Source organism: Lycorma delicatula, chromosome 3, assembly GCF_047948215.1.
Source record: "Lycorma delicatula isolate Av1 chromosome 3, ASM4794821v1, whole genome shotgun sequence".
NCBI lineage: Eukaryota > Metazoa > Arthropoda > Insecta > Hemiptera > Fulgoridae > Lycorma > Lycorma delicatula.
The window spans coordinates 58,747,509-58,819,597 of NC_134457.1; the positions used below are offsets into that span (position 1 = coordinate 58,747,509).

The window sequence follows — 72,089 nt, forward strand, 5'->3', positions numbered from 1 at the left end:
TAGGTATTAGCAGGATATCCAACCTTTTCGTAAAAACTAAAATTACAACATACCTAGACTACTTCTCTATTTATTATTCTTTCTCCTGTTTAGTCTAAGGTAACTACCGTTCGTTTAATATGTCAGAGGATGATATGTATGAGTGTAAATGAAGCGTAGTCTTGCACATTCTCAGTTCGACCACTCCTGAGATGTGTGACACCCAACCACCAAAGAACACCGGTATCCACAACCTAACTACTGAAATTACATTTCTATAAAAAATAAGCACTGAAAATGCTTTAAAAATGGTACGTTTAGCAATTATACCCGCTCAAAGCCAATTCTTATCTATAATTTGTAAATTTAATATCATCTTACATTAACTTTTTGATAGTCACATTTTATTCTAGAATTTTTGTTACATCTCAAGACTTTTTAATTAAAAGAAAACTTGTAAGTACTAATCTGTAATTAATTCATTAATTTAACACTGTCTCTGGCTATAATTTCTAAGTCCATTTTAGATGATGTAAACATTTTTCTATAGTATTATTTATTTTTACTACTTTTATATTAGTATCTATTCTTCTACATTTTTATCTAAAAATATTTTAAATAAAACCAGTTTTTCCTGAAAGAATATTATATTTTTTATTTCCCTAATGTGTATTTTGCAACCTGTTCGATTAGTGAATGATGAGCAACCTCCCGTGAAGATGAATGTAAAAAAAAAAATTAATCAATTATTAACTATTAAACAGTGGATGAGGGGAAACTATTAAAAATCTAACTATTAAATAATTCTTAAACACTTATTTTTACATAATGTTGCAAATTTCATGCCAAAAAAAGGAAAGTAATATGATACGTTACGTAAAAATGTCTTGACACTCAACCTTTTGCTTCAAATTATTCTGAAGATAACTGCTATCTACATTTTAAGTATGTATCTCCCAGTAAGATATAAATTGAAAATACCGGTAGTGCTTCAGGACAATTGTTGCAAACTTTAGTTTCACCTAATAGGTGAGTTATCATAAAATACCAAACAATCTTAAATTTCTGCCCAATCTTGCTTGACCATATTTTAAAAAAAAGAATCCATCTAATGATAAAGGATAATGAAATTATTGTCATCTCAAAGCCATTAAAATACAATCTGCTGTTGTTGAATTTGGTAGCATGACAGATTACCTGACAGTCCTTTTTTTGGTTGATCAACTACTCCTTCAGACAGAGGTTGCAGAGTGTAAGAGAGAAGAATAATTGCGGATAGATGGTGTAGGGAAAATGAGTTATATTCTGTTTATTCAATGATTTGAAAATTTGATATGTTGTTTTAAAGGAAAAATAGATAAACAGAATGAATGGCTATGATTTTACCAGACCACAGCATAAAAATTAAAAGATAATAGTGTCCAGAGTAAATAACAAATAGGTGTAAAAAAATAAAAGATCTTTACTTTTAAATTGTTTGATTTAAGTGAACCTAAGTTCTTTCTTACCTTTAAACCGTGGGTTAGATTCAGAATCGCTGATGGCCAGAGAGAAGCTCAGAATCAGAAATTTGAGAAACATTGGAAAAGTATGATAAAATTATTAACAACTTAAAAAAATCTAAATCTTAAATAGGAAACTAAAGTAAGTGTGGACCTCACTTAGAAAGGAAAATTGTTTTGCATAAAAAGGGGGAAAAGAAGTGGTTAAGAAATAAATCCAACAAAGAATAAAAAAAGTTAGTTAAAAGAAAGGGTTTCAGAATAGATGATATAATGAATGTGTAAAAGAAGAAATTAACTTACCCACAGAAAGATGTAAATAGCAAACAGAAAAGTGAAAAGAAGCACAAGAAGAAATAAGATATCTTTGAAAAGCTGATAAGCAAAGAAAATGTAGAATTTAACATACTCTCTTATCACTTAATAACATTGTAGACTATAAATGCTATCAGTCATGGTAAAAATTCACATTTAGAAACCCTATGAGTCCATCATTCACACAACTCACATTCACCAACCATGAGTCCTATGAAGATGTGCATCTAAGATAAAAAAAAAAAAAACAACTAAAGAGAACTATGATTGTGCAGGAATTTGATGGAATTAATGATCCAAGATGAAATGCTTCATGAAAAAATTTCTAATTAATATCAACTACGATATTTCATTAGCAAATAGTGAATAAAAACAAATAAATTATGTAAAGCAGCAGGTGAAGACTTCATTCCAGGAATTTTTCTGAAAGGTGTGTTATCAGATTTGCACCAGTGAGATTTTCCTGAAGAATGGACGGGAGAAATACTTGGAAAACTTCCAACAAAATAGTTTTAAATCTGTGAAAACTGGCAAAACATAATTCAATTCCACGACCAATTAAGATATTAGAGAAATATGACTGAAAAAATGAAAACCAGCAAGGATGCAATGTTAGAATAAAAGTAACTGGATTTCAAGCCAACAGATCCAGTAACAACCGATCCCCACTATAAGAACTATAATTAAGTAATTATTAATGTTTAACTCTGAGTAACTTAGTAACTAGGCAAGTCATTAATTATGACCTTGATAGGTCACTTTTGTTAAATTTGAGGAATTGCTTTATGGAAGTAACAATTGGAAAAAACTTCAGAAAACTATTTATGAAAAATGCACCATAAAAAGTTGTCAAGATCATCATCCACAATCCGACAAATCTTTATATGCTTTTTTCAGCAATTTTCTGTCACCATTGGCTCATTAGGAAATCAACTAAAAGAACTAGAATTCTCTAGAAATACTAAAAGTATAGCTCTTAAAAATTGTAAGATTTAAAAAAAAAATTAAGACTGAAAGAAAATAGAGAAAAAACGTATTTCAATTTTAAGAGTTAGAGGTTGATTTAAAAAACTTTCTTCGATTATTTATGTATTCATTGTACGTAACAAATTTGTCTTAATAAAGTTTTCTCTAAAATGGCTGTGAAGAAAATCAAAATTGTTTTTTTCACTATATACCCCCACCGAATTATGAAAAAGATTTATATGATAATGTCCCACATAGAAAAATTGGCACATATCTGATGAACAGCATAGCTGTATATCTTGCTGCCTAACGAGCATGGGTTTAAAATACTACTCGATTAAAGACAGTATGTATACGATACGAGTATTGTTTATTCCAGTCAATGAACAAATTCTCGTCTTGGATTTATTAAATACATATTTAATCCTGAGTTTATTTATTATTAAATTAATAATTCATTTCTTTTAGATACTGAAATAGATAGGTTATTCAGTATTATGCAGAATAATCGACTGATTATGTGTAGCCCTTAATGTGTTTTATATAGTTTTAAAACTATAAAATATCCAGCCAAACGTACAAGATAGATGTCTACTGATACGCTACGCTCTACGCCCTTTGTTCTGTAAGGCCATTCATATTCATTTAGGCCATTTAATTTAAGAGTGGTGTTTTAAATATTTTTTTTTATTTTCTACGTTTAAATGCATTTAATATGAGTGGTTTTAAAAATTGTTTTTTTATATGTTTTTTTATTTTCTAATCTAGTCTAAATTTAGTCTTCATAAGTTTATATTTTACAGCTGCGCTAGCGCACAGGCTTGAACGTATTTAGCGAAAGATCGGATCGGTACGTTTTAACTATCGTAATTGGGTAATAAGCACGTAAAAACTTGTAACTAATTTATAGAGAATTTGATTCTGGGTAAAATAGCATGAATAAAGTCCACAAAAACTAATTACAAGCGTAAGAATTTCGAATTTTATTAAAATTAAAACATATCAAAATAAGGCAGATTTAATGTAGGTATTGAAGGAAACAAAATTTTCATTATTACAAAATAAAATAATTAAATATTGTTGTAGAATAAGAATTAAACAATAAAACTAACTTACAAACACTCAAATAAACTGCTGAAAATATCATCTCCACAATGGTTATAGCACTGCTTGACAAACGACTTTTTTTGGTAGCTTTTCGTTTTTCAACATGCTTGTTTTGTATTAATTATACCGCACCGAGAATTCTAACAATAATTAAATTTTCTCTGTATTACAATTTTGCTTATATAGTAATGATTCCAAGCAGCCGCTCAGATAGTAGTCCAGAAGTATAAAGTTAGGCGACTTTAGAGGCCTGTTGATATATCTCCAACGTCCAGTTCACTTGTGTAAAAAAATCGCAAATGTCTTAATAGTCGAGAAAATTGTGGAGTTCATCAAGCTGAAAAATAATCTGCCTTCTTGTTATTAAGGGAAAATTTTCCAAAAGATCTCCCAAATTCAACCGCAAAAAATTTAATTATGGAGCACCCGGAACATTCTCATTAAAAAAATCCCTTTCGCCACGCCAAAAGGGGGAGGTAGATTTCACCGGTGCTAAGTAGGGGATAAAAAAGATTTCAACCTTAAAGTTAAGAAAAACTACAAATTTTCTCGACTTGCAACATGGTTGCATGTGAAAAAAAGTTTCACATGTTTACGACAAGGCCATCCTTCTTCTTTACAATTCCGGCAACATTCTGGTCATCCCTTACCGTAAGGTTGGTCATATCAAAACTTGTTTCCGACAAAAATTTTAGGTAATATTTACAGGACTAATAACCACTTTAAACCGATTTGATACTGTGCCTATTAAGGGAGGTATGATTTTTTGTCTTCGAAATACCATTTTTTCCATCCCCTGGGCTAATGGTTGGTGATATCAAAAACCTTTACTTAGAAACGTTTTAGGACCTTATCCAAAGAATAGTAGGAACTTTAAACGAATTCGATATTTTAGTTAATAATAAAGTAATAGTGATTTTTTTCCATAAAGCTCCCGTTTCCACCCCCATGGTCCAATTTTGCCCATTCACGACCTCGAGCGAGATATTCGGTCTTTATATTTTATGTATCAATTTGAAAGGGATTGGCGGAAAATTACGGTAGTTATCGTGGCCAAAAACCATAAATAAATATATATATATATATATATGATATGTATATATATATATATATATATATATATATATATATATACGAGGTGCGACAATAAAGTAATGAGACTGATGAGAAAAAAAATGTTGCTTACCGTTTTAGTCATGTTTAGTGTTGTCTCCTTCAAAATAGTTCCCCTCTGATTGCACACACTTATTCCAGCGCTTCTGCCATTGATGGTAACATTTCTGGAACTCATCTTCTGTAATATCCTCCAAGACCCTCGTCACAGCTTTTTGGACATCTTGTGTTGTTTGAAAATGGTGTCCCTTGACCGCCATTTTGACCCTTGGAAATAGAAAAAAGTCGCACGGAGCGATATCTGGTGAATAAGGTGGCTGTGGTAGTACTGAAATTTGTTTTGAGGTTAAAAATTGCTGTACTGACAGAACAGTATGGGATGGCGCATTATCGTGATGCAGAATCCAATTATCAGCAATGTTGGCACGGACACGAAGAACTCGTTTACGAAGTCTTTCTAAAATTTATTTGTAGAAATATTGGTTAACTGTTTGTTAAGGAGGCACCCACTCTTTATGAACAATTCCCTTGGAATCGAAGAAGCACACAAGCATGCATTTCACTTTTCACTTTGACATGCGAGCTGTTTTTGGTCCGGGTGATCCCTTTGAGCACTATTGCGAACTTTGGCGTTTTGTCTCTGGATCGTATTGAAAAAACCAACCTTCATCACCAGTGATAACACGGCTTAACAAATCTGGATTGATTTCCGTTTGCTCTAACAGATCGGCTGCCACATTTTTCCGTGTTTCTCGCTGTTGTGTGAGATTTTTGGGGACCATTTTTGCACAAATCTTTCTCATACCAAGATCTTCAGTTAATATTAGACGAACCGTTTCTCGATCGATGTTGAGTTCTTCTGCAATCATTTTCACGGATAATCTTCGATCAGATCGTACGATTTCACGCACCCTGGTCAAGTTAACATCAGTCCGTGAGGTTGATGGTCGTCCACTGCGGTCTTCATCTTCAACATTCGTTCTGCCTTCACTAAAAATTTTATGCCACCGAAAAACTTGAGCTCTTGACATAACCTCCTCTCCAAAAGCCTTCTGAAGCTTACCATAAGTTGTCGTCGCGTTTTCACCCGATTTAACGCAAGAAGAAATGGCATACCGTTGCGCAATATTTTGCGGTTTCATTTCTGTGACGAGAGAGACAAACACGTGTTCAATTATTACAGCACAACTCACGACTGAGTAGTTGCATCAATGTGCCGCTTGGACTAGAAGTAGCTTATAGACCAAGGACAAAGATGGTGTGCCTACGCAGCTGCAGGGTTGCCACATCTTGCAAAGAAAAGTCAGTCTCATTACTTTATTGTCGCACCTCGTATATATATATACGAGGCTTAGGAAAATTATTTATATATATATATATATATATATATATATATATAATTTTGAACCGACGTTGGTTTTGAGGTCTGGGAGATGTGAAACGCGAAGATATGTCGAAATTTTCCGGAAGCCGAATTATGGTACTCATTACAGTAGGTAGCTTTCTTATGAAATCTACCTAATATTTTAGTACCTATAGTAACGCTTAAAACGTTTACGTGGGACCTATGCCAGTATCCAGTTTCGACGGTGCCGTGTGGATTTTCGAGACTCCGTATGTGACGAAATATTCCACTTCGAGGAAATATGGCTTCATCAGTAAACAAAATAGAATAAGTTAACTTTACCCAAAGTATAGCGACAAAAATTTAAACGTACAGGGTTTATCTTTTTGAAGTATTTGCCATACCTTTTATTTGTGTTAACGAGTGCTTAGGAAATTATTCAGGTACTGGTTATTATTGCTAACTTATGAAATTAATTATTTAAAATAATTTTAGATAAACTTAATTTTTTTACTTTTCTTTTATTTATTTTTCATTACTTTTTAAAAACTTTTATTGTTTATTTTTTCTAAAATATTTAATTCATTTGTCTTATAATATTGAAAATTTAGTTTAATTTAGTACTTAGTTAAAATCTGCCATATTTTGGAATGTTTTGTTTTTAATTAACTTCGAAATTCTTACATTTGAATTTAATTTCTGTCACTTTATTCATACATACGATTTTACTCAGAATCAAATTCTTTACAAGTTTTTTAATACTTTTATTTGTTTGTTTTTATTACCTTTGTAACGAAGTTATTTTACGCTAAACATAAAATATTGGTTTTTTAACCCCAATCTTTTGTCTTTCACCGCATGTTTAAAAAAAAATATTTCTTCGAATTTTACAATTCAAATTTCTTCGAAAAGTATAGTTCTGGGACCTATTTTGAAATAAAAACACTTTGTTTATCCCTTTGGGTTCTATAAATTACTGTCGTCTGCCGAAATGTTACCGAATGTGCTGAAATCAGGACGAAATATTATCTGCAAACACTCGTTAACGAACCGATTTTTGTATAAACTATATTTATATGAACTTTGTTCTTTTTTTTTCACCATTAGAACATGTACTGGAAATTTGTTACGTTCTTCGCGAATCACTTTATATAAAACTTAAAAACTAACAAAATAATTTAGTTGAGAACAATCCTAGTTGAAAGAAAATATTAGTTAAAAGTATAATGTATACCGAACGAAAAATCATTTCATCTAGACTGGAGTTGAAATAACTCGCTGCTTTTCTAATTTTAAGAATTTATTTTACCTATTATTTACTTTTATGTTTTGTATTAGTGTTTATACTGTATATATTTACAATTATTTCCTTTATGCTTATTAATGAGCATTGAAAATATTTAATATCTGAAAAGCGCATATATTTATTTAAATATATTAATTCTTTGTAAATAGTTATTGCCCATTCCTCTTAGCTTTTTTATTCTAATATTTATATAGCATAGTTTTTCTATTTGTGATTGAACTGTGCATAAAATATTTAATAATAAAAACAAAAATTTATATTCAAAAATATTGTACTATTGCAGGACGAAAATAATCTTTTTTGATGATAGTGAATGGATAACAGATTTTATTCCACATTTTAAGAACATAGAATTAACTGCTTTCTCTGACAATCATTTTTAATATGGTCAGTTTCTTTGTTGAACAGTGTTGTGTGGGATAAAATCTCCGGTATTTTTTTTGGATTTCGTATTGCTAATATATAGCAATAGACTAATGTGCAATAGATTAACGTAGTTCAGTCAACGAAAAATCATCTCTTTCTTCAGTTTTCTGAATCTGTCTGGTTATTCTTAAGAATGATCTGCAATATTTATACAACAGTATTAAAAAAATTCTGTAATTTCATAATCCCACCACAAAAGCTTTTAAGTGGTAAGTATTATTTATAGGTATAGTTGAAATAGGAAGGGTGCAATTTTAATCGATGGGAAGTAACTGATATGTTATTTTTATTCTGTTTTGTTTCTTGAGTCTAAAATTATTAATAAAGTTTGGTATAAATAGGTTTTATATCGGCGTCTATTTTTATTTTTTATTTCAGGAACGATTTAACCTAAAAAACCCCGACGGTATCATTTGTTGGTGGGAACTTGATACTATTAAATGTTTTTAAAACCAACCTGATAAAGTCTGACAGAAAATATTGATGTAGGTAATTATATGTAATTGCGATATGTTTTTCATTTATCAAAAGTACTGTTTGAACTGAACGAGTTTTGGAAGTATAAATCAATCTTAAAAATTAATTAAAAATTTTTCCCAAATTTTGTTCTTTTGAGTACGATTTGAAATTTAAAAAAAAAGAAAAATAACTCCTGTAAAAAATAACGTTTTTCAATGCCAAAATATCATTTGTAATATTTTTAATACAATTTTGTATCACACAATATTATACATAAGGTCAAGTTTAGTCTGTGCAAAATAGTTTTTAAGTCAATTCCCAAAAATTTCATTTCAAATGTCTTAAATATTCCATCATTCTTATCTATTAATCACTACAGATACTTGCTTTTATTTAACATGCAAAATTTTGAAAAATCTTTTCTTTAAATCTTTTTAATTTTTATTTGTTTATCCCTTTACTGAAGTGAAAAATGATTAATAGTACAAAAATCATAGAAAGGAAAGATTATAGATTTATACTATATTAGTTTTAAAAAAATATTGAAAATTAGTCAGGTTGATAAATAAACAAATAAGGAGGTTTTATGATAAGCTAGTTCCCTGGCAGTTACTTTATAAAACGGAAGAAAATTAGAGTCGTTAAAAAATTTGTTTTTTCTTGTTCTTTTGAAGCTTCATAAGTTCAAAAAAAGAATCTATATAGTAAATATTTCTTTTTGTATGTAATATATGTTGCAATATTTTTTTTTTTTATTTCAGAAATAATTTTACCTAAAATGAAATTTGATGATGCTTTGAAATGACTTGATGATACTAATAATTACATAATGGATTTAATTAATATATTTTTTAACTGTATATGTTATTAGTACATTGCTTCCATGCTTTGCAGAGGACATATGTGTCATAGACACTTGCTGGTTCCCTTGCAATCAAATAATAAAACATGAATGACCATACATGAATGAATACATACCAAGATGTAATTTATTGAATTCATTGTGTTGACCCACAAATACTTCTTCATTTCAACTGGGCCATCAGTGGGGTTTGAGGGATCCAGCTGTCACTCTGTATTATTGTATGCTGCACCTATATGGGAAAAAGCACTTTGTGTTGCAAGAAATGTCGCAAGACTTAGAACTCTGCATAGGCAAGCTCTTATAAACATCACTTCTGCATACCGCACCATCTCTTACGATGCGGCTTGTGTATTATCATCGGTTCCCCCTATCGACCTCTTAGTTAAAGAGCGATCACTTAGGTATCGTGGCATGCCAAAACAAGAAGCCCAAGCCAACATCAGGCGCATATGGCAGGACAGATAGAATCTTCCCACTAAAGCTACCTGGACCAGGAGATTGATACCCGATTTGGGCATGTGGCTTGATAGAGGACATGGGAAGGTTGGTTATTATCTTACTCAAATACTTTCTGGGCATGGTAGCTTCGAATATTATTTACATGCAAATATGTTACCTATTTGCATGTTCTGCCAGGATTCGGATACTGCCGAATATTCTCTGTTCCACTGTAATAGATGGACTATACATAGACGACGTGCAGGGATGCAAGAATTAAATCCGGAGAATCTGCTTTTTTTTCTCCTGCGATCCACTGACAATTGGAACAAAATGGGGGAGTTTGCCAAGATAGTGCTAAAGGCTAAAGATGATGTAGCCCTTTTAAGAGGCCATTGAGGTCCCATGGTAACTTAGTAGTTTAATATTTTCGTTAAGGCAAGCAGTTATGAGGAGAAGATCATTCCTTCGTTTGGGGATCATAACAACTGGGTAATGAAAAGACCGAGACCCGGTTCCCTCGGCAGGGGCTAGGGATGGCTTTGTCGGGCCTGGTTCTCTGTCGGGGGGGCTTGAGGCAGGCACATTAAAACAAAAGATCCAACCGGGTCCTGCTGTGCCGGACGTACAGCCGGCGGGTGGGGAGGCCTCCTTTGAGTTTAAAGGACACTTTCCCGGGCTGCGCATACTTGAATGGATACCCGGCCCGGGGAAGTAGGGAGAAAAAAAAAAAGCTGTCACTCTACATACATTAGGAAACCTGGTCGTTGTGAAAAAACTACAAAATACAGCAGTTATATCTTCTGGCCATGAAATAACCGTTTTGAACAAACATTCATTTACAGTAAAAATAACTTTTAGACAACAGACTTTTCCTTTACTAATCACTATACACATCTGCTATTAAATGATCTAACTAATTCCAAGCCAATGTACAAATTTGTTGAGCAGCACTCAATGCTCCACCATTATTTTGTTTTATACAAGTTAAGGCCCTATTTATTGAAACATCTTCAATTTACCAGGTGGAATCAGAAAACATTCAATGCATTCATAGTCAAGACTGAAAAAAAAAATTTATACAACATTAGTGACATTAGTTAACTACTTCAAATTCTTCTTCTTTACTACAATAATCAAGAAGTAAATCACACAACATTCTTTAACCTTTATTATTCAGAGCACAACCTACATATAAATTATAATATTTAAAATGATAACTAACTTTACTAACAGTTTTAACAAAACTGCTTTAACATCACTGTTATAAACAAGAACTTGTAAAATTCAACAATACTTTTGATCTTACAAGTAGTAATTTGTAGAATTGCACTTTTTCAATATAAAAAATATTCTACAAACTAGCTACATACAAGGTTAGATCCAATTTGAAAAACGTGCTGTAACATCTCTTTGGATACTGCCTTGAGCTCTGATCTGATATAAAGGCACAGAAAAAAAATCACCAAACTCAGAAAAATGCATCTTGCTTTTTCGCTCACCAAACAAGAACTAAACATTGCAACTGCCTGAAAATTAAAATGATACAGAGCGCGCAATTAAAACATTTTCATTACTTTTTGATCAGACCTTATATTAACTTGAAACAGTGGACTGGTGAAGTTTATTTGTGAATAGAACAGATTGAGGTTATTTGCACAAGATGGAAAATAATCACAGTTGCGGATATTATAATAGTAAAATAAAAAATAAATATTTAAAAATAAATAAAAAATGAACAAAAAAATCATTTTTATTTACGCATTACTAAAACCATCACAAGAATTGCTTCTTTACAACTGCACAGCCAAACTAAATGGTACAATATTAAATAACAATAAATAATATAATACAGTTAAATACATACAAACAACATAAATTATGGCATTTTCTTATTTCATCAATTAATAACTTAATACTAAGTTTAATATAAAATAAAACCTATGAATCTTACAGAATAAATTGTTAAAGTCTCTGAACAAATGTAACAATTTTTAACACTAAAGATACGTTTTCCTCAGGTTAGTTATTGTTCATTCACTGCCTAACTTCTATATCTTGAAAGTATTCCTTTTGGTACTTTTCCATATAATCTAATTTTGAAAATATGATTTCTTCTATTATTATAAAAATCTTTTAGAAGATTAAAGAAAGGTTCTAATTAAGAAAGTTTTTGTTAGCTTTCTTCCCATGAATCAAAAATTATTAAATTAAAATTTTATAAAGAAGTTTTAAATAAATAATTTTTTCAGTAATGTTTAAAGAAATGATCTAAATGAAATTCATCCAATAGATGGAATTATCCATGAATGCAATTTATATGGTTATTTGAAAAAAGAAAAAGATACCAGAAATAGTTCATCTTTAATTTTTCTCAGATTGGGATTATACAATCCGAGTTTTCAGATGGAACAAAGTTCCACTTATTACAAAAAGCAAGCAAAAGGTACTCAAAAGTCATTACTGGAACTCCAATGAGGAAAATATACCTTAAATATGTTATTATATATTTTTAATGTTGTTAACACTCTAAAAACCGAACTTTATTGTCACTCAACAAGGAATTAAAATTTAATAAATTAATATTAAGCGAACAACTGTTTATTTTTATAACTTTATAAAATATTCCAACAATTATACAAACATTCTGATAATGACATTTTACATTAAAATAGTCTAGTCAATTTGACAGTTGTTTTACTAACATGCAATAATAGATTTTAAATGTATATAAAAATCAATATATGTTATCTTTTTACTGGTTTCTTGTTGAATTTTCCCATTCATGGTGTAACTGTACTTAATATTGTCGTCTTCTTTTACAAAATGAATAATTGTGTGAAGTATTGTCCTATATACATTAACAATTCTTTGTTATTATTTTCAAGTTTATTTTTAAATATGTTCTATTTCAGTTTTTTAAACAATGGAAAAAATATTTTTCTTCATCAATATTTCAGATAATATAGAAGAAGAAGATTCTTACAATGAAGATTCTATATATATATATATATATATAATCTTCTTCTATATATATATATATATGTGGGAAATTAATAAGTCCAACTTTAAGTAGTTTTTCCAGTCCATGATCTTAATCGTCAGTATAATGAAGCAGTATCTTATGAATTAAAGGTTGTGAGGTGAATATAAAATCCTAACAGCTGGAAGTCATAAACTTGTTCTAGTATATAACTGAAGTTAAACAATGTCAAGTGCAGTTTCTCTAAAAACTATTAGCATTAGTTAATGACTAGTATAGTTAATTAATTTTATAAAATATCAAAATCACTCAGCTGTGTGAATTTATGTGGCAATTAAGGCCTTGTCTTCAAAGTGTCAACTAATATTTTTCTTTTTTTGATTACATACAACATATAATTATTGTAAACAAATAATGGTAGTTTGAGAGTAATTCAATTCCGATACGTAAATGTCTCTGCTACGCACTAATAAGTTGTTCATTATCATCAATATTTATAACTGGAACAGTGGAAGATGATGTAAGACTATCATCAGTAGAGGGAGATGAGTTGTTATTGAGTATACTTTCTGAAGGCGGTTTAGGCACGGGAACAGCAACAGTATGACGATGATGATTGACAGAATGTCTTGCAGATCCTCTATTACGATTACAACGAGATCTACGAGGAAGTCCATTGTTTCCCACTGCAACTGAATACACTGGTGGTGGTTCACGACGAAAGAATTCATTATCAATAAGAGCTGGTAATGACAAAGAATGAGTCATCCTAAAAAAAAAAATTTTTAAAGGTAATACACCCTCAATGAGTTAGTTAATCCTTAAATATGTCATCATTTGCACATAATTAGGTGAAAATTAGGATAACATATTAAGAAAAGCTTTAATAATGTAAAATAACAGAAAAGATGATTATGTCAATCTTTCCTAGGCATTCTACTTGAAAATTTGTAACTTTCAAACTACTGAAATTAAAGAAAAATAATCTTATAATACGGGTTTCAAAATCCTTTTGAAAAATTTTTTAGTTACAATTACCAAAATATCTACTTATGACCAAGTGTCACCTAACCAAATTCTGCAAACATGGTTAAATCTTTGGCGAGATTAATGATTCTAGCTATAACATAAATGGAATATTGAGACGATAAGATGGAAATTCTTTCATTTGAATGATTTCTCAATAAAAAAATTATAATTTCATATTGAAAACCACAAAGAACCATTTTAATATTTAAAATATTTACATTAAAATATAGAATATGAAAGAGAGAAACAGCAATTTTCATTTAAAACAAAGATGTAAGTAAGCCTAGAGATCTAGGCTTATGTACTTAAAATTAAAATGCTTTAGTAATTTATAAATGATAAAGAAATTCTGAGAAATAAAATTAATCACAAACCAATTTTAACAAAAACCGATGTTAATAGATAGTTTAAAAATGGCTTACCTAATAAAGAATAAAATTAAGATACACTCATTTTAAAAATGTTACATAAATAATTTATTAGGAAATTTATATTTTACAATTTAATAATTATGTCATTCAGCCACTGAGATTTCTGTAACGTACTTTAATTTGTATGCACACTGAGTAGCAGAATGCAGTATGAACAAAAAACAATCTTAAAATACCTTTTCAATTTCATAATATAGAGTAGGCAGGATATATAGTAATTTTTATTTATGGTTTCTTTTTTTTTAATGCAATGTCTTAATCATGAACATCAAGAAAGAATTACTAACAGAAAGATAACAACCACAAGACATTTGGTTCAGTATTCATATATAATTGTTCATTTTTACTAACTTCATATTCTGCATAATGCTCATTACACAGAAAAGAACATAGAATTCACATCATTCAATCTAATGTATAGATACAAAGCTTTATATCATGCTGGTCTATTTCACAACAAAATATAAGAACTTCATAATAAAAATTCATTCTGGATATTATATATTTTTAAGGTTAAACCAACTACAACCTGGAGATGATGTACTGAATTTAAATTTATTTCAATTGGTTCTAGAAAATCATAAAAATACTATATTTTATTTTATTAACCCACGATGTAACATTTGCAAGAAATGAAGTAAATAATTTATATGACAATCATCAATAGAGTTTTGCAAGTGCTTATGCAACACTAAAGACTATATTCTTATAAGGTTTACTGTTAATGTTTAGTGTAGCTGATAAAAAACTGGACCATTCATTTTTAATGGATGCCTTAGAAGAATTATATACATAAATACTTTGCAAAAACTGAGTGCATAGTTCGGGGATCAAATACTGTCAAGAGCTCGCATGTTTGCCTGTCATAAGGAGTTCAAGGAAAGACATCAATGGATTGAAAATGAGGAATTTTATTGCTGTCCTCGCACCAGCATTAGAGGAGAACATTCACATGATTTATGACCTTATTGAAGGCAATCGATGTCAACTGAAGGAAAAGTCTCTGAAAATGCATCACAGGCTGGAGTAAATTATGGAAGCTGTGAAACAATCATGACAAAAGACCTAGGATTCCGTAAAGTGTGTGCCAGGTGGGTCCCTTGCCTTTTGAGCAGAACACAACTTCAACTTCATTAAAGTGAGACGTTTGCAGGTCTGTCAGGAGTTTTCAGTAGAAGAGAATGCATTTTTGAATTGAATCTTCACCCGTGATGAAACTTGGGTCCATCATCACATACCTGAATCCAAATAAGTCAGCATCGAGTGATGGTGGAAAGAGGAGGCAGCCCCTGTGAAACCCAAGACTTGTCTGTCAGCTAGAAAGGTGCTTGCAACTGTTTTTTTTCGACTGGCAAGGCATTTTGCACATTGAATTCTTGTATGAACATTGCACAATAAATGCTGCTTATTACTGTGAGCTTTTAAATGAGGTGTGACATATTGTTCCAAAAGACGTGACAAACTGATCTGAGATGTTATTTGCCTCCACACTCGGCCCCATACTGCAGCTCTAACTAGCAGAAAATTAGAGGAAATGAGATGGACTCCACTTGATCATTCTCCCTGCATCCTTGCATTTTTCATCTCTTTGAACTGCTTAAAGAAGCACTAGGGGAACAATGATTCCAAGACAATGTGGTGGTGATGGCCTTTGTACACAACTGGCTTCTGATACAACCCTCTTCATTTTACAATGCAGGGATCAAAACCCTTTCAATTTGCTTGAAAAAACGCATTTCCAAAGCAGGAGATTACGTCTCTTGCTTTGGAAATAAAGTCTCGTTTACATTTGATATGCCCTTGTAGTTTGCACAGTGTTTTCCTTTATTTACTTTTTTTATAAACGTGTATTATTTGTGCAATACTAACATTATACATTTATTTTTTAATTTACATTAATTTTGTTTTTCAACAAACTGTAAATATTAAAAGGTGAATGAATATTTATGTCTAATATTAAGGATTATTTTTCACTGACAAAAGTGCAAAAAGAAATCAGTCAAATAGTTTGCCAGAAAAATTATTAAATTTGCAAAAACAAAACAAAAAAAGGGACCAATTTGAAATGTTGGAGACGAGGGTTGAGTCTATGAAAGGGATCGATAGAAAGCTGTTGGATAGAAAGTTGAGCTGTATACACAACCAAAGAAGATATTGGTTTAATTAATATAAAAATTTAATACTTTACTTGAAGAAAACTGTACCCTAAAAGATGAAGCGAGAGATTTAAAAAAAAACAGAATCAGGAAATACAATAAATATAAGCTAAACAATTTGAAAAACATAAGGAGAAGAAATAATGTTATTATTAAGGGGTTTAACCATGAAGAAAACTCAAATATCATTAAAACTTATTAAAGAATTTTATGTCAAAATGCTGGGAATAAGTAGTGACATTTGGGTAAATCATTCACATCCCCTATATATCAAACTGTATCTTTAAAAATGTGCATAAACTAAAGGAGATGGAGTATGTTGTGCACAGGGTCTTCTTCTCACAAACTACGAGAAAAGTGAGGGCTAAAATTTTTGAATTTTAAAATAATAAAGAAGGCATTACCAAAAAATTAAAGGTGGAACAGAAAATATTTACAATGGAAGATGGCAAGCTATGAATACCAGACTGTGAGGATGAAATTTGTAAACTATTGTAGCTTATGGAACATGACTTCTCATACCTGAATAATATTACAGGCAACAGGAAAAATGAAGGACACGAATAAGTCAGGACTTGACGTCTGCCAGATTGATCTAAAAGACCTGGGGTTAGGTAAATATTGTGTGCTATAATGTTGCCAGTCTCAAGGGTAAGCAGTGTAATTTTCTTTCATTATCTTAAGGGTTATATATTTTTTTCAAACTTTTTCCATGAATACAGGCGTGGGATATTAATAAATTATAAATCAATCTTATAAGACAGAATTCAGCTAAATAATATGGAGGGGGTAGAATTATAGTTAAAATCTCAATTGATTGTAAAAATTTCAATTGACTATAATGAACATTTTTTGGTATTATACAGAGGAATTATGATTTTCTCAAGCTGGGAATGTTTTTGAGGAATACGTTTTGAACAAAAAAATAGTTTTAATGGGAGATTGCAATGCGCAAACAGCATCTGAGGAATGTATTCTTAAGGAATTATATCAGGACAGAAATAACAATAATTTTTTTGAGTTAGATACTTGAAAGAACTTGATTAAGATCCTCAAAGTACTTGGTTATTGTTGTTTTTCTTTAGAAGGTGTAAATTTAATAAATTCAATAAGTCGGAATAAAGATATTTTCTGATCATATGCTATTACAGTTGCTACTAAGCATATGTGAAATTTGCACATCAGAGTGTGAACAACCTACTTTACCTATATTGAAGTGGGGTCATAGTATGGAAACAGATTTCCAAGTAAAGTTACATGATAAATGTGTAAATATTAATCTATTGAGATAAATGATGCAAGTGCTTTACTTAAGAGCTTAATATATAATACTGTAGAATATAATGATAAATTAAGTGATTAATAATACTTATAATAGAAAATTGTGGTCCAGACCACAATGTTTAAATTGCTAAAACTGTATAGAAGGGATAAGACTGGTATGGTAAGAAAGGAATATTTGTGTTGTGCTTAGTAATTATAAAGCATTACGTAAACAAAAAAAGAAAGAATAACAGATAGTCAACAAATTTAAGAATATAAGGGATACAAAAGAGTTCTAGAAATGTGCTCAAATTTTTAAAAATAATAAGTTTAAATGAGACCCAAAAATAAAAACACAAATGGGTGGGCTATTTTTAAAATTTACTTAATGTGAATGTAGAATGTGAAACAATACTCTACGTGACCCCTTAATATGTTGATTGTTTGTTGGATGGTGGTGATATGTCTTGGAAATAAAAGGTTGAATTTTATGTATGAATTTGATAGACTAACACCTACAGAATACCTTAATTTAATTTCTAGGTTTTTTAATAACATATATAATTATGGAAAGGTGCCAGAATCCTTCAATAAAAAAGATGATGTTTCGGTGGTAGGGAATTATAGGGATATTTAGTTTATTGATGGGATTGCAAAATTATTTAGAGGAATTTTATTAAACTGATTAAAAGAATGGGTGTCTTTTAATAAAATCTTAAATGGAAATCGGACAGGGTTTCAAAAGGTTTGAACATTAGATATAGACAATATTTTTAATTTAATAAGCATTTTAAATTTGATCTTAAAAAACAAAGGTAAAAAAGTGTTCTGATTTTTTGTAAATTTTATGGCTGCGTTTGATAGTATATGTAGAAGGTGCTTTTCTATGAGTTGGCATAGTATGGGATTATCATTTAATTTCATTATGTGTCAATATTTCACTATGCATCTGTACAAAGATACAATGTCCCAGGTTGAGATAATGGGGCTCTCTTGTCAGAAATCAAAACATGTAACAGGGTCAAACAAGACTGTTTGACATCCTTTGCTTTTTACACTACTTATTAACCTTTTCCCATCACAATGATCCGCAGTTGATTAGCGCTCCGTGAATATATGTTGGTATCTGATTGCCTCCCTTCATAGTCTTATGCTACCCTCGTGAAAAAAATTTCAAAAAATTACAGTATATAAAGAGATTTAACAGATTCTGACAAAAAAAACCATTACGATTGGATATTTTTTATGCCTGTAACAAAAAAATATTAAAACAGTACAAAAATTACGATAATTTAATTGCAGAATTTTTTTTGCGCATTTGTACCATGTTTTTTATTAGCAAAATTTTTTTTTTTTGGTTTGTGTTTATGGTTTTAAAAATAGTTTGCTGGTTTTAAAAATAATACTTTCAAGCAAATCGGTTGAAAATTGGGCAAAATATGATGAAAACCCATGCCATAAATCACAGTTAGTATAAGTGAAAGTAGATTCAGAAAACTACGTTTTATAAAAATCCCCACTACTCAAGGCTATTCAGATTGACAAAAAACCATTTTTACTGTATACTGTTATTCATTACGAATCGATGTGTGTTAAATGTTTACCGATATCATTTGTCAGAAAAGATATTTATAGACCTCAAGTAAAAGTGACGTATTTATGACCACAAATTCCTTCTTTTTTTTTGTGTGCCGTATATCATAATTTATTATGTGTTTCAATACATCGATATATTGCTAGTAAGATAAGCTATTTTTGTAAATAATAAATAAATCTGTAATCCTCATAGCAATTATAATACACAAGTCACACACACAAGCACATTTCTGAAAAAAAAATGGTCATATTCTTTCTAGTCTAAATAAAACATTTTGCATCATATAAACGTCATTCAAATTGTCTAATAAAACTGATTCCTTTGTGAATATAAAAAAAATAACCGACTTAGATCCCATATAAAATGATTTTGTAACAGCGTTTTAAAACTGACGTCGCACATAACCAGTTCCAAGGCTACATGATCTGAAAAGGTTAATGATCTCCATGAGGAGTGGAGATGGTATGGAGACAAGCCAATTATTATGATCGATAATTTGAAGCAATATTGTGATAAGCAGGGGGTTAAGAGTAAATTTAAAAAAATCCAAAATCATGATATCTATAAGAGTTGGGGAATTAGGAAAAATGAACAGGGAAAATAGGCTAATGAATGCATAGATTTAGTTAATAAATATAAATATTTAGATATAAAAGGTGTGTTCAAAAAGTAACAAGAATTTTGAAATTTCACGGGTTGTATTAATCTGATTCTCGGGATTTTTTCTTTGTTGTATCAGTAAACATGTCTGAAAAGTATCTGTACATTTTTAGCCATATTGGATGTTTAGTCTGTTTCAGCTGTCAAAAGGATAACATGTGTTTTGGTATGATCGGCGATTTTTTATTTGTATAAATAATCAATCAGAGAATTTGTATTAAATTTTGCTATAAGAATGGAATAAAGTGTATTAAAAATGTTAAATATTGCTTTTGATAAGTCTGCTATGATGAGGTAAAGCAAGGGTTTACAAGTGGTATAAGCGCTTCCAAGAAGGTCGTGAAGACATTGAAGATGATGAGTGCTTGGACGTCCAGCACATCAACAATTGATGAAAACACGGAAAAAGTGAAAGAAATGATTATGAATAATCGCTGAATCACAATCAGACAAGTCACTGATGATGTTGGGAAATCAATTGGCTCATGCCATGAAATTTTTTTGAATGTTTTCAGTATGAAACGTGTGACAGCAAAATTTGTTCCAAAACTGTTGAATCTTGAACACAAACAATGGCGAATGGAAGTTGGTCAGGAGTCGCTAAATGAAGCAGAACTACTGAAACTTGTCATAACAGGTGATAAAAACATGGGTTTATGGAATAATGTTGAAATTAAGGCTCAATCGTCCGAGTGGAGGCATTCTGGATCACCAAGACCGAAAAAAGCCTGACAAGTACAGTCGAATGTAAAGGTTATGCTTACCGTTTTCTTTAATTTTATCGGCATAGTGAATCATGAGTTCTTGCCACAAGGTCAAATGATCAATAAGGAGTATAATATACAAGTTCTACCCTGTTTGCGTGAAGCAATCTGAAAAAACACCCGGATTGGTGGTGAAACAATTCATGGCTTTTGCACCATGATAATGCGCCTACTCATACTTCATTTCTTGTTCGTCAATTTTTAGTCACAAAACAACACTGTAATGATACCCCAGCCACCACATTCACTAGACATGGCCCTGTGTGACTTTATAGAATAGAAAATATTTCCAAAAATAAAGAGAACCTTAAAGGGCCGTCGTTTTACAAACACAGATGAGATTAAAAGCGAATAGCTGAAAGAGCTAAACACTATTCCAAAGATCGAGTTCCAGATGTGTTTCGGGGATTGGAAAATATACATATACTATAAGTATATAATACCTAATGGGAAGTATTTTGAAGGGGACAACATTAATGTAGACGAATAAATAAAATTCTTTCCAAAAAACAAAAATTCTTGTTACTTTTTGATGAACACACCTTGTAACTGACACCACTACTGTCCTTCAGAACTCATGTGATGGATGGATTCAGCAGCTAAAATTGTATTAAACAATGTTTGGGGTAATTTCTGTGTCCAATGTAAGATTCAAGTATTGATAAATGGTTAAGTGTATAATGCTGGCAAATGGGGGTCCAAGTCTAGAGTTTTTGAATAAAGAAAAATTTGAAGTGTTTCTGATATTTATCATTAAAATAAATCCTAGGAGTGTCTTTAAGTGTGCTAATTATTGTATATATCTTGAAACCGATGTGGATTTATTGTTACAATTTTTTTTTTAAATTTAGATATTAATATAGATTGAAAGTATTTGAACTACTGGATCACAGATTGAAAAAAAAAATTAGCTGAACTTACTGTACTGAAGGAAAGTGGGTTGATTTAAGCAGAGGCAAGAAGTGGCAAATAAACATGATTGTCAGTTATCTAACAATAAAAAGGAATGAAGGTATCAGCTAAATTTTGTATTGTGAAGGATTAAGGAAGAATAAGTGGACTCAAAGGGCCCGAGGTGAATATAATGTTTTGTATGTCTGATTTGGAATTTAGAGAATAAGTCATATTTACAGAAATAAATAGTATGTCATTTACAAGTATCATTTTTAGAGTTAGACATGGGCAACTCAGTTTAAAAAATGGGCTGCACAAGGAAGAAGGGAGGTGCTTGTGTTCAATGCATAACCTATGGGAACCTGAATTTACAGCTCATTTTTTAGGATCTTGCCCAATTTTAAGAGATATTAGAAGAAACTGGTTTCGTGTAAATGTGTTAGATGTGAATGAGGTTATTAATTATTTGAATGGTAACAATATCATCAATTCTTCAGGGAAATTGATGATATTGTTACGCTATTTTTTATACAAATTAAATCCTACATTTTGTCCATGAATAAATGTAGTGTACTAACTACATTAAAAGTAAATAATTTCAAAAAGAAAACATAAATAAATAATAACATTTATGTGAAATAGGAAATTTATGTGATTTAGGAAACTAGCAGAAGCAATTATTTAATTTTAGAAACTAGCAGAAGCAATTATTTAATTTTAGAAACTAGCAGAAGCAATTACTTCTGCTAGTTTCTTTTATATGATGCTAGAATGCTGACAAAAAACATAAAACATTTAATACCACACACGTTTTTAACTACTATAAAAGTTAAATCATCATTCTGAATATGTACCTCACTAATATAGTAGAATGAGTCAGCAATTAACATACTAAGCAACTTTATCAATCCAAATGCATTCAGATCCTTTATTTAATCAATGAATTCTTTCAATCTACTTATTTCTCATGAATTCTTTAACTAATGTTCTAGCTTTGTTTTTTACTGATTTCTTACACTGCTTAATTTCCTTAGAAAAACTAGTTCCATACCTACTAACTAATCATTCAAATTTATCATCTAGTGTAACTTTGCAATTATTCACTTTACAATTGTGTTTTATCCCTATACCACTAACAGCTCAGTCTTTCTTCTTAGATAATTATTTGCTTTCCTAAATATTAATTTCCTTTCAATATTTCTTTCCTCCAATTTCTTTAACATGAAATGCATCAACCAGTCTTTTTTGTTTCTTTTGGGTTTGATTATGCACTAGCAATTTCTCAGTCTACAAAAATATTACAAATAAAGAATAAACAAAAACAGGATTATATGCAAGAAAGAATATTTACCTCAATCGTGATGACAAAGGTGGTGAAAGACGTACATGGCAACTACTAGCAGAATACCTTCTACTATAAACACGTAAACTACATCCAACAGCAAGAACTAAGAATAAGCCGCCTAACAGTGCACCCATCATTGCAACAGTTATCATTGAATTCTGAAATAATTCAAAATCAATAATAAAATCTCAATAACAATGATTAACTATTTACAACATGATGAATTAAAATTATATGAACATTTAATTAATATATGACATTATTACAAATAAGCAATAAGCTATATTATTAACTTTGGTACTAAGGGAAGAATGCCAACTATACAAAGTACAGTAATATGAACAGTTTTGTCTACTTTTGCATATGATGCTTTTGTATATTATATAAATATATATATATCACTACTTCTGTAGTATAACATAAGAACATTAATGGGTTCAAGCTTTTGGTATTGGAAGCATAGAGGATGAGTACATAATGGAACTGTCTATCAAAATTGTTTGTAGGTTTGGCCAGAGCTAAAACCAATTAAATATCTATTTCTTTACCAAGCAACCTCTAAACAAAATTTAACACACTTAGATTACTTTTAGAAATAAACAGATTTTCTTTTCTTTTTAAAATACAAACGAGAAAGTTTATTTAAATGATGTGCTTAATTTTGTTGACAGTACACTCAGTAAAAATAAAGAAGTAAAAGAAGTGTCTCCTAACTGTTATTCTGTTATTTGTGTCCAAGAGACACAAAAAATACCTTAAGGCAGGCTTCCTCATCGCTAAAATCACCACAGTCATCACTGCCGTCACACCAAAGTCTAGCCTGAATACAACGACCATTATGGCACTGACGTCTATTAGGTAATGTCGGGCACAATTCATCCAAACATATAGATTCATCAGAGTCATCAGCACAGTCGGAGAAACCATTACATCTCTGAGCTGGTGAATAGCAGCCTTCACCACTTAAACAAGATATACCACGCTCACATGTAGGTACTGTTAAAAATAAAAGATTACAAAAGAATTAATGGACATTAAGTAAAATTCAGAATACAATATAAAAAACCAAATATAAAAATTATGTGATTAATTAAGCCATTTTGGACAAAAAATATTCACAGCAGTAATCTTAAAAAAGTTAATAAAACTTAAAGTAAAACTTAATAGTATATTCACCCGTGTACCATGCACACAGTTTTAGTAAATTCATCTTTTATAAAATAAGTATAAGATTTAAGAATTACTATAATATTAATCGTGAAGAAATGCTTACAAAATGCATTTCTTTATGTTAATATATGCATTAATTTAATTTATAATTAAACTGTTTTTATGTATCCTCTTCCCCATTACTGTTTTTTTACGCCTAGAAAAACATTTTTATCTTAATGATCAGTTTATCATAATCTAACATACAAGCTTATACAGCAACCATTTAACCACAAGCAATTACAGTACCTCTACCACAATGCAAAGGTTATACAATACATTGTTATCGCACTATCAACAAATGTTACATAGTTGCATGTTACATGTGTTCACTAGTGATATATTAATAAAAAACAAGTAATGATTTAAAACACATTTTATAATAAAAATTTTATTATACAGACTTTTTATATATACAGTTACAAGAATTCAGGAGATGGTCCCCCACACTGAAATAAAGAAAAAAAACTTTACATCAACATACGTCTGGAAACGTTTAGTTTACTGCCTATCTATCATTTTGTATTTTTAACATGAAATTTTTCAGCATGAAATCGCATCGAGCTGAAATTCTGTGTACTGCTAGGGTACTAGAGGTTTACTTGTTTAAAAATGAACCTGATATCTCAATCCAATAGAAAATGACGGTCATGGAAACTTTCTAATTGTTAATATTTTGCTACTGCTGGTTTATTTAAATGTTTTGTTAAAAGAAAAAAAAATAAATTAAGCATTTTATCACAGAAAATGACACTTTATGAATTCAAATCCGTTAATAAATAACAAAGTAATGGCAAAAGTTTTTAAATTAGTCACTATATTAAAAAACCAGTATCCATTTCCTCCCGAATAAAATTAAATAAGTCTACATGATCTCAACTGGGATAATGTTATTAATGTTATCATGTAATAAATTATAATAATTTAATAATATTACAAATATTGAAATCATGAAATTATTATAATAATAAATAATACTAATATTGAAAAATAATTTGCATTACATGTTTTTCGTTTAATGAACAGGCACTGGTAATTAAACAAACTGTTTTCCTTTTTTCAATTAAAATTTATTTAATAACAATGAATTATCATATTAGAGAATAAAAGATCAATAAAATAAAATACAGTAGCTATTGAAAATGGCGGCCCTCATTAAAAATACATGTATACAGGCATTTATTCATTGACTTCCGGGCTCTTTCAAAGATGATGAATCCTCTTAATCCCATTTAGAATTCTTCTGTGTAATTCTTCCATTGTATCCACAGAAGTGTTGTATATAAATATCTTTAAATGGCCCCTAAAAAAAAGTCAAGAGGACTGAAATCAGGAGACATTGCAGTTCATGCAAGTGGGCCTCCTCAACCAATCCATCTGTTTGGATATGTTTCATTTAGGTAACTCAAACTTTGAATCTGTAATGAGCCGAAGCCCTATCCAGCATGAACCACATTTTGTTGCACGTGTTTAGCGGAGAATCTTTGAGTAAAACTGGAAGGAAGATCAGCATCAAGAAATGTAAATATGTTTTACCATTGAGTGTTACAGGTAAAAAAGCAGACAAATAAAACGTTAAGTGGTCAACTTTCTGGATGACCATTTAACATTTACAAGAACTGATATTGGTGACTGTTCTCTGTAATAGCATGAGAGTTTTCGCACAACACATGTTCATGTTGTGGGTATTAAGAATGGTCGATCTTGTAAATTTTGCTTCAGTAAAGAAAATATCATTCAAAAAATTTGGATTAGTACATTTTCTGATAAGCCATTGGCATAGCTGAACATGACAGTGTAAATCTTGAGGTAAAATAGCTTATACTCGCTGATATTGAGAGGCATCAAGTTGGTGCTCACGTTAAACCTTCCAAACTCTTGCATTACTAACATTGAACTCCAAGGCCAGCTTTCTAGTACTTCTTTTTTGGGATGGTTAGATATTTCATCAAACACACCCTCCTTGAATTTGGGTGCACATATTAAATGTAGTCTTCCTGATTTAATTTTTTCAGGTTTTAAGCTTCCTGTGTCTCTAAGCCATCTACGAACAGATGAAAACAAATGTGAGGAGGTAACACTCATCTGGAAAAGAGTTTCTGATATAGCCACCTAGCCTCAAGGTGTTGCAATATGCGAGACTGTTCGTTAAATGCATATCAGCCATTTTTAAGTTATATCACATTACCTGTTATGGTGAATAAGGTAATGGTAAAAAAAAGAAGTAATAATTAACTTGTACAGGATAGATCAATGTATTCACTTGGTCAAAAGCAAAAGACAAACTGGACATTAGGTTTTATTTATTTTTACAACAATGACTTAATTACAATATCTGTTTTAATGCAAATTATTTTTCAATATTAATATTATTTACTATTATAATATTTTCATGATTTCAATAATACTTTATTTTATTGTAATATTTTAAATATTAAATTATTATGATTTATTACATAACATTAAATAAAATTATTCCTGTTGAGATTATGTCAAGCTATTTAATTTCTTTCAGTCGGGGGGAAATGAAAATTGGTTTTTTTATCTACTGACTCACTTCAAGAATTTTTCCTATAACTTTATTATTTATGAATGGATTTGAATAAATAAGGTGCAATTTTCTTTGTTATAAAACACTTAGCATTTATTTATAACATAACATTTAAATAAATCAGCAGTGCAAAAATATTAACAATTAAAAAATTTAAATGGCAATTTAAATTAAATTTTGAAATGGATTTGGAGATCAGATTCATTATTTCTATACAAGTAAACCTGTAAAGTACCTAGCAGTATACAAGATTTCAACTTGATACGATTAACCATTTCTGAGAAATAAATTTTTAAAATAGAAGATAGGCAGTAAACTAAGCATTTCCAGAGATATGTTGATATAAATTTTTGTCTTCAATCCAATGTGGGGGACCTGTGTATATATAAAATTTACTAGTTTTTTACTATCAAATTTAAAAAAAAAAATTGTTTTGGTAGCTTTAATTAGTTTTTCTACTAATAAATTTCAGTTCAATCCAAAGTACTCACATGGAGTTGTCTTTATCTCACTTGGTGATTATAATAGCTATTATACAAATACATATACTTATGTATGCAAATATATATATGTTTGTATATATATATATTTATATTTTGAAATATAAATATATATATTTTTTGAAATGACAGGCATCGACTACTTTGGTCAGTTTGCCCTAAGAGAATGGAAATATGTAGTTATGAAAAATGCCATGCCTGAAGGGATTCAAACCCAGGACCTCCGAATGAAAGGCTGAGATGCTATTACTCTGCCACGGATATCAGTGGATAGCTAATATTAAAATTATCCTCCTCCAAATTATAGTCACTTTATTTAAAAATATCACTTTTTTTTTACTCAGATCACATATCAAACATAATTAATAAAATACATGGCAAATTTTAGAAATCACTGTTTTGTAATAGCTTATATCTGCTTACACTAGAGTACTTACAACAATCAAATTCATCTTCACCAAATGGACACTGAAAAATACCATCACATACTTCTGATGGGCTGAAACATTGATCTGACATCTGACTACATAATATTTGACCTTCAGAGCACTTGGGAGATCCTAAAAACAGTAAAGAAAAAACAATTACTCCATGAACTATAATGTTTTATATATATGTATATATACATATATAATCTTTAGTAATAATTGGCAAATGATATTCAACAGCAATAATAATTTTATAAAATTAAATTGAAAAACATGTATCTGTTATGAATATAACCTAAAAATATCATTAATTTTCCATTTACACTATCAAAAATACTATGGGTTAATAATTATAATATTTTTTTTAAGATCTATAATGTCTATTCCTCAAAGATTATTTCTAATGATTTTTTTGTTAATTAACAGAGAAAACTACTTTTTAAATTGATTTTTGTTGTAATTTAATTAAACTAATGTTTATTTTATCAATTTTAAGGTTTTTTGCAAAACCTTAAGAATGAATCTATTGTTCCAACTTAAGTCTCATATGCTGACAACACTAATGAAGAGTATAAAGATATTGAAATAATCTCCCTCTATCAATCATGAGACCTTGCTGATGGTGAGGGGCTTGAGTGCTCAGCGATACAGAGTACCAGGACCGAATGTGCAACCAAATCGTAGAGGTATCTGTTGAGAGCCAGAGTAAGGAATGATTCCTGAAAGAGGGCAGCAGCTCTTTCAGTAGTTGTTAAGGGCGTAGGTCAGGACAATTTAAACGGCCATATCAACATCACTCAGTCCCCTGAGTACTGCGCAGCTGAAAGCAATGGAAAACTACAGCTGCTTTTTTTCGTAGAAAATGTAGTTCTCTACATTTTCATATAGCAATGATGGAGGCACCTTCCTTGGTAAAATATTCTGGAGGTAAACTAGTCCTCTGTTCGGATTTCCGGGTGGGGACTACTAAGGAAGGAATCACCATAAAATTAAAAAACAACATTCTACGAGTCGGAGCATGGAATGTTAGAAGTCTAAAAAAGGTTGGTAGGTTAGAAAATTGAAAGAGGAAAATGGATAGGATAAATTTTGATATAGTAGGAAATAGCAAGGTTTAGTAGGAAGAGAAAAATGACTTTTGGTCAGGTGATTTTAGAATAATTAACTCAACTTCAAATAATGGGCAGGGAGGAGTAGGTTTCATAATTAACAAGAAGATACAGAAGAGAATAGAGTATTTCAAAATGCATAGGGATAGAATCATTGTAATAAGGATAAAATCAAAACCTAAACCGAAAACAATTGTTAACGTCTATATGCCTACAAGTGCCCATGATGATGATGAGATAGAGTATGTATACAAAAAAATTGATGAAGCAATTAAACACATACAAGGGGATGAAAATTTAATAATAGTTGGAGATTGGAAAGTAAGCATTGGAAAATGAAAATGCAAGGAAGGAAATATAGTGGGTAGAATACGGGCTGGGAAAAAGAAATGAAAGAGGGTACCGACTTATAGAGTTTTGCACAAAGTATAATTTAGTAATTTAGCAATTTTAGTGCTCAGAATAATAGTAGAGAGAATTAAAGGAAAACAAACCAACATACTTGGCATTTATAGAACTGGAAAAAGCGTTCGATAACATAGACTGGAATAAAATGTTCAGCATTTTAAAAAACTAGGTTCAAATACAGAGATAGAAGAACAATTCCTAACATTTATAGGAACCAAACAGCAACAGTAATAATTGAAGAACATAAGAAAGAAGCCATAATAAAAAAGGCAGTCCAAAAAGGATGTTCCCTATCCCCGTTACTTTTTAATCTTTATATAGCAGTTAATGATGTTAAAGAAAAATTTAGATCCAGAGTAACAGTAAACATAAAGATGCTATGATTTACTGATGGTATAGTAATTCTAGTTGAGAGTAAAAAAGATTTAGAAGAAACAATGAACGGCATGGATGAATTACTATGCAAGAAATACCGCATGAAAATAAACAAGAACAAAACAAAAGTAATGAAATGTAGTAGAAATAACAAAGATGGACCACTGAATGTGAAAATAGGAGAAGAAAAGATTATGGAGGAAGAAGAATTTTGTTATTTGGGAAGTAGAATTACTAAAGATGGATGAAGCAGGAGCAATATAAAATACAGACCAGCACAGGTGAAATGAGCCTTCAGTCAGAAATATAATTTGTTTACATCAAAAATTAATTTAAACATCAGGAAAAGATTTTTGAAAGTATATGTTTGGAGCGTAGCTTTATATGGAAGTGAAACTTGGATGATCGGAGTACCTAAGAAGAAAATATAAGAAGGTTTTGAGATGTGGTGCTACAGGAGAATGTTAAAAATCAGATGGGTGGATAAAGTGACAAATGAAGAGGTGTTACGGCAAACTGATGAAGAAAAAAGGTTTTGGAAAAATACAGTTAAAAGAAGAGACAGACTTATAGGCCACATATTATGGCATCCTGGAATAATCGCTTTAATATTGGAGGGACAGGTAGAAGGAAAAAATTGTGCAGGTAGGCAAACATTGGGAATATGTAAAACAAATTGTTAGGGATAAAGGATGTAGGGGGTATACTGAAATGAAACGACTAGCACTAGGTAGGAAATCTTGGAGAGCTGGATCAAACCATTCAAATGACTGAAGACAAAAAAAAATTGAGATAATATACACATTGTTTTATGGTTGAAATTTACTCTACAGACATAATCTGATTCACTGCTATTTATTATTTGTCATCAATTATATGACAGAGGTTTATCAATATTTGAAATCTACTTTTAAAAAACATTTCTCTGAACCAGGACTTTGATGGGGGTTGGCAGACGACTAAGACTTTATTGAAAACTTGATTCAAAACCATGTTTAATATATCTACAACACCTTTTACTACTGTTACTAAAACAGGAACCATACTAGGAGATAAGATTTTTTTTTTACAGGGAATATTTTTTGCATTTCAATACTGTACACCAAGTATATTGAAAAAAGAAAAATTACAGTAGGCTATTACTGATAATTTAGAATATGGACAATGTTTTAGACCTGATGATTATAAAAATGAAGAACTATGTGAACTGAGGAATAGTGTAAACATTAATTTTTGTACAATTATTGTTACAACTATATCATTATTTTCAGAATCAAAATCTTCTCAATCAATTAGCTCTTGTCTATTTATTATTAAAGGCTTACCTACAATATCTATTCTAACCTTTACACCATTTCATTATCAGTGTCCTACCTTCAGATGAGATTTGTACTTGATACGACGTTAACATTAAATATTAGGATTATTATACATATATAAGGATTATATACAATATATTAGGATTGTTAAGAAGGAATATCTAACAATAAATTTGAAAATTTCTATCTAACACTACTACAATTAAAATTTGAAACTTCTGAACCAAATTCTTCTTCCAAATCACTTAGCTTAGTGATTTTTTTAATACCACTTATCTTAATAAGATAAAAATTACTATTTGCTCAATGTTAATTTATGTAATTTAAAAGTAAAATGTAATAAAAACAAAAAGAACAAAAAATTAACCATAAAAGTTATATACCATGACTATTCACAAATAAAAAAATAAAAAACACAATCATGACACAGTTGGCATGTGCAATGTTGTCTGATCGTCACCAACTAAAATGTTTTTATTAATATATATATCTCTTTCAGTAAAAATTCAGAGAATATTTAAAAAAAATTTAAAACATTATAACATTACATTATTAAAAAAGTAACACCAAATAACCACATATGTGAATTGATAAATATGGTCAGCAAGTACTTAACTATATAGGCTGGTGATAAATGATCTGGGCTTTTTAGCAATATAAAAATCAATGATATATCATCAGTTAGCTAGAAGATTATTCAATAAGTAGTAAAATGATTTCATTATATTACACTGTACAGTTACAATAAAGAATAAAAAACTAAAACTAAAGAATAAAAAACAGTTACAATAAAAAAAAAACTATAAATGATGGAGGTACATTAAAATAATAAGTTTTTGTTTAATTAAATCCTGATTACATTTTTGTCAACTATAACATGACAATATGTGAATAAGTTGTTCGTGTACTAACCCAGCAGATTGGATCAAATACACTTTATACTGCAACCTAATTATCGTACAATGACAGGCAGTACTGGTTAATTCCTAAATTTCAAATCAAAATATATACAGGTGAAAAAACATTCAATATCCTGAATTATAATAAAAGTAACAAAGCAACACTTTTTTAATTTCTTTTGATGACTAACTTATTCACCATATAAGCTTTAAGATTTTACGTGAAAATATATGATATTTACCAATTTACATCACTTTTAGAACAATCCATATGACTGAAGAGTAACATAAAACTCCCTTGATACCTGAGAGTAAAAACAAAATAAGAATTCAAAATATGGAAAAGAAATTCTCACCTCTGCATTTAAACTCATCATCACCATCTGCACACTGAGGTATACCATCACATTTCATAGACATAGGTAAACATGTATTATTTCTACAATGAAACTGATTATCTTCACATGTACTTTCCATTTCTAAAATAAAATAATAAATTATATAATAATTTACTCTAAAACTAATTAATAAACTATAGTAAATTGAAATAAGTTGACAAAGGCAGCAAACTGTATGTAATAAAATGAAACTGTCTGTCATTCAAGTTAGCACCCCTGACATAGAAAATAATAGTTGTTTGAAATTGATTTCCTTTATTACAAACTTTTTGTTTATTTCAAAATATCGCTCTGTTTGAAACATGCACTGTGAAAAAACAGCACTGAAAATATTTTTATTTTCTGGTGATATAAAACCAGATAAAATTCACTCATGGATGCTAAACAGTATGGTATGGATTAAGTATGACAAAAAGTATATTAACCATGAGAATTTTTATAATATTGAACAGTTTAAATTGGGCAATCAAGTGTCACCAACTTTCATTGTACCAGAAGACCGGTGAAAGTTGCTGATGCTTTGAAAAATCATATTAGTGATCTTAATTGTAAGGATATGCACATAAAAATTTGGGAAATTGTTGAAATTTGTTGTAATCTAACTATCAGTATAGTCCATTCCAGTATCCATGAAAAGCTGAATTACTGCACACTGTGTTTAAGGTGGGTTCCAAAAGGAACTCAAAATCACAAAGATAAACATCAAAGTTATTTTCCTAAAATCAATCCTTTTAAGACCCATATAACCTCTGCGCTAATAATATAAATTTAAATATACGAGGTTTGTAAATAAAGTAATGAGGCTATTTTTTTTTTTTTGGCAGCCAAAGTGGCAACACTATAAAGTACTAGTAAACATATGGTTATACGAACAGCTGATATATATATATTAATACTTTCAGTCTATTGTTGCCACAAGAGATGTAACAAACTTTTTGAGAAACAAGTTTTTGTTGTGCGTTAAAAAAATGAGTGATACTAATTATGAGCAACCTTGTGCAATCAAGTTTTGTGTTAAACTGGGTGAGAATGCAACTGAAACATCTTCAAAACTGAAAAGAGCATATGGAGATGACGCTCTGTCATGAGCCCAAGTTTTTAAGCGGTTTAAAGCATTTTCAAATGGCTGGGAACAGTTGCAGACGACCCACGCTCTGGAAGACCATTAATATCAAAAAGTGACAACAATGTTGAGCAAAATCAGAGACTTGATATGGTACAACCCAGTGATTAATTGTTAGAATGATTGCACAACAATTTAATTTGAACCATACCACAGTCCATCAAATTTTGACAAATGATATGGACATGAAAAAAGTTTGTGCAAAATTGGTCCCAAAAACTTCACTGTTGAACAGAAAAGCAACAGGGTGGAAGTATCCCGCGATCTTCTAGGGCAAATTGAAACTGATAATGATATTGATTTTCTAAAAAAATGTTATTACTGGTGATGAATCCTGGATATTTGATACAAACAAAATACCCGAGCTACGAGTGGCATACTTTAAATTCACCACATCCCAAAAAATCAAAAATGAGCAAATCAAAAATCAAAACCATGCTAATTTGTTTCTTCGATAATAATGGCATTGTACATAAGGAGTTTTTGCCTACAGGACATACTGTCAATCAATATGTTAACCGAGAAATTCTTGAAAGATTGCGGAAAAGAGTTGCTCACATGAGACCAGCCATCAAAGACAACTGAATGCTGCATCATGATAATGCATCTTGTTACACTGCTCTCAGTTAATGAGTTTTTGACAAATAAAAACATTCCTGTAGTTGCTCAACCACCTTATTCACCTGACTTGAGTCCCTGACTTTTTCCTGTACCCAACTTTAAAACAACAACACTTCAAAGGACACCATTTTGAAACAGCAGAAAACATTAAAAAAATGTAACCGACCATCTGAAGGATATTCTGGTTTCGGAGTTCCAACACGGCTATGAAGAGTGGAAAAACCGTTTGAAGCATTGCATGACTTCTCAAGGGAACTATTTCGAAGGTGATAAAAGTCCATGTATAATTGGATTGTAAATAAAAAGTTTTTCTGAATCAGTCTCATTACTTTATTATAGACCTCAAATATAATTCAACTTAATCCACCCAAGTACAGATATGACAACTCTTAAACTTACTTGGATATTTATTTTTTTTAAATCAATTCTTTTAAGAATCATACTCCTCTGTACTATATACAAATATATTCATTTATTTTATTAGATCAACCAAAGTATAGAATAAATAAAGTAGGATGACTTGACTTACCTTATTCCACTATATATGCAGGAATGCTTTTGAGATTACTCGCATCATCAGCAACATTATATATTAATCTCAAATTACATTACAAACTTTGTAAAATATAATAGCATATCATGCATTTATTTATTTTATTTAAAATTTAAAACCTTTAATATTTTTATTTTAAATTTTTATTTAGTTAAATTAAAACAAAATTTAAAAATATGAAAATTTAATTAAAACTAACATTAAAAATTAAATTAAAATGTAAAAATATGACGTCAAGGCATAAAATCAAATTTAAAGTAAGTTTAGTTAAATGGACAACATGCATAATTGCTTTACTTAAAATTATTTTTATTTGATTTTAGTTTGAATTTTTAATTTTTAATTTTAATCTGATTTTATGCCTTGATGTCATATTTTTACATTTTAATTTAATTTTTAATGTTAATTTTAATTAATTTTTCATATTTATGAAATTTATAATGTAATGTTCTCTGTTTATGAAGTTGGTAATGTAATTTCAGATGAATATATAATACAGCTGATGATGCGAGTAAATCGCGAAAGCGCTCCTGCATATACAGTGGAATAAGTTAAGTCATCCTACTTTATTTATTCTATACTTTGATTGATCTAATAAAATAAATATATTTGTGTATTTATACAACTTTTAACAAAAGTACTTTTGCGAAATCCCAAATCACCAATCGTGCACGATATTTATAAAATTACATATTAAACATAAAATTAAATAATTAAAAGATTAAAATTGTGATTACATATACAAAAGTATATGAAGTCATAAAATAAAAACATTTAATAACATGTATATGACTAGCCAAACACTACAGTACTGCACTATTTCAATAAATATTTTATGTAATATCTGTGAAGATGGTGCTATCTATTGCAACTTTTATGAGTGTGTCTCCTTCAAAATCTGTCTGTAAGTTGATAAAGTTGAATCTCTGTTTATATTTATATATATAATATTTTTCTAAAATATCTAGATTTCTATTTGTTTCCTTTTATAATTACTAATATTTCTAAATTAGTATTAACATCAGAAATGGAATATTTATTGTTTATAAGGTGATCTGCAACATTAGAGAAGCCCAATTTTTTATTTTTATAATGCCTAAAATGTTCATAAAATCTGGCTTTAAATGATCTATTGATTTTACCTATATAATTGTCCTCATAATAATTACATTTTATCAAATAAACCCCACATAAATTGTATAAATCACTATTTTTATTGTTTTTAAAGTATTTAATTATGTGGTTGTTAGTTTTATACGCAGATTTAAATTTATCTTTGTCATAAACTTTGGTTATATTTTCAACAATACTGTTATTGTATGAATATTTTAAGTAAACGTTATCAATCTCCTGTGTGTTATGTAATGGTTTTAAAGTTATTGCACTGTTAAGTTTTGATGTTTGTTTTTTATATATATATTATCAATTAACAAGACATCCATTTTGAATTGAAATTTCTTTTATGATACTTATTTTTTTGTTTAATTTTTCTTTATTATTTTGTGTATAACGGATAACTTTGTTAATCATATTTGTATATATGTTAATTTTATGAGAACAAGGATAATTTGATTTTCTATGAATTTTTATTTTATTGGCTACAGGTTTCCTGCATACCGAAGTTACAATTTGATTATTTTTGTTAATTTCAATGCTAACATCTAGAAAATTTATTCTTTTGTTTACATCTATTTCAAAAGTAAATTTTAAATCATTATAATATGAATTAAGTTTATTTAAAATTATGATGTGTTCACTATTTATAAACAGATCATAAACAACGAAAACATCAACATAACAAGTCCTGTATGAATAATGCCATAAACTATTTTATTCTCAAAATCTTGAGTGTACATAATAGCTGACAAGGTAAATCCTATAGGCAAAGAATTTTCCTGTGTATAACACTTGTCTTTGTTGACATATATTCCTTATAGTAGTGATGATGTTATCAATAAATTTAGGGTCTTCATGATTACTTATTAATTTATTTCTTACTATATGAATTGTTTTATCAATAAATATGCTAGGATACATGTTATATCATGCCATCCTAAAGCAATTTTACTCTATTAAATCCTTAATTTTATGTTTAATGTGTAATTTTATAAATATTATACCAACTTATGATGCGGGATTCCATAAAAGTTTCATGAAAAATTATGTAAATATACAGATAAGGTAAGAAGAGTTGTCTTATATCTGTAGTTGGGTGGATTAAGTTGAATTACATATATTTAAATTTAAACATAAAAATATTATTAAACATCTGAGTTCATCTGCCAGGAACAAAATTAAAATTCTACAACAAAGTGATGCTAACAGTTTTTTGGGATAAGATTTAATTTATTATGATTATTTTTTAGAACAATGTACAATCAACAGTGAGTACTATTTTGACACACAAGAAAAGAAAGAGAAACCTGCAATAAGGAGGAAACATCCTGGTTCTCTCTCAAAAGGGGTACTTCTGCAAAATAATGCCCACACCTATACTGCTAAAAAGATAGGGGAAGCTACTCAAAAGTTGGGTGGTAATGTACCAAACATTCACATTAACCTTTCCAATAAATAACATCCTCACATCTGAAAAAATAAAATAAATATAACAATTAAGAATCTTCTCCATTAATTTGTTACATGTGTGTCAAAATTTGGCAGTTGAACATCCCCTCATGAAAATAAAAGATATTAACAACTGAAAATGTATACTGTGCAGAAGAAACGTAGTGACTAGAATTTAAATTTTATTATTTTTCAACAACCACTGGCTAATACATCAAATACTTTAGTGTATTACCTTCATGTTGGTTTATTATATTTTGGTATTATTTGTTACTTGATGTATGAATAATAAAACAAAATAATAAAACAAAAGGATATACACATAACAAAATAATGTCAATTAGGCATTGGTATAAATTCAAAAAATTATATATATTATATACTTTCTACATTTTTCAAAAAAATACTTGTAATACCTATTAATAACTTTGCTACCAGCTGTGGTTAACAAAAAGTCACATAACATAAAGTAGAAAGTAAATGAAATCTTACCAATACTGTAAGTTAGTCGAAATCCTCGTCCAATCTGTTTCTGAGGATGATAGTATAATTCAATGTCTGTACGACTTTGTGAGACACTTATCACCGACTGTGATATGTTGCCACATACTTTTTGATAATTACCAGGTTTGCCACTAACTGGTAATTTTACCCAATTATAATGGCAACATGGTGGGTTCTGACAACCAGGATCATCCGGAATGTCAAAATCCCAAATACTATAAAAAAAGATACAAAAATGAAAAACATCTTTAGTTTAATTTTTTCATTAATCATCATTTACAAAACACTTCTATTTATTGAAAAGATTTAAAGCAGTCTGTAAATACAATTTCATAAGTAAGAAATGAATAATAAAAGGATTAAGACATAATTTCATATTCAAATTACTTTGTTTAAAATGTAAAATAATACTTTGTGTAAAATTAAATTCTTCAACTTTACCAAAATAAAAAAACAGATGTCTCATGAAAAACAGAAATAACTTCATTACATGTACTGTAGATGAAATAAAAGAATACATCCATATAACATAAGTCCAGAAATGTACTGTTTTCAAATTAAACTAATTAACAATTTCATCTTAGTTTCTGCTCCAAGGAAAATCAGGTTATAATAAAATACTTGGAACAAAGTGGTGGGGCATAAATGGTTGTTATAAATTTTTTAATTAAAAAATCAATAACTAATTTTATTTAAATAAGTTTCTCAGGGTTAAATTCTTAAAAAAAAGATTTTTATAAAGGACTGTTTGTTTATGAACAATTTAATTAATAAATTTATAAATCTAATTTTTTTTATTTCAATTTTCTAGATTTTATAGCAACGTTTTAGGAAACTATCCAAGATTCAATTTGGGACCCATTTTAAAAAAAAAAAATAACAGAATGTATAAAAAATAAACAATTTTGTTTTGTAAATTGTGTCCAAAGAATTTCAGTACCATTAGAGAAATACATAACAAAATTTCTTAGAAGTCAACTTCATCCAACAGTTTAATAACAATCAAATGTAAAAGTTGGGGTTTCATAAAGTTGTCTTTAAATATGATTTTTATTTGTGATGTGTTGTTTGGAACTTGTAGAAGAATCATGTTTGATCTTCCACCAATCTGGTGGAAGAAGGTGAAGAAGTTCAAGAAAAGTCAAAAACTGCTAAAAATAATCATTTTTAACAATTTTGCTTTAAAATATTTGTTTTCCAAGAAGTAAAAAATACTAACAAATTTAAGACAATGAAGAAAATCTATGGTTTGATTTTTACTCTTTTGCAAAGTAAGAGGTTCTGTGATGCGATCCACCTATTCTTGACCATTTTTCCAACAGTATCATTTGTTGAATTTGTAATGATATATTTTTATGACAAAACCTTACAAGATTAAGAATGTAATAAAGATAACAAGGCTTTGTAACCAACTACTGAACACTGTTTGTGAACAAAGTTGTATCTATATTTAGTGCCAGTATTAGCTATGACGTTTGAGTGATTTTCATCTTCAAAATTAGGAATAGAACAACAAAATATCTTAGCATCAATTCTTAAGAAAGGACATTATTATATATAATTCCTGAAAATTTAGTAAAAAATTTTAACTGTAGTTGCAAAGGTAGATGCTTGAAGGATTGCAGCAAACACAAAGTATAATAATTTCTTCCATATTCTGAAAAAAAATTTCTGATAAAATATTACTTAATGGGGATCCCATTTGTAAACCTTCTTCCTATAAGTAAAATTCATTGTTACAAGTACAATAATTACAGCTAGGGTGATTTTCAATACTAATATTATTTGATTTATTATAGAAATGTTTATTTTATTTTTATATAATAATTTTTTTAATAATATTTAAGATTCTTTTACTGGAATTTTTGTATATATATTGTTTGTATAGTATGAAACTAATGCCATTGTTATTCAATTTTAATTTTTTTATAACTTCAAAACTATTTTTGATGTACATGTTATTAAGTTTAATGTTATGCTTAAAGAAGTTGATAGAAATTTGGAAGTTTTATAAAAAGTTGTATTTATATTACTGATAGTGGTCCGATAGGAAAATTTTCTGTATGGACTTTTATAAACCAGAAAATTTAGGTCTAATGATTGTTGTTAATATACATGTTTCTATTTTTTATTAATTCACTACAATTATTCAATGTTTTAAGTTTTGCATTTAGTTTATTAGTTGGATTACTATTTAATTTTTTATAGTTATTGTTTATTAAGAATGAGTAATTTTTTATTACGTATAATAAAAGGAACATTCATTTCATCAGTTTTTACTATTATAGCAATTATTTTCTTTAATTTTGTTTGGTAAATTTTTGAATTTAAGTTATTTTTATCTTTATTATTTTTTGTATTATTAATATTATGTTTTAAAACTACAGTCAAACTCCTATAACTCAAAAGTTTCTACAACTCAAAATTTATCTAATTCTTGGTCGTATTACCTTATATGGAAATATAATTCCTTTAACTCAAACAAAAATCCTATAAGTCAAAGTAAAAATCTGATTAGTTTATTACAAAGAATAAAATAAATAAACCAAGTTTAACATTATTTAGACCATGAATACCATTCATTGTTCTTTGGTGGTTGGGTTTCAATTAACCACACATCTTAGAGATGGTCTACCTGAGAATGTACAAGACTACACTTCATTTACATTCACACAACATTCTCATTCATCCTCTTAAGTAATAACTTGTGGTGGTTGCGGAGGCTAAACAAAACAAGAAGAAAAGTTTAACATTAGGCCTATAATAACGATCTTATTTTCAGTTCAAAATTTGAAACAAGAATGATTCACTTCCTGTACTAGGCGATAATAAAAAAGGATGAATCAACATACAGTAAAGAGGGAAGTGAAATCTTATACATCACGCGTCAGTATTCACCGGAACTGGTTTGTTGGAAGAAGTATTGGTCAATATATCTTTATAACTGTCTTAGCTTGTATGCATAGTTTTCATATGTCTGTTTGGGTTTGTTTGCTATTGTAAAAAAGGGTGATCTTATTTCCTAATAATGATTTTTACATCAATTTTACTAGATTATACTGACTAGCAGTGAAAACCTTTGTTCTAGCAACAATAATGGTGATGATGACGATGACAATGAATGGTAGTCAGTTACCGATGTTTTGCAAGTACCCAGTGATGTAACTTCTCGGGATTATGTTTCTATAGACAAAGATTTGGTAATAGCCAAATACCTACTGACAAAGATATTGTAATCAATACGATTAACACAAAAGCAAATGAGAATGACACCATAGAGACTGATTCGGATAACGACAATGATGAACTACCCTGTGTACTGCCCCCAACTTTAATGGAAGTTACAGATAACATTGAGTCTGTTCGACGATTCGTTGACTCAAAAGATGATGTACCAGAATCAGTTTTTTCCACAGTAGCAAATATAGAAAAATGGTTAACTAAACTGCATCAGAAGAAATGTCAGACAACTATCAACAATTTTTTTAATTGATTTTAATTAAATTCAGTTATTTTATGAAACAGCCAAATTATTCTTCACTTTTTATTTCATTTTGTATAATTTTAATATTGTTTTTATTTTATTCGAAAAACTTTTAAAAATAGAAACCTTGAATTTAAAACTGAACCGTTTTTTATATACAATATATACAATGATATTTTTTACTATTAATAATAAGTATTAGCCTTATCATTACCCTATATCAGTGGTGGGACAAAATGTGATTAATGTACAGCATTTTCATGTGTATTTATTAGCCTACATTTTGTTTAGTGTCTTCTGCAGTAATAGAATTCTCTTCAGGTAAGTTAGGTAAGTTACGTTAACTTATTAATTACGTACATACTATATATACGTACTAACTAAGAGTACATAATGTATACTGTATTTATAATGCTGAATCATGTCATGTAATAATAGTGCTGATATAAGACTGCAAATAATGCAGTATTTTCTTAAATAGTGCTGTACATTTTACATGACTGAATTTACAGCAAGTAGTAATTTCGTAACATGTACATTTCTCTAACTCAAATTTTTCTCCATTCCCGTCAAAATTTTTCTTTATTCCCTTGAATATTCGAGTTATATGAATTCCACTGTGTTATTATGTATAATATTATTGTATATATTAATTTTTTTTTTTTTTGGAATTTTGAAAAAGTAATCTTTTTCCATTATATTATTTTCAATATAAGTTTTGTAGTTTTTTAAATAGTTTTGTAACTATTTTAAAATTAATTACGATTAAACCATTTTAATCTTAATTTTAAAATTGGATTATCATTATTGTCAAGATTAATATACATTAAACTTAAAAATGATTTACCAAATTGATGATTAGTTCCTATATATTTATCTTTATTATTTATTTTTAATTTATTGAATTTACTGCTCAACTTATTAGCATTTTTTTGTACAAAAATTATTCTATAAATTTTACGTTATTGTACTGTAACATATAATAATAATAATGCATTTCACTTTTTCAAAAAGCATCTCATAAACTTTTATAAAATAGCTCATGAAACTATTAACAAGAAATTAAAAAGCTTATTAATAATGAATAAGATAATAAAAACATTTATGATAAACCAGGTGTACATAGAATTAATTATAGTAATAAGGATTGTAATAAATTCTATTTAGATATGTCAAATAGAACATTTAAAGAAGATTTAAGGTACACTTACAAGCATTTAAATATAATAAACAAAAATCAAACTACACAGATCACATAAAATGCAACAAATACATATTTTAAAATTTGCAGGGCAAAAAAGTATTAGAAATTAATAATTAATTAAAAACACAGTCTGTTGAAAAAATGCTTATAATAAAAAACAGTGACGTTAATAATATAAATGAGTAAGTGTGTGAAGTTTGAATTTGATGAATGGTATCAGCAAATAGTAGAATTCATATAATTATAAATTCATCCAATAGATAGCAGAATATAGTATTATCAATGAAAATTTATTCAAATTACCATTCAACAATCTGACTAAGAAGAAATAACATCCATCTTTTTAAAATTCTTAAATTTTATGCATATGATGAAGTAGTACGAAAGCGATAATGTGAAAATTTTTAAAAGAAAAAGAAGCAATGGTTTTTAAATGTTGTTTATTATTAATAATAATTAATATATACTGCTAGGATGCTAAATTATATATATATATATATATATATATATATATATATATATGAAAACAACTAAAATAAATTTTATCTAAAGAGATTCAAAACTGGTTTGATAAATTGAAATTAGTATTTAACTTAAATGATAATTTATGAAATTACAAAAGTCTTATTTAGTGGATCAAGTAGGTTAATACAAAAATAATTATATCCTTATATTTTCATACTGGACTCACATACATTTGTAAAGTTAAGTATGTAAATTAATCATGTAAATAACAACCTTCGTAAGTGAATGTAATGTAATAAATAAAACATAGAACCCAACTTTCACCAATGGCTTTGCTTTCTCAGTAAATGACTAATAATAAAACATATTACTTACTCTACATTTAAAAAAATTAACACTAGATTTTTCTGGAAGGGAACCTTGCATCCTCACTGGCAGCTAACATAACAAGCCACAACTACCCTTGAACTGGGCATACTGTTACCAAATTCCTCGGCATATGCTATTGTTCACAAAGTAGAAACTTGCATGAAACACATATATACATAACTCTCTTTTTACTGTATGACAGAGAGTGTGAGTGAATAAAAGACATTATACATATGTAGTCTATATACTTAAAGCAAATTCTTCCCACCTTACTGGTATTCCACTCAAAAAATAATAATTAAGAGTAACACAAACTGTTTTATGATGAAAAAATCAAGGTGCAATGTGCAACTAATGGTAACTGAATTGTCTATCCAATATTTTATAAATAATGAACGACCAAGTACGTGTTCCAATTTTTAAGAACATTTATTTCAATTAATGAAAAACAAATTTTTGTCTCCAACAGCACCATGTGATAGATCTTGTGAACCCTTTGCTTGCTTTCAAGACTGTTTCACAAAAGAATGCATTAGTATGCCTTTTACCAATGGAAATATTAAAAAGGAATAATTATAAGCAAGAGCTCAATACTGCACATGAGGTACAAAGGATTATTCAAACAAATATAAAAAAATCATCAAGTTTATGTTTTTATTAAGTCAGCTTGAATAAATTTACGTTTGCAATAGTCTTTCATCTGAAAATGCTAATATGAGATGTTATGTTACTCCTGCCTACGTTTTACTTATTTCTTTTTTTTTTATGATTGGGACCAATTATATATCAAACACTACGTAAGTATAAATGTATTTTTATAACAATAAATCTTATTTATTAATTAAGCAAATAATAATAATAAAGCTATACTTACTGTATTTTCAATGTAGTCTGAGGAGGCGAAAGTATGTACCATGAACAAATAATATCATGGTTAAGACCAGGAAAATGAGGACTGGTTATAGTTCCCTTTGATGCAATTAAATGCACATCTTCACATAAAGTGTTATGTGATTTACTCCAAGACTTATTCACAGATACTGTAATAAAAAAAAATATATATATAATGTAATTTTTCAACTTCCTATCACAACCACACTCTTATCAATTGGTGCACTGATAACTTCAATATGGAAGGGATAATGTGTTTGGACAATCTACTACAAATAAATAACTGTTTGTTTGAGTTACTAAAGCTGCAGACTGGATACATGGATTTACATAAAAAAGATATTAAATGAACAACCTTAATTGAGATTTGTTATATAATGAATATTGACTATTCAGTTTGGAAAAACAACTAATCACTATATACCATGCTTTTTGAACATAAAATTACAAATTAATAATTATATGAAAAACAGGAATATTTTGGGTTGTAAGACTTCTTTACTCCTGTTCAACTGAAAAACAAAGCTGTTTGAAACTCAAAAAATGGGCCATCAAATAAAACTAATTGGAAAGAAGATTAAAAATTATACAGATTATAGGCTCTAAAATTATAACATTAAATAGTTAATTTGTTTGTAAAACAAATTATAATTATTACAATTTTAAAATTACCACAAAAAGGTAAAAAAAAAAGAATTACATTAATATGAATAAGAAAACACATATAATATATGGTTTGTGAGATTAATAATTCAAACACTTTTCCAAGTCTTGAGAAAGGACCAGGATCTGAAAATTTCAAAATATTATCCCACTGTAAAAAAATATACAATTTTCTATTGCAGTTCCTCTTAATAACAAATAATGAAAAAAAAATCAGTAGTTAATGATAATTATGATAGCAGCCTCTATACAACATACATGGCAAAGAGTTTGTTTCAAAGAATTCTTACTAATATTAAATTAATGGTAGCCAACAAATAATAAGTACTAGTTATTATTATTTTCAAGGCAATAAATTTAAAAATAATAATAACAAGATTAAAATCAATGATCAACATTTATGAAAGCATATGATTTTTCTGTAACTTGTAATAACTTTCTACTAACACTAGTAATTTGCAAATCCTCATTTTCCAATCTTCACACACGTGTTAAACTGCATCATCCCTTATATTATTTTTTTTTTTAATTTAAATACGAGGTGAAAAGATGTATTTAAATAGGTGGACAGTAATGATAACATATACAATTATAATTTACTAATACAATTCAATTTTAATAGTCATTACACTTAAAATTAAATTTTATAGTATATAATAGAATACGAAAGAACTGAAGATTTTATCAATGCAGGCGCTCAAACTGCTGTCCATCACAATTTATACAGCTTTGAAGTCTACCTTTCATGCTTCGACAAACACTTCTGCACAAGTATCTTTGTGTATTAATTTCTTCAATTGCATCTGATATAATTTTTCAAATCACCAATACTTTGTAGTTTTCAACTATAAACTTTGTCCTTGAGTTATCCCCAAAAGAAAATATAGATTGGGTTAGTCAGGTGAATATGCTGACCAATCAATTGACTGGCTATTTTTGGCCAATCCATTTTCCAAGAAATATTTTATTGAAATTCTCACAGATTGCTCTTGAATAATGTGGAGGGGCCTTAACTTGTTGAAATAAAGGTCCTGTGAATTAAACAATTGTTGTAACTGTGGAACAACTTGATTCATTAGAATTTCAAGATACTTATCAGCTGTGACTTTAACATGCAGAAAAATGGTTAAATTTAGTTATAAGATTTAATACAACACAAACACCCTGAATAGAAAAACTGAACTTTAAACTACTGAAATTTTGCCTTTTGTATTCCTCATACACTGAGTAACATTTTTTCGTATTTCATTGTTGAACTCCTTCGGATCAAAATATGTTTACCTTATCTCTCCTTTCTACATTACTGAAAATCTTTTTTGTAATGTTTTTAATGTGAATACATGAACCAATTCTAAAGAGATTTATTTACTGTATAATTATTAATTGGTCTAAATAAGATTTATTTACTGACAAATTCAAATAAGATTGGCTAAAATAATAATATGAAAGATAAAGTTTAACAATAACATGCATAAAACTACTTCTGTTACTTACAAGTAAAAAGTAGTAAATATGAAAAACATCGACTAAGTCTGATGGAGAAATGCATGTTAACTTGAGATTTTTTCTAAATATTGCCTAACCTGCAACATATTAAACAACAGTTACATAGAAAAGAAAAAATAAATTCAGGCTTTTTATTGCACACAATTCTAACTAAAAAAACAACTTTTGTATTTACACTAAAGTAAAAAGTTACCTTTCTTTCATTTTTACAATAACGAAGGTCGGTTACATATGCAAGCAATAGTAGGTAAAAAGTAAATCAATGTACAATCACGTTATCACAACACAGGGAACGACATTTACACACATCTAAAAATGTCTTCACTGAGATCATTTACTTCGCAAATATAAACAAGCAGAATTAAGGATCACAAAGAAAATTATTTAAAAGCAGGTTAGACAAAAAATAGTAACATATTTCACAATTCCATCTAAACGATTGACAATCGCATCTGGTTTACTTACTATTGCATATCATTATCACAAAAAGGAACTTTAAAAGAAAATAATACATTTAATAACATGATAAATAATTCATAAAAATTTAACGCCTAGTTAGGGAAACAAACTGACGTACCCCAACCACGAAAACACATTCAGCTGATCAGTTTGAAATGTAGAATTAGTTTATTACGCCCATTTTCCCCAAATTATTTTATAACACAATATACCAGGAATTTAATTTGTATATTCCTCCTAACTATTCATAATATTAATTATTACGAAAAAAGATATCGTTTATAATAACGATAATTAAAAAATAATTTACTATCATTTGAATGTTATAATAGTTATTTATTCGTTTAACGAATTATACGTATTTATCTCTTAATGACAAGTAACTTTACCCTGTTAACTGTTATGTCACACTTGCTGAAATTTAATTAATAATTGGTTTTAGGATGCAAAGATAGTTGAAAACCTTACATACTAGGAAAAGCGCGAAATTCGATTTTATGATAAAACTGGTGTTAGATTTTACCGACCTGTCTTTAGCGGAGTAAAAAATTTAATCCATCCTTTTATTTCGATTGATAAACAAAGAATACGAATAACACGATATAATTAATTATAAATTATGTTAAGAAATTGAATTCTCTAAAATGGGGAGACCGACATTTAGAGGAGTAACAGTACAATATTCTTGTTTAATATAATGCAAATCTACAATCATAATAAGTTAAAAATAATAACTAAATTAATATTTTAAAGATAAATATAATACACATAAAATCTTCAAATATAATAATAATTACTATAATAAATAAAAATAACTAATCTAAATGAATAACCAAAGAGAAAAGATAATCCTGACCACATAATTATTGTAGTGTACCCAGCCCCACAGCATATTATGTTAATGAATAAATTATAATATTAGATATACTGCAATAATCAGTAACATTTTTTATAATGTTAAAGAAGCTGATAATAAAACTAAACAGTAATAAAAGAGAAACAACCAACAGCACTAATCAGTAATAACCTAAGAGGAAAGAAAACCCTGTCAGTGCAGAATTATTGTCTTACATCCACAGCATAGTTAGGTAAATATATGATAAATAAAACTTCAGATTTGAATTATTGTCAAGATAATTTTATTCAAATGGAATTTAAGTTAAAATTACTATGTTTATTATATAAGCTTTAAGGTAATAAATTAAAAAAATTCTGGTACCAGAAAATCATAATGCCCTTATCTAGTTAGGAGGTTGTATTTCAATTAAGCCGCATCAGCAGACCAGAGGCCCTGCTTGTTTGGCACTTGTGGTAAATATTTGTAATTTCATTGTTTAATTACATAGATTATTGAATTTTTATGTAAAATTTTCTAATTGGTTTGGTTAAACAAGAAGTATGAGCGATAGTGAAAATCCCAATAAAATTTGTTGTATGAACATTTACGGGCTCAATAATGGTTAGAAAGGTTACTTGCCATCCAATTATGCCATGCTGCAGAATCGATTGAATTAAACCTTAATAAAACATATGCTTAACCCTAATTAATTTCTCAAACATGGTACCGCCGATATGTAAAATAAAATAAATTAACAATTAATATAATCCACCTTACCAACACATTGATACATTCTCTAGATCTTTCAGCTTACTTGGAAATCATCATCAGGAGTTAAAATTAATGCATTAAAGTCAAAGTTTAAAAATCATAGTTGAATATACTAGTAGGACTGGGACAGTCATAACTTTTTAAATTTTAACTATAATTTTTAAACTTTGAATTTAATGCATTAATTTTAACTCCTGATGATGGCTTCCAAGTAAGCCGAAAGATCTAGAGAACTATCAACGTGCTTAAGGTGGGTTATATTAAATGTTAATTTATTTTAATCCTAATTGTTGTACAATCTTGTATTCTTGCAAATTGATAAATTAAGAACCCAATTCTCTTAACTAAATTGAATAGACTAGTTTAGACATTGATCTATTGTGACTCCTAAGTATTTACAGCTATCAGTTTGTTAATGTTATATAGCAATTACAAGAAGCACTTCTGCAACCTCTTAATCTTAAATTTATTTTCTGTTTTACCATTTGGCCACATTGAGAAGGTCGTGTAACAATTTTTTTTTTTTTAACATTCAGATTTAATTTATTAATATCAAGTCATGTTCACCTCAGATTGGCCTTCAGCCAAGTGATGGATGGCATCTCACGATGATCCATTCACACAATTAATTGTAACAACTGCAAATGAATTTAATTTTTTGTAGACAATCAAGTTTACATACATCATTAATGTAGATAAAAAATATAGGGCTTAGCACAGTATCTAGAGAAAATCCACAAGGGATATATTCATTATTATTCAGATAATAAATTTTAAGTTTTTATTTCTGACTCTCCAAGTACATCCTGAACCATTCTAAAGCTTTGCCCTAAATAGAAATTTTATATAATCTTTTAATCAAAAAACCACATAATATCATATCAAAAGCCTTTGCATGGTCACGATATGTAAAAAATGATTTCCTTCCTTCAACCAAATTAGTAAAAATATTAGAAGTAAGATCAGCTATAGCAACCTCAGCAGTTTACTCACGCCAGAAGCTATACTGTGAAGAAGAAATTAACTTTTCCTTTTCAAGGAATATGACAAGATATTTTTAAATATACCGGATATCTGAAAATTATCTCAACAACTTTGATATCTTACTAGAAAAAAAATAATAGTCCTATTAATGAATGGTTGGCCTCTCTTTTTCAGGTAGCTCATAAAGTTTTCCTTGGCAAATACTAGATAGCATTAAGATTGCGTACATAACTACACATCAGTTCCCATTAATCGTCAGATGAAAGCACAATACGTAGAGTGGTTTATTGAAAACAAAATCAGACACACAAGTTTCAAAACACGAGTTTTAGAACTCTGTATAACTTAGACCCACCCTCTAGAACAAGTATTTGTTCATGGTATGATAAATTCAAAGAAACTGGCAGTGTTGAACATAAGAATGGCAGGCCTAGAATATCAAATGAAAAAATGGAAATCATTTGTCAGTCTTTTGTTCACAGTCCTGGCAAGTCAACTCGGAGTAGAGCATACGAGTTAAATCTTCTGTAATCTACCATTAACAGTGTTTTGAAGAAATGACTAAAATTACATTCTTATAAATTACAAATATTGCAGCAAATTATACCAGAATATACAGCTAGAAAGGAATTTGCTATGGAAATGATTGAAAGAATTGAAAGTTATGATTGTTATCTCAAAGACATTCATTATGTTCTCAAACAAGGCTATATTTCATGTGTCTGAAAAAGTAAACACTCAGAACATTCGAATATAGGGATCTGAGAACCCACATTCACTGTATTAGGGATCAGAACACTTGACCGTATTAGAGAAAGCCCAAAAATTAATGTTTAGTGTGAACTGTTTCATGATTGTGTGATTAGACTATTTTCCTGTACGGAAACGGCAATTAACACGAATGTTTGTCTACTTGTTAGAAGGGTTTATTTACCCTCAGCTTGAAGAGTTACAACCCAAAAAAATATTTCAACAAGATGGAGTGCCACCACATTGAGGTATACTAGTGCGTGAATCCCTCAACAACACATTCCCAAATCACTGGATTGGACATGTTGGACCGATTGCTTGGCCACCTCGATCATTGGATATAACTCCATGTGATCTTTTCCTATGGAGTTTCATCAAGGATAATGTATGCAAAACTTGTGTGGTGAATATTGATGATTAAGGAGAGGACTGTTAATGCATTCAAACAACAAAAAATATGGCATGAAATTGATTACAGGTCTATTACCTGTAATTACTGGTTTATACCTGTAATTTTGCAAATTACTGATGTGCACATGTTAAATGTGTTTTGATTGCAGGTAAAAAAAACTTTCAGTTTTAATATCTCTAAAGTCATACAACTTGTTTTTATACCTTAATAAATAAATTATTTACTCAATAACAAAGTTGTTCAGATAATTCTCAGATACCCAGTATTTTTCAAGTAATTTACAAATATTTTATTCTAATGATATGGGTCTGTAATTAATTATTTTGAAATTATTATCATCATCTTGTGTTCTGCCTGGTGGCAAGTTCTCTACCGCACTTTGTAAAACAACAATCCAACCAACTTGTAAGATTTTCTTGTTCAGCCTTGACACGTAGTGCAACTGCTAATCCTACATAAGTTTCTACAAGCAATTTAGTTTAATCTCTCCAAATATACTTTAGTATGTCTCCTTCAATGTGACAATAATCCAAAAACATTGGCTAAGTAATCTTCCAGAGTTAATTATTGGATTGAAGGCACCTGCAGGACTGCTTTCTCTTGCAGCAATTCTGTGTAAAATGTATTCTTTCATAGTCACAGTCTTTTATATTTTAGTCTGACATACAACTCCACTTGACAATTCTGTGTGCTAATCCGTTTCACCAAATGGCCAAATTAAGGTGTAACATACAGGATCACAGTGCATACTGTCGTAATCAGTCCTTTGCAATCCTGCTCCTTTTTGATAAACAGTAATATGCTGATGTGAAGGTGGCTCTTCATTAGCTGTTTCAAATATTGCAAAAATTTTAGAATTTGATGGATCATTATAACGACAAAGATCTGCAGATGGACTTAACTTTCACATAGCTAATGATGAGATTACCGAAGAGGAAGTCTGCTGTTTGGTGGAGGCCTGCGATGATCTCCTCCTCCAAAGGTACACCAGGAGGATACACCCTTTGGTGTATTGGTGAACTGAGAAGATCATATGAAAGAGGAAATAATGTCTGAGGGCTAATGGGAGGCTCAGAGAGTGTACTACAACTCTGTCAGAGAGTACTGCACAAACAGATATAAGGAGTGTCAGAGAGATCTTCAAAAACTTGTACAGGACTCTAAAAGAGCCTGCTGGCAAAAATTAATCCTGAAGATAGAGAATGACCCATGGGGTAGGTCTTATGAAATCCTAGTTAAAGATGTCCTTAAACCAAGAGCTCATGCTGCCCCAGGAGTTGAGGAGATACAGGCTATAATTAATGGTTTATTCCCCATGGAGAAGGGGTATTTTTGGGTGCAGATGAGGTAGAAAGTCCTCTGTCATTTAGTAAAGAAGAGCTTGTTCAGGCAGTAAAACACCTACTGCATGATAAGGCCCCAGACCTGGATGCCTTGCCAAATTTAGTGGTCAAGCTAGCAATTGTGGCATATGTAAATGTTTTCTGAGAGACATACAATGCCTATTTGGAAGAGGAACTCTTCCCCAAACTTTGGAAGAAACAACAACTTGTGCAAATACTAAAGCCTGGGCGCGATCCTGCCCTCCCATCTTCCTTTCATGCCCTCGCGGTTATTGACGCAATGAGAAAGGTCATGGAGAGTGGTTCAGCAGCAATTGGCCCGAATAATTGAGGACTCAGCCAGCTTCTCGACAAGGCAATTTCAGCTTCCTGAGCTGAAAAACCTGCATTGGATGAGGTGGTGGAGGTGACCTATGCGGCCTGTAGTATTGTTGCTGAGGGGAAGATGTGCACGATGGTGGTGTTAGAAGTGAGGAACGCGTTTAATTGCGTTTCTTACGCTGCCATCGCCTCAGCGTTGATGAACCTACAGGTCCCTAGCTATTTAACGAAGATGATATTGTCATATCTAAGGGATAGGAGGCTTATATATACTTCTGAGAATAACACTTTAGAGAGGAGTGTCGTTCAAGAAGGGATCTGTCTTTGGGCCGACCCTGAGGATTGCTGCGTATGAGAGGGTACTACAGATCACCTTTCCTGAGGATGTCTCCATTTTTGGATATGCTGATGATGTTGAGTTCGTGGTTAGTGCAGTTACTAAGAAAGATATTGCCGAAAAAATTCGGACTTCATATCAAGCCAACAGTGCCTGGATGATTGTTGTAGGGCTGGAACTAGCGCCAGAAAAGATAGAGATAGTCTTAATTACTGCTGAACTGGGAAAATTACTTAATTACTGGGAAAAGACGCTCAACCTTGATTGTTGAGTTGGAGGGAAGGAGGATTGTGTCCATGCCTGCCATCAGATATTTGGGGATATGGGTTGACATGGAGCTTAGGTTTGGGACCCATATCTTGGAGGCTAGTGAGAAAGCAGAAAGAGTGATGTGTTCGGTTACAGCTCTCCTCCCCAACACAAGAGGACCTAGCAAGCAAAGGAGGAGGCTTCTGTCGAGTGTGACATACTCCTAACTATTATATGGTGCGGAGATTTGGGCTAGTGCGCTAAGATACAGCAAATACAAGGGAGTGCTAGACTCATTGTATCGGAAGTGTTGCCTGTGGGTATCGTCCACTTATCGGACGATATCTCATGAGGCAGTTGTGGTACTGACGGGGGGACAATGCTGGTTGATTTATTGGTAGCACTCAGAGTGCAACTTGGAGGTTGCCACCCCAGGAGAAAAAGGAACAACTTCGGGCCTGTACTAGGGAACTGATGTGGGTGTGGCAGGAACTGTGAGACACAGATCAGAAGGGCCAGTGGATACACCGACTGATTGGGGATATTCGAGCTTGGTGTAAAAAAAGACATGGCCAAATTGATTGCTTCCTTATGCAGTTTTTGGCGGGACATGGGGGTTTCAGGGCATACCTTTATAGGTTTGCCCTGGACCACTCAGACTGTTGTCCAGTCTGTGATGATGAGGAGGAAATGGCACACCATGTTTTCTTTTCTTATGTGCAATTTGAGGCTGCTTGATGGCGTATGTTGGATGCACTAGACTGTAATGATATGTTCACACCAGAGGAGCTCCAATGCATCATCCTAATGGGAGAACAGCAGTGAATAGCAGTTTCAGCAAGTTTCAGTACGTTCATAATGGAAGAGCTAAGAGCTACAGAAGAAGCCCATGCACTCTGCTCTTGGTGTTCGATGGCATTCTCGTTACTACAGAAGATAGTTGCTGCCTGGTAAGTTCTATGCTGTGTGATTTGTTACTCTTGGTGTTGGTGTTTGTGGTTGCCTGAGTGTGCTACCATGGGTGTTAGTATGTGACAAAAAATGTTCTGTGTTATGTGTTTTTTCCCTTGTTGTGATGTGTAAGTGATTTACTACTGCCTGCATTGGAGTTTTCCTTGGTGTTGAGTGAACTGTATTGTGTGAGTGTGTGTATGGATGTTTAAGTTGTGACTGTGGCAACCAATTGTGTGTGTGTGGGTGTTTCCCCCCCTTCCTGAAGTAATGCTGCATAAGTGGTTCCCAGGAGGGATGGAAATCCAGGGGTGGAGGTTTAGTCGGTAGTCCGCATGAACACATACGCATTTATTAACATCTTGTGGAACCTGTTGGCAAGTCCAACACTACTTCGGTGCCTGTAAATAGGGTTCTTCCACCTCTATTACAAAAAAAAGATGGTACATGATAAAATCTCATTACAATATTTAGTTGTGCATGTTCTTTTTCTAAGCAAGAGCTTTTTCTTCTTCATTCTTCTGATGTACGGTTTTATATGGACGTACATAAGGAGTGAATATTTATTGAGAAAACTATTCATCATTTGAAGCATATCTTCTTTTAGCGAGGAGTTTGCATAGTATCACATTCTGATTTCCTTAGCTTTGGCAAAATCAGCAGTATATAATTGACCATATGAACTACTTTGCAGGCTTTTGGCATATAATGGAAAAATTCAACAATGAATTATGCCATAGATTTTAAAACGACATGGACCATAATTAGGTGGCAAGTTGACTTTTGCATCAAATGACATTGCATTGTTGTACTAATGAATATATTATATCTGAAATTCTGTGATTTTTCTTCACTACTAATAAATAACTTTTCCACTTCCTTAAGTAGAGAAAAGGGTTTTCTGATTTTTCCTTGATCTTTCCATTGTAGCACCAAAGAGTCTTAACATCCCACAATATTTTCTCTGCTTTAAAATTTAATGCGGAGCAATATGTGCAAACTTCTTGCAGACTGCCTACATTAAAAGGATTTATAATTGGAATGACATCTGATAGAGCACATCAGTTGGTTACCTTGAACACAGGACCTTCATCAATACTTTTCTTTTTTCATCTTTGTCTCACAACAGCCAGTCAGAGTAGTCTTTCGCTTAGATCTATGCCTGTCATTACTATTCACCATTCAAATTTCACCTCTATGTCATTTTCAATTTCACCCACCCTTCATCACTCATTTAACTCAATCAATATTCATAATGCCTATTAAAATCATTTCCAGTATATAATAAAGAGAATACATTATTTTCCTGTGTCTTTTCATTTTATAAGAACCACACACCATAACTTGTGAAAGCTTTTATATTCACCAAGTAGATGTGAGTGATGTGAGATGTGCTGCATCTAATTCAGTACAACTACCTTAGGTTCCATTTTTTAAATTTTCAACTTAGCAGCCAAATTGACTAAAATATTATAAAGGCCAGTATTTCCAATAGTCAAATTTGAATAATGAACCCAATTCAATTCAATGTATGACACTATTTGTTGTCAAACTTTAGTAAAATAAGAGTAGTTTTTGCATTTACAGAACAACAGTGCTCAGAAGTTTCCATCACCTCTCATATTTACCACAGATTGAATTATGTTCTAAAAGTTGAAGTGAATTCAAACACTTCCCCTTTGTCACTGAAGTACATCTTTTTTTAGGAATGTCAGTATAGTGTCAAAACTTCAGTCCCGATTTTGTTTTCACAATTTGGACTTAACTTCTTCCACTGTAGGTGGCATCAATTTACATGTAACTCTATCAGGTTTATTAATCTTCATCAGGGATAATTTTTCCTGAATTCCTTTACTGGAATTTGTCATGAAAGTACTTGCAGTATTACTGCATTTTATTTTTGAAACATTTTAGCAATTTTTGGTGTTTTTCTAATAACAGCCATTTTAAAGTCATTTTAAAACTACAAAAATTCAATCACCTGTTTCAAAATGTCTGTTTCAACAGACATCACTTGACAATGGCAGATCTCCACTGAACAGGGAGATCACTAACGATGCACTACCTCTGTCATTAGTCAATGCATTAAACATAAAAATGCATTAAGAATAAATTGAAGCACACACACTCGCCATGAGGACATGTAGCTGTCCCAGTGTAAACTTAGAGTGTTCTGCTCCCCCAGTCAGAGCATGTACAGTATGTTGAATTGCATGTAGATTTTATTTTTTGTATTATTATTGAATGTTAGTCAACAATGCAAAAAAAATTACTTGGCTTTTCTATGAATACATATAAAGTGACTATGCTTAAAAGTATTATAATTTGTAGTGAATAGGCCTACTATTTAATGATGATGTTTATTACTACAAACATCACCAACAATACTACTATTCGATACAAGTGCATATAAATGTAACTCCAATGAAATATTTTTAAAACCTTTATTTCTAAAAAGTGGTCATTCATTTTATGACTCAACTTGTTGGAGGGAGTGTACAAATAATTTGTTGATACAATTATATACTATTCGTTTTTACACTGTATACAGTACGATAAATATTTTTAGCGAAAATTTATAGGTACGCAAAATATTTTTAAAGAAACTATTGTCTGAAATTAAACAAAATAATAAATTTTAACTGTGGAAAAAAGTTTTGTTATTTATGAAAATAGTTAATACACTGTACTGCAGAATACTCGTTTCTGAATGAGCCTAATGTTACGAGAAAACAGTAATATAGAGTGGAGCAGAGGAAACGCATGTTTTTCACTACTGAATAATTAATTATAAAAAATTTTTACATTAAATAATAATATTTTTATTGCATTTTTGAAATCAACATACCTACATATTAGGTTTCTCCAATATTTCATTCGATACAGTTTCAATTTCTTGACGAATGGAAATTTTTAGGTCTTCAATTGTGTGAGGTTTGTTCACGTATGCTCCACAAAAAGAAGTCACAAATCGATAGATCGGGAAAGCGTGGGGCCAAGAAACATCGCCGAATCGTGAAATAACATGTCCACGAAACATTTGTCGAACCACTTTAATCGATGGTTTAGCTGTGTGAGCTGTTGTACTATCCTATTGGAAAATGTAGATTTTCCTCATGTTTACCCGATGTCTTTCGAGTTCTGGACACAGGAAGTTGTTTAACATGTCGATCTAGCGTGCTGATGTCACTGTAATAGCATTCCCCTTTTCAAAAAACTAAGGACCAACAGTCCCTATCTTGGAAACATCGCACTACATTATTACTTCTGAGCTGTGGAGAGGTTTATGGTTTATTGTTCACGCACGTGGGTTCTCCGAAGTGGCGTAGCGTAGCGGAGACGACAAAATTTCACAATAATTAATAATAATATCTTGTAATCTGAACTAAAAATTTGAACCACTTCTACCCATATTTTTGTCGCTCCTACAATTCGGTCCGATTAAAATGATCACAGAACTTTTTATTATTTAATCTGTGACGGAACCGGGGAATCCTCTTTCTTTACATGAGTATAGGCATCTCGCTCGCTCTAGCGACTGGCAGTACCGTCTGTGCTAATCAGTTGCCTCGCGGTAATTCCCCGTGTTTTATTTTGTGCTCGGATTGCTCACGACGAATATTCAGCGAGAATTAATTCTTTCATATAAAGAGCAGAGTTAAATATTGTTTAATAACATACCTGTCATATCAATCGTTCAATTCACATTGACTCAATTAACTTCAATTCATTATTTTCTTTAAGTGCGTGTTGTGATTGTTAAATTATTGAACTTTGTCGAAAAATTGTATGTAAACTATAAATCGATGGTCTACATGTTCGACTCTTGGTATACGTACAACCATGTGAGTATTACAATTTTTATTTTTGTTTACCTGCTAGTTAGAAGTAATTGACCGTTTAGTATAAACGGTCAATTTTATAAATAATAACCAAAATCTTTGTACCTATGCTAATTAGATTAGGATGTAGTGGTAATTAAATGTATAGTATATCTGAATAGTGAATATTATAATCTGACTTTTATTCACAATTACACATCAAAATAACACAATTACACATTAAAAAAAATAACGGGTCAGTTACGTAATTTAAACCCATAAATTCATTAATAGTTACGTAATTTACACATCCGTAATTTTGGAAACCCTAGTTTGTAGTGTAAATACAATCATTGATGGACAATCAAGATTAATTATTCGTTTGTAGCTTCTGACTATTTACTACGTTACCCAAGCTTTACTTAATTAAAGTAAAGAAGTCAAGAAAGATAAATTTTATTTAGTACTATTTTTTTAAATATATTATTTATTTTGAATTTTTTTACGATACGAAACCTTTGGTACTTATCCAATTACAATTGTCAATAGCTAAGGAGGAAGAGCTAAGGAAGAAAATATTAGAAGAAATGAGAAGGAACAGTCTCAGGAACAGGAACTTTCACTTAAATATGTGAAAGTTCCTGTTCCTGAGACTTCGGATTCCACGTTGGGCTTAAATTCATCAGAGGCTACTGCTGCTTCAAACCCAGAACAAGCTGAAAAAATATAAGAACTTGATACTGTTGATCTGGTATCTGTTACGATTGTTGACATCGTTCCTGAAGATCAAATCCCAACTCTACTCGATTCTGCATCTGCATGTATAGACATGGATCTCGATAGCTTAGAGACAGAGACTGATGTAACACGGTATCGTCTGCTGCCCAATACCAAAACTTAGACGATATCGGAAAATGGCCTGAGCATATAGATAAAAATGTGCGATTGTACCTTAATCAGCAAGGCCTGGAAGTTGTTCAGAATATCAATACTAACTTCGCCGAAGTGTTAACAGTAACACGATTAGAGTCGTGCTCTTTAACATCAAAAGGAGAGACAATACGGCTTACCCGGGAATGGCTTTACCGCACATTGACTAACGGCGAATACGTTTTACATACTTGGATGGCTTATTCAACTTCGAAAGCGTCATATTTTTCTTTTGCTGTCGTTTTCTTGAGAACGTAAACACACCGAATGGATCAAAGTTTTGCTCATCTGATGGACTTAATACTTTGTGGAAACTGAATCCTAAGGTTTCAAGTCCACTTGATTCCTAAGGAATCAAATGCACTACACAACCAACATTATTGCAAATGGAAAGATTAGAGACCAGACTTCAAAAAGGACAGACTATTGACAAGAAAGAGCAAAACCTTATGGCAAAGGAAATAAAAAAATGGCAAGAAATTCTTATCAGAACGTTTGATATTATAAGATTCCTTACGAAATAAAATTTGGCTTTACGTGGTCACAGAGAAAACGATACCAGAGCTAGTAGAGGCAACGTTTTAGAATTGGTACAGTTAATCACAAAGTACGATCCTATTTCGTGAACATCTTGTAAGATCTAAAATGGGTAGCAAAATTTCAATCACTTCTATGTCAATAGAAATTCAAAACGAATTTATTGCAATTTTGGGAGATAAAGTTTGCCAACATATCATCAGGCAAGTAAAAAAGGCCAAATATTATTCAATTATATTCGGCAGTACTCCGGATGTTTTTCACAAAGACCAAACAAGCCAGGTATCAAGATACGTAGTGATTGAAAATCAGAAAGTACAAGTACTGGAATCTTTTACAGATTTGATTGAAACAAAAAGTAAAATTCTTGAAGGCATTTCAAACATGATTTTGAGTAATCTTGAAGCTGATGGTCTCGATATTACGAACTGTAGAGGCCAAACATATGATAATGTGTTGTTATGGCTGGAAGGCATTCAGGAGTTCAGAAAATAATAAAAGAAATAAATCCCAAAATTGAATTCGTACCTTGCTCAAACCATTTTTTAAACCTAGTTTGTTTACATGCTGCCTCAGTTGAGGCGAGTTCAATAACATTTTTCGGTACATTAGAACGTTGCTCTTCATTTTTTTTTTTCATGTCCACACATCGTTGGAAAGTTCTAATAGCAGCTACAGGCAAATGTTTAAAAAGTGTTCATGATACGCCATGAAGCGCGAGAGGTAATGCCGTAAATAAGATACGGCATCATTATAAAGACATTTTTGTCACTCTGGAAAAATTGACAGAGGCGGATGAAAGCTTAAACACAAGAATAGATGCAGGAAGTTTGTTTTTTACGATGCAGCAATTTTCCTTTCTTTGTTTCTTGGGCCTCTGGCAACCTGTGATACATGAAGTGAACGATGCACAAAAAATTTACAAAAAAGGGACTCGACATAAAACTGTGCACACAGAAAGTAAGTGTTTTGCAGACGGTACTGATAGAGAAACGAGAGGAATTGACAGACGGCGCTATAAGTTATGCAAAACATATGTGTGAAGAGACCTTGGCATTTCCATGGAACCCCAGAGGCGCAAAACGAGAAGGTACATTTTTGACGACGAAAGTAGTGATGCCAACTTGTCTCATGAAAATGAGTTGAGACGGAAGCTGTTTTCTTCGTTAGATAGAATAATTGTAGAAATTCATGAGAGGTTTCAGCAGCTACGGAATTTGGCGAAAAAGTTTGCCTATCTAACGCCGGCTTTACTACTAGATTCGGAAGCTTCTGAATATAATCTAGACTACGCACCTGCCGAAATTGACCAACGGACTCGTTGGAAGCTCGAACGAGTTCGACTACGGGCTTTCATAGCTGCCACAGACAATGAAAATAAATTAATTAATGTGGACCTACTTGGATTATTAGAATTTATTGTGAAATCCAAGCTGGAAGATACTCTGCCCAATATTATAATAATGATCTGAATATTCCTCACAATTGCCATAAGCAATTGAGAGAAGCTTTTCAAAATTGAAGTTGAACAAAAATTATTTAAGATCAACAATAAATGCTTTAAGGCTAACCCTATCTTGTCTATTGAGCAAGAAATATGTGATGCTATAGATGATGCTGGTAGTGCAATTAAAGACTTTGCTCTTAGAAAAAGTAAATGAATAAAGTTTTAGTTAAAGACAGAAGTTTTATTTTTAATTATATTCATTTTTCAATAAAAATATAAATCATAACAGTATCATTCTAGTTCTAATTGGAAGTTGATTTGTGTTTTATATTGTTTTCGCCGTAATTCGTTGTGTTCTTAATTTTATATAATAATAACTTAATCTTGTCGACGCATATCATAAATGTTGTGTATATATCAATAAGTGGCATACGTGTAAGAACTTTTATAACAAATATGTTTATTATATTTATTAAAAATAGATGTATGACTTCTTTATTTGTACGCTGTACAATACCAAATTTATTCTTGCTTAACTTTTCGGCAAGAATAAATTTGAGAAAATGTCTGTAAACTTTGGAGCCTTTTGGATTTAGCCCAAATGGAATCGCCGCCGGGCGGTGGGTTAGCCCAAATTTGGCCTAAGGCGGCTGAAACCACGCTACGCCACTGGTCTGAGCTGTCCGCCAGAGGTCGCCGAAGGTCAATACCACTCAACTACCCGCTGAGTACTAGCAGTTTAAAAAACATGAGTTTCCTCTGCTCCATCTGTATAATGCTTTACACAACGACTGTCTGCCTCGTGCAAGCAAGCTTTTATTTTCATTGTACGCACTAAACATAAGTGTTTATTCTTCTTATTTATTTGATTATTTCTATTTATTTGTTTATTTTTGTGAACCGTAAAGTAAATGTAGATATATGTTTGAACTTAAAAATTTTGCTTATTGATAACTTTAGTTATTTTTTTTGATTATCCTTAAGAAATTGATTGAATTATTTAGGGGAGTTCATTAAAAAACCCGTATAATGTAATTATTATTATATTTCTTACTAATAGTTCCACTATACAAACTGATTGTAGGTAGTTTATTTGTGGAACAAAAAAAAAGAAGATTTACAAAAAAAAAAAGATTTTTTCTTCTTTCTTTTTGTTATTATGGATTTTTATCAAGTAAAGCCTTCATTCATTGATTATCATTTACATATTTCTGTTCATTTGTTCCTTGATGTAATATAAACAATAATAAATTGAACTCACAAACACTGATAACTTTTTTTTTTAAACTGTCAATAAAACTGAATTCTAAAAGTAACAGCTGATGACTGAACATTATAATTGTAGTAGGTGTGTTAATTTATCTTTAAATATTAAGTTAAGATTTGAATATATTAAAATTTTTATTAAAAATTGTTTTTATTGAATCGTGGAAAGTTGTTGAGTAAGTTAACTGTTCCTCTCTGTAAAACATTTAGTTTTTCTTAAGAATATGATACTATTGAAAATGAAAACCTGGTTAGTATAATTGAGTGATAACAGTTTCAGTTCTAAAAAACAACTATGTTTGGTAAACTACTTATTGTTCACTGCAACTTTATAGTATAATAGTAGATGAAAATATAAAACATAAGAAATAATAATTTCCAGGTTAAATATTAATACAGCTCATTTTACACCAGTAAAATTCAAATTACTAAATATATGTAAGACGAACAAATGTTAAAAATGCAGACATTGGTTCATAAATCACAGATGCTTATAATCTGTAAAGTTTTTTATATTATATTTTACAATATTAGGTTGGTTTATTTTAATCTTGAATAAAAAACCAAACTTTTGAATGGAAATCTGCCAATAATGAGGAAATTATTGTCAAAGCTTCATTTGTCATGATAGGTATGATTTTTTGTGGTGTAGTAGAAAATTAAAAACAGTTAAGAATTATTATTGCCCTAATCTACTTTTAATCAAGGGTACTTGTACCGATTCAGAAAATAATGAAAGATAGCACAAATATGTGTTTTTGCTGCAGGATAAGACTCTGCAAACACTAATGGAAATAGATTGAAAAGTATTCCCATATGTAGCTTAGTCCAGATTTATCAGCAAATTATTTTCATCTCTGATCCAGTCAAGGGAGGCATTCTCAAAGCAAAGAATAATTGTAAATTGAAGTACAGGAATTTGTACATCACATACTGTACTACTGGAATAAGAGATTAGTAAACAGAGAAGCAGGTGTATTATATCGCAGAAAATTATGGGGAAATAAAAATGTTATCATTGTGTAATAAATATAAATTACTGATACCTTGATTATTATTTACTATGTATGGACGTCTGTTACAACCCACCACTTAGTGGCTCTTTTATTTCATAAGTGTAGATCATCGACTTAATAAAATAATAAATAAATGGTGGAATGATAATATTTACAAAAATGATAAAATTTTATGAAGCAGATTGTTCATATAATTGATCAGGTAGAAATCACTTCATTAGAGACTTTTCAACTGTCTGCAATATACCTCCCTAGTGCCCATATACCTATTGCATTATACCTCCCTAGTGCCCTTATACCTACTGCATTATACCTACTTAGTGCTCTTTTGCCCTCCAACCCTGATAGGAACATATCCACTAAAAAACATTAAGGGGTACAGTGAAATTGTTCCCAGTGTTTTTAAATTAAGTACTTTATAACTCTAGGAGATCAGTAGGGAACTGATTTATTAGACATGGCTTTGATTATTAATAACTTCATCACCCTTCAATTTCTTAGGAGACTACTCTTTGAGGAATTCTAGATGTTATGAACTATCAAAATGAAAGGAATGATGTTTAAAACTTTCCTAGGAGCTGTAAATATGTATATTGTGACTTTTTTCAGTAACTTACCGACTTCCTCAGACAACAGAGGTGCTGGATCAATTTTAATAGCTTAAATTCTACAGTGAGAGAAAACTGGGCATGTCAATTGAAATGTGATTACATCTCAGTGGTGTTTAGATTCAGGATATATCGCTACTGCTCTGCAGTACATATGAATACTAGATCTCATTACTGTATGATGCCCTCAGTATGTTAACTTAAATTATGTATATTAATCTTGGGTCTGTGTTAAAAAATATTGATTATTATTGTTCAATGATGTTATACTGAAATAAAATGATACTGTGATCTTATTTAATGCTTTTACTTTCTTGTACAAAGTAAAGGAAGTATTGTGATACAAAAAATTTTGGTTTTCAGATTTCAATGGAAGTATCCATTTTGATTAGTTTCAGTGTGACATCTGTATGTATATATGTATGTATCTATCTCGCATAACTCAAAAATGATTAGCCGTAGGATCTTGATATTTTGGATTTAGAACTGTTGTAACATCTAATTGTGCAACTCCCATTTTGATTGCAATTGATTGAAACAAAAGTGACCAAAAAAGCACAAAATCCAAAATTTGGACTTTTTCTTAACTACAGTAATAAGCCCTCATTGAGATCTTTTCAACTATATATCATAAGTGGTACTTATTTTCATTGGTTCCAGAGTTATAGCCAAATAAAATTTTAATTAATAAAATATTTAAATCTTGCAAGGGGAAGGCACATCGGTTCAATCTGACTTCCTCCTTTTTTTTTTTAATTTAAGTATATTGATTTAGTTATTAATAATTATTAACCTTTGATTGTAAAAGAAAATTTACAATAAATAATAATCCAATAATAACAAAAAATGTCAGAAGTTATTAATAAAATAAAATTTTAAGTACTTTTCATTAAAAAAAAAATGTGTGTATGTAATTTTATGGGCATACAAGGAAGTCATGAGGTGTCCACATCAGATTTTTATTTCTTAATTAAATACATTATTTTCTACCTGACATCATTCGTAGGAGTGATATTGTATTTAACTGTTGTGAATGTTTGCTCCCTTCTATAGCTTCAATGATCCAACCAATACAACCAGCTTTAACGTAGTAACAGGTTTTTGGTCTGGAAGTAACATAAGCTATCTGAAATTGTCTTATCTAAGGGGGTGCAGCGCTACACTGAAGGGGTGGTACAAAATTATGATATTTTCAAATTTTAATGATTGTATTTCATAAAACAAAAAAAAAGATTTTTTCAAAAAATTCATCGTTCTCTATATACAAGCAAAAAATCTGCTCGGCCAAAGTTAGTAGGAAGAATGCTTTGCGGCTAGAGCCTGCACACTGTATGTTGCTGGTATACAATGCATTGAATTACTGTTAGCAGGTTGAGACCTATGAGAGTCATAATTGTTCCCCATTGCATGTGTCTCATAATCTTTTGAGAGACTTACTTCTTCCTCATATATTACTGAAATGTGATTGGATTACAATTTTCTACAGTTGCCTAGGAACCTCAAATCAGTTTTATGACTATTTTCTATAATTCTGTTATATTTACTGCGACATCTAAATCTTATAATACTACTAAAGTATTAATTTGCTTTCGTCAAAGGGAGGGACAAATCTGTCCCTCAAGAGTTCAAACAGCAAATTTATTTTGTTTTACACATTGAATTCTTGAGTAACAAATATATACCTCACACTGACAAAAAACACATTATACTTTTTATATATTTATTATGGCTGTTATAAAAAAAAAAAATAAAATAGAAATTTTTATCATTTTTTTAAGCATTATTTTTTAAGACTAACAAGCACCAGTATACAACATAAAATATAGAAGTAATATTAAATTTCACATCATAGACTAACTTATTGTTGAAGAAAATAAAGGAGATAGAACAGCATGGTGTTGCCCTGCGGCAAACCAGACGGGATGAGACAGAGTTTAGGCATTATATGTATGATCTCATCCCTAATGTTGTTGATTTGCAGGACCCCTCTTGGGTACACCCCAACAAGTATGTGATTCAGTTTCTTTCAGGGCATGGTGCTTTTCGGAACAGACCACAGAAATTTGGGCTGGCGGATTCTGGTATCTGTCTGCCATGCCGATTATTGGACGATGCTTTCATGAGATATATGAATGTGCTAGGTATGACTTAATGCACACGGAGACCATTTTTGGCTTAATATTATTGGTTCGATACTTGATATCTGTGTTAATTGGAAAAGCTGGGGTGAATGGATGATCATAGAAAGTTTTATCAATATTTGGCGAAAGAAAGGATCGCTGAAGGGGTGTGATATTCTATTTGGATTTTCCTTCCTTGTGTTTATGTTTGGTTTTATTGTTATTTTGTTTTATGGTTTGCTAAACTGTTGACGTTTTTGTTTCTGTTTGGTTATTTTTGTTTTTCGTTAGATATGTTTTGTTATATTATATTATTTATTGTTATGTTTTGTTAGTTTTTGTGTTGCATTTTATGATTCATTGTGTGTCAAACTCATTTTTATCTTTTGGTTAGGTAGGGTTCAGTTCCTTCGTTCTTAGAATGTCATTCAGTCTTGTTTGAGACTTGGCTAGATGTGTTTTGTTTGGGGTTTATTGAAGTACTGCACCAATGAGAATGTCGGCTTGTGGCATCCTAGCTGAGGCTAGGTTGAAAGATGTCATATTGCCGTGGTACTGAAGATGTCCTCCAGTAAAGTCCATAAGGACTAGGTACAGAGAGGGTGGCATGGTGACAGAAATCGTCACATGGAGGGTGTTTTCCCCTATGGAATCAGAATGTTGGAAACTCTGTGATTGTATACGATTTGGGATGGGGTCTTGTTGGTCTTATTGTTGGGATAATTGGATCAGAGGTTAGTTACTTTGTTTTTATATAATGTTTGAAATCTGTATATTATGTTTTTTTGTGTTTGATGTTTTAAAAAAACATAAAAAAAAGTATGTTTTATGAGTTGGGTTTAATTAGATAATGCAAGCTCAAATTTATAACATCATATCAGTCCACTTAGTTGGTAATATAGAGTATTTGAATTTATGAATAATGTGGATCCTTCAGTTAGAATAGGCATGGGATTTGCGCTTTTGCAAGTGGTTAATATAGTGGTAGGGGAACATTTGATGTAAGAGCATGTAATTAGGTAAGGCTTGGTACAAAGCAACAGCATAAGTTTTTGTTCTCACTGATGGTCATATTTTATTCTGCTCATTTTCTACTTAAGTAATTTTTTTCAGTTGAAGAGCCTTGCAGCTCACTCTAGTCAAAAGACTAGCGCTACCAATTTTGCATTGAAAGAGATGCAGAAAATTCAACAGAGAACAGATATTCTGAATGCTAAAATTTCTGATCTAGAAAATTCAAACTCTGCACTTCAAGTAAGTGCTTTACATGTATATTTTTTATTATAAGTTTTGTTATGTTGGTTAACAAATATTTTTTTTATTAAGTTGATATATTTTTAAATGTTCATAAGTTACGAAGCTTCATATTTTATATTATTGTCATATCAGACCAAATTTGGAATGAAGTTTGATCTCTGATTCTCAAGCTAGTTTTATATTTTATTAAATGGGTTAAATAACTTTGGTAACTGCTCCAATATCTTTTTACTGAGACATAATGGGAAATTCTTGACAGTTTCTGCAGTACTAACTCATGTGAAATTGTATGTCATTTGATTTTTAATTGGCAAGCTGCTAAATCTCTACTGATAATAATTGATCTCAGGTAAAAATGAGGATACATTTGATTTTTCATTGATGTTTTCCATTAAGTAACAGTGAAAATAATTCACTTTCTTGATAGTTCTAGTTATACAACTTTGTATTACAGTAGTAATATCATAATACAAAATTAGTAAAACATAATAACAACTTAGCATGGATTAATTTGTACAAATCCACTCGTATTCAGTACTGAAAAAAATAGCCAATTGTAATTTATTGTTTTCCGTTATAGAGGGACGGTATGATGAAATTCTTGGTGCATATATGGTTTGATAGTAATAACAATTGTTTTATCTAATTTTCATCTTTACAATACTGATAATGTTTTTTCCCCTAGAATAAGTGCACTCTCATCTGCTTCAAATTGGCATAGACTACTAAAATTATTAATTGCTAATAAATGCTAGCAGCATACTGCAACTGCTCCCACTGCAGTTACAATATACCCAGTGCTTGCTGATTGTACGGCAAAAGAGGCCTGTTTGCATTCCCCTTTCCACTAATCGTATTGTTTTGAATGATCTTGTTTGTTTTCTGAAGAGTGATTGGAAGACTTTGTTCATGATGAGTGGCAAAGGGATTGGAAGGCTACCATCTACAGTAAACTTTGTTGTTAAGAATACTGTGTCATCATGGGGTTCTCCATGTAGGAATAACCATCCTAAGGAGGTTATTATTTGCCATTTGCAAGTAGGGCACACAAGGCTCACTCATGGATATCAGATGATTCAGACTGATGCCCCAATTCATGTTTGCTGCAACTGCTAACATACTTGTGGACTGTGTCTGTTACGGTGTTGGAACATTGATTCTCAAACTTTTTCGCCACCACCCACATTGAAAATCAAAAATCTTTTATTGCCCCCAAAATTTTTAAACTTACCATCTGTTAAAAACAATAATTGCAATCGCTGTTTTCAACAGCATATCTTAAAAACAGCAATTGCAATTGTTTTTAATTTTTTGTACTTGTGTAGTAGGTGTTTAATTTTAGTTAAAAGGCAATTTTATTGTTTCATGCTATATTTGTAATATTGTTTTTATTTTGAACCTAGCATTCCACGTAGCCATTTTCAATTATTAATTTTTAAAATAATTACTAAGGTAATTTTGTGTCTGGGCACTGATAACAAAACCTTGTTTTGTGCCCAAGAAAAAATACATCCAGTGGTGTTTAATTATGGTACTTGCCGTTGGTATTATATCTGTATTATATCATTGGTAGTATATCTGTATTTCATTCTCAATTTTTGAATTATAAATAATACTAAGTGAGATGTTTCAGTGTTGTGAGCTATCAGGTATGTAGTTATTGTCTTATTTATGGATCATAAATTTCTTTAGATAGCAATGTAATTTCCTTCAAGAAGATGTTTATTTTTGTCTATATTAATCAAGTACTGTTAGTAAGCACTTTTTAAATACTTTGTACTTTTATAAAAAGAAATTGATGGAGAAAAAATGAAAACAATTTGTTATTATGGTTGTTACTTAATGCATTATTTCTGAAACAAAATTAATAAACTGTAGTAAAAAAATTAAGTTATTATAGTGAATGTGCTTTATTAGTAATTATGATTTATATTTATATTTTTATCATTCACTGTGGTATATACAAGCATGTCGTTATTTTTTGATTTAGTTGCGTGTTAGAGAGTTAGAACACCTATTGGAGACAGAAAAAGCCAGATTTATAAGTGAATATACAAAACTTGAAGAAGAGATATCCCAATTGCATCAGCAAATGGCTCGGCAGTTTCAAGAATATCAAGATCTGATGGATATTAAAGTGTCTCTTGATATTGAAATTGCTGCTTATCGTAAATTACTTGAAGGTGAAGAAGCAAGGTAATATATTACAATTAAAATTGTTATTTTAGTTTTTTCTTCATCTTACGCTACATTTGAATTCTTCCCAAAAGTGATATTGTTAAAAATATCTGGAAAGAAAAAAATCTTAAAGGGCAGAAATATTTTTTAATCATTGTAATTAGGGGTTAATTGAATTTAATACTTTTTGAATGTATTTTTATTTTTCAATATAATATAGACCTTAATGTATTTGGAGTGTGGGAATGGGTTTCTTGATTTCACTGTCATTGAATACCCCACCTTGAACCTCATTATCATAGCAATTTTTCTAATAATTATACATTCTGTAAAAAAAAAAAAATCTACATATACCTATTGTCTATAAATATATTTTTTCAAGAAGTGTTATTTGGTTGGTGAGAGTTTGAGACTGAACAACAGGTAGGCAGCAATTTCATGTTTAAAGGTTGGAATTGTTTGGTGACCTGACCGCTGCGAAGCAAAGAGGTGTTATATGCAGTGGGCAGAAATCTCTCATTGACATTCCTTGCTTTTGGTAACTTGATGCAATTTTTAAGGGTCTCTGTAAGAATTGGCATTTACATTATCTGTGAGAAATGGTCTTTTTTTGTCTTGGAAGACAAGTGAATTGATTTCTCATGAGGATGGTGATGGGTTTTTTGCTTGTAGAAAATGAGGGCTATTGGGTTAATTTTTAATTTTCTCAGTGCATGTTGATATTCATCTTGTTTTACCTCCTGTTAGACTCTAGGTCTCATAATAAATATATATTTTCACTGAGACTGCTTGATTTTTCATATGATCATCCATCAGCATTTTCAATACAAACACACATCTTCTGAAAACCTCTGATATTTCCATAACAGTTACTCAAAGAACAATAATTGTTGATATTTCTGGACACTAGTAAGTAATTCATTGATGTTAAATTTTTTCAACTTAAATTTTCTTCAAGATTTCTTTCTTTCTTCAAGAACATCACTTGTCTGTTTTATTAAACATATATTGCAAGCATAACATTACTGCAACTGGGACCTGGTACTCTCTCTACATGTAATACATATGTAACTCTCTACATGTACTGCCAATTGCAAAGTAATAATTTCCCTTATATTATTTTTTCTTTTGCTTTTTATAACTAATTTCCTAATATGCCTCATATTTACTAAACACTTATCTAAGGATCCATGATAAAATTGTAAATTTCAACACATGAAATAATACACTAATATTGGATAATACTATAGAATGATATATTTAAGCAAAAATATTGAAATTCATTAGTGATAGATTTGAATCCTTATTTCCACATTCAGCTTTAAATTCCTTATTTTAGTTTGGGACTTCAAAATGATTATGATAAAAAAACAAAAACAATTTTACTGGTATGTAGGAAGGTACAGAATGTAGGTTCTACAAAATTACTAATGAAATCTGTACATAAACAGACAAAATGCCTATATACATAAATGGTGATCTTAAGTGAAAAATGCCTCAAGAAATCTGCATTCGTAATAGATTCAAGGCATTCAAAAATTAAAATGTTACAATTATATATTGCATACTGCATCAAGTATCATCAAAAACTTGAGTATGTACTAGCTTTTGTTGTAAATCAAGCTTCTTTAGATACTTTTTTGAATCAGAAATTCTTTGCTGTTAGCAATGTTGCAGTGCAAATATTAGAAGAAATGCACAGCCTCCTATAAATCCTAATTAAGCTAATTTCCCTCTACTTTATGTAATATAGTTAAAAAGATAGAGTAATATTTATGTTTGAAGCTTCTAATAGTTTTTAAAATGTATCATAAAAAAGAAGTCTCTCCTGTCATTTTTGATAAGTCAAAAGTTTATTTTATTTTACCTTTACTTAATTTATGAATTTAATGATAACAAACAATAAGTTTTTCTTTATAAGATTGAAAAGGGATTTTTTTAATATTGGTAGGCTTATAAAATTTTTATTATTTTAGAACTAGATGTATGTATTTTGTAATTTACAACTTAACAATTATTGTTAACAGTATATACGACTAATATAATACACTGATAATAGTATACGTTCAGTATTTTTATTAGTTTAGCTATCTGTATACCAAAACATTTTCAGTATGTAAAAAATGTTTAATTATCAATCTCTATTTCTCAAAAAGTTTTAAATTATAGAAATTAAATGTTATATTTGCTTATAGTAATTTTTCTCATGTTGACTACGTTCATTAGCCTCATAAATATCAACTCCACGCACTGAAACCATATCAATTGTTGTTTAATTCTGTGGTGATCATCAGGAAATGTGTTTATTGTGGCTTTGGCTGTTGGCACTTTACTTTCATATCCTTTAATTAATATATAATGCCTACCTGTGACTATGCCAGTTGTTACAGTAGCAACATGTTATAAGGTGATACAAGCCAAGAGCTTATCCAAGATTACATTGAATACATTTAAAAAAAAAAGAATTTTTCTCAAGATTCTTTATTGAGTTTGGATCTATTCTTCTGCACAGGTTGAATATTACACCAGTTACAACTCTGGGCAGTGGTTATCCTACTCAAAGTTCTTCACGCTGTATTCCAATACTTGCTAAGCGTAAGCATACTTTTGTGGAAGATTCAGAAGAGCAATCTTCCTCCAATCTCAGTATAAACAGAACCAGTGCTGGTGATACTGAAATAGCTGAAAGCTGTCCTGAAGGAAAATTTATAAGATTACATAATAAGAACAATAAGGTATTAAAAAAATATAATTTATATGTATAAATTTTATTAAATAAACCATTTAGTACAGAATATTGAGATTAATATCTTACTTTAATTTTTCATGAAAGTGCTTTCATGGAATCCAGCTTCCTCAATCATTTTTTTAAATAATTCCATTACTGAATAATAAAAATGTAAAAATAAAAATACTAAAATAATGAAAATTGCATATTAAGTTATATGAGTGCTGTTATCTGTTGTAGTTTTTATAAGATCATCTCCCTCGAACACTGGTCTGATGGTTTATCAAATTGAAATTTTAGTTGCATAATTTCGAATACGAGAACAAATGTTACTTACAAACAGAAGGATTACCCACGGGATCACCTTTATCTGTAATTATATCTGAGATTTGTATACAAAATTTTAAAAGGATAATAGTTTATTGTTTACAGAGTAAAAACAAAGTACTATTACGGATAGGATATGTAGATATTTCAAATTTTGTAGATATTTTATGTAGATTATTTTTCAGCCATAAGAAATCACTAATTCTGCTCCTTAATTAATAAGCTTAAAATTTCAGTATGAACTCATTTTACCAGGGTAGCTGAAATTCGAGTAAACTTTCACTTGTCATAACTTGCAAAAGAAGCATTTTATGCTTCGCATTTTAAGCATTTTAATGGGATTCGCCTCCCA

The 72,089-nt window shown here is 30.3% G+C and overlaps 1 protein-coding gene across 2 annotated transcripts; it reads right to left on the reverse strand.

Annotated features, from left to right (window-relative positions):
* Nucleotides 1–11,556: 11,556 nt before the first annotated feature.
* LOC142321628 (uncharacterized) lies at nt 11,557–46,704 on the reverse strand. Of its 2 annotated transcripts, none has more exons than XM_075359879.1 (9): nt 46,553–46,704; nt 46,076–46,164; nt 43,902–44,067; nt 37,494–37,720; nt 32,098–32,220; nt 27,641–27,763; nt 23,698–23,939; nt 22,950–23,101; nt 11,557–13,573 (listed from the first exon to the last, which is right to left on the reverse strand). In XM_075359879.1, the coding sequence occupies exons 2-9, from the start codon at nt 46,128–46,130 to the stop codon at nt 13,264–13,266; spliced, it is 1,398 nt and encodes a 465-aa protein (XP_075215994.1). In that variant the 5' UTR covers nt 46,131–46,164; nt 46,553–46,704; the 3' UTR covers nt 11,557–13,263. The 2 variants fall into 2 exon arrangements, with proteins under 2 accessions (XP_075215994.1, XP_075215993.1); XM_075359878.1 differs by having other exon boundaries at nt 46,281–46,697.
* Nucleotides 46,705–72,089: the final 25,385 nt, after the last annotated feature.

Coding starts and splice junctions, on each gene's coding strand:
- LOC142321628 (XM_075359879.1), bottom strand. CDS start 46,130: ATGCATTTCTCCATCAGACTTAGTCGATGTTTTTCATATTTACTACTT. Junction 32,221..37,493: donor TCGACTAACTTACAGTATTG/GTAAGATTTCAT, acceptor ATTTTATTTTAG/AAATGGAAAGTACATGTGAA. Junction 27,764..32,097: donor TGATGAGTTTAAATGCAGAG/GTGAGAATTTCT, acceptor TACTGTTTTTAG/GATCTCCCAAGTGCTCTGAA.